Raw genomic sequence first — 59,670 nt, 5'->3', positions numbered from 1 at the left:
CATACATGATAGCACCATGGGGCTTGGACTATTGTCAATCTATTTGAATCTAAAGTGGAAGCAAAATGATTTCCTGAAGCATATCCTCATTATTTATGAAATGGTAAAATGTAAGCTACCAGGTGACATGGTAACACAGACTGCGCGCACAGCGCGCACATTTTTTTTTGGAGCACCGAAGACCCATTTTGACCCAGGAAAAACCCTGGATGAGTCCCTGGTCATGCTGCTAATGAGGGCACTTGCAGACGGGTGTTAAAGGAAGAGGGCATAACATTAGCCAGTGCCATCAGCAGAGCTGATTGGCAGTTGAGATTCATGCAGGAGGAGAAAGCTCATTCGGACAATATCAATGTCATAGGGAAACAAAGCGGTTCCATCATCATCTGTATGGACGAGATACTATCACAGTGGAGACAGATCCCAAGCCCCTCATAGAGACCCTCAGCGAGCCTCTCCTTAAGGCTCCCAAGTACTTGCAGAGCTTGCTACTGGCTCTACAGAATTACAACCTGCGAGTTAACTACAAACTAAGACCAGAAATATTGGTGAATAACACACTGAGCCGGGTCGTCACCTGCAGCGCCCTCCCCGACGCTGCACAGGCAGAGCACACAGTCTGTGGTATGGGGGGCGAACAGCTGGCTATTGAGCCCATTGATATGACTGACTATCTTAAGATCTCAGACAGGAGACTGCTGCAGAAACAGCAACACACAGACAATGACAGTCAGTTGCAAGCCGCCAAGGCTACTATCCTGCAGGGTTGGCCCGTTGATAAGGATGAAACAGTTAGCCGCAGAGAGTAGGCTACTGACCTATACTATTACATGCAGTTTTTCCTATGTTTTTGCAGGAAGGAAGGGTGTGGCCCTAGCTTGTATATCATGGACCAGATGAGTGATTCTTGAATATATAGGCCTGGTGCTCCTCATGCTGTTATCAACCCATTAACAGATCTGTGGAAATTAAATAAAACAAAATAATGAAATGAGCTGAACTGCATAGATGCCAAATAAATAAATAAAATTACCTTTTTGTCTGAATAAACCTTTGCCTGGAAGAAATCCCCTCCGTAGCTTTTTGGAGTTTTGGTAAAGTCCTTGGCAACGATGGTGACGTGGAGCTCCTCCCCCACATAGTAACTGCCCTTGAGGTCATTAATAACGAAGGCTGAGTGGTCCGGACTGGTGCTCATGTTTGCGGTGGTAATCTGGCGGTCCGGTCCGCCCCAGTGGACCAGCTTCAGCATCCGGTCCCACTCGTCCGCACTGAAGCCCGGGTCCTTTATGGCGGAGGCTGGAGAGACCTTTGGGTTGTTGACCTTTGGTGTTTGGTTAGTGAGTCCATCGGACCTGGGCAGGTGCAGCTGCAGGAGGGGCCTGGGAAGAGGCCTGTCACCTTTCCTGTCTCCACAAGTGTATGACCACAGCACCTGAACAGACATAAACAATCAAACAAACAAAGTAATTTCTCTCCCCAACATGCCCTGCATCGTCCTGCAAAACCATGTCTGCTATTCTGCAGCAGAGCAATATCTAGGTGGACACCATCAATTGGTCCTGTGGTTGCACAATTAACAGACTTTTCAATTGAGTTCTTATAAACTACTTACTGAACGACAGTGTCACATATAGATTATAATGCTTGTGTGGCCACAGTTTTTTTACTGCATTATTTTTAGAGGTATATTTTGTTAGCAACATTATAGTCGATAGCAACCCGGGCCACTCATACCAAAATCAACCAGTGTACAACCCTTGTCATACCCAGGTTGGGAGCTGATAAGCTTAACTTGGAAGGGGTATCTGTGGCTGGGGTATCTGTTAGAGCAGAGTTGTACGACAATGTCTCTCCTAGGGCAGAACAGTCTCTCCTAGGGCAGAATAGTCTCTCCTAGAACAGACCAGTCTCTCTTAGGGCAGAACAGTCTCTCCTTCATACTAATCAGTGCAGTCCTTAAAGGCATCCAAAAGCTGAGCAAGCCAATGGCAGTGTTACGCCCCTCTACACCCCTACTGGCTTTGCAGTGGCAGTGCAACAGTCTTTGGGTGGTGAATGGACGTAATAAGCTTGATTGTCCACACCTGAGGAGGTGTGGATAAAAGCCATGCTGTTTGCCCTCAGAGGGAGCTTGCATTCCCACCATGCGTTTGGTGCTGGTGTTTTGCAGACACCATTTTAGCCACTACTTTTAAGCGATATAGAAATAAATACTTTATTTTCATACAACTCTGTGGTCTGTCTCCAATTTATGTTGTGGCTCAAGAGCCAAGTCATCACAGGCAGTTCGGTGAATGAATGAATGAATGAGCCTGCTGAGTTTTATGTTGTTGATATAAAGTAAACAGACAACTAACTCAGCCAGATGTTGCAGCCATCTTGTGGTAGTTTATTCAACAACAGCGCCTCTAGTGGCTTACACATTATCTGTATTTATACATATCATGACATCGCCTTTATTTTCCTTTTTTTTTTTACATTGTGACAAAATTGTCCATTGAGCTAAACAACTGCTCAAACATGAAAAATGTCCTAGAACTCCTCGATGAATCTTCTTGGCTTTGAGACAATTCGTCCACTTGCTCTTTTAACAGGGAGACTTGAAAGCTCTGTAGGACTAGAATTACTCTTACTAGAGTCACATGTGGATTGTCGGTGTCCTTTAGTGTGTTATTCAGGTCCTTGGACTGCATCAGAAACTTTCTGTTTCTTGTTTCTTTCTGTTTCTTCCATTCTACCGAATTGGTGCAAAGTCAGGTTGGAAATATTTAGAAAATTTGTATGTTTTATTCCCAAAACTTTGTCCGTTTGTATATTGAACCATATCTAAAGCACACATTTCTAGTAGAAGAACCGTCAATTTTTATGTTGTATTTTCAGAATGTGTTGGAATGTTTTTCCTCTCCCAAAAATTGTCACTACCGGAACATAGTAATACACTATGGTAAAAGAGTATTATTATTAACCTGTTCAGATTGTGTTTCCTTCCCTTCTCTGAAAGTTTTCACAATGAAATCAATACAAATTAATTTTTTACCCAATTTCAAAGTTCAATTTATACAATTCATCTTACCATTCCATTTTGTCACTACCGAAACTTTACCATATGTTTTGGTAGTGTGACTGTTTCGGTAGTGACAATTCTAGCTAACTTTGAGCATAAATAAATAATTCTAGCAAGTACATGGCTAGCAAACAAATCTTTGAAGAGGTGTACACACAAACAAACATAATACTTTGCATAAAACTCCAAAAAGTTTACTTAATTGAAGAAAAATATGTGTTCGGTAGTGGCCATTCTTAAGGTTACACACTGATTTTCAGACTTTGGAACACAGTTATATCAAAAGTATGGGATCTAGCTACTTACCATTCAGCCATGAGGGACAGGGATGCAGTATCACTGCCTGGTTATAAATGCAGGGGTGTGGCTAAAAACCAGGCTCAGCAAATGGACTAAAACTCCTGTGTTTCGGTAGTGACATGAAAACTATGGACATGATTTTTTGAGCATAGTTTATTTTTTTTTTAAATTAAACCCACAATAAATCTAAATCTTCCAAGTTCTGTTTAAACTTAATCATAAAGATCTTTTAAATTAGAAAAGTTTTATTTACAGAAATTGAAATTTAGATGTCAGGGTTGGGGACAGCTACTTCCCTATAGAAAGTACCCTATAAATGATGATTTTGTATATATTTAGCTTATCCCTATCTCTTTTAATGTCTTGGGTTTAAATAGACCATAACATATTATTAGTAAATATCTATGTCTGAATACTTAATTGTTTTGTAAAAAGTGTTTCTTGTTGTGGGACCACACTTTGCGCCAATTCGGTAGAATGGCCCATATACCTGTCCCTCAGGTGTCTGGATGACATATCTTCTTGGCTGGTCAGAAAGTCCAGTTACCTGGGCTGGATTCCATAATCCTTCCTGCCATATTCTGACATTGTTGCCAACCTCACGTTTGTGAAGTGCTCTGGCTCCTTGATCAAAGTATTCCTTCTGCTTCTGTTGTCTTGCTTCGAACAACTGTTGTACTTTACTTGTGACCATTTGGGGTTGCAGCATCTGTGATGTCGTCGGAAGTCTTGTTCTCATACGTCGACCCATCAACAGCTGGGCTGGTGACACTCCGATATCCTCCAGAGGTGAACTCCTCAGACTCAGCAAAGACAGATACGGATCTTTTCCATCAGCTTTTGCTTTTTTAAGCATGAGTTTGACCGTCTGTACTCCTCTTTCTGCCATTCCATTAGACTGCGCATGGTAGGGGCTTGACGTTTTGTGAATGAACTCCCACTCTTTTGCAAAGGCTTGGAAATCACGGGAGCTGAACTGTGGTCAGTTGTCCGAGATAACTGTTTCAGGAATTCCATGTCTGGCGATTTGTGACTTCATATGGGTGATGACTGTTGCACTTCTTGTGTCTGACTTCAACCACTCCACCTCGATGAACTTAGAATAGTAATCAACTAAGAGTAGATACTCCTGCTGGCCAAAGGTGAATAGGTCAACACCTATCTTCTGCCAGGGTCTTTCTGGAACACTGTGTGGTTGTAATGGCTCTTTAGTCTGACGTTTCTGATGTGTCCTGCACACATCACAACTGTTCTGCGATATTTTCTGCCATTCCAGGCCAAAAGAGTACTTATCTTGCTCTCCGCCTGCAGCTTTCAATGCCCAAGTGACTTTCATGGATGCGCTTTACCATTTCTCCTCTCATTGCTGCCGGAGTGATGAGTCGTTCTCCTTTGTACAGAACTCCATTCACAACTGAAATTTCTTCTCTGAAGTTCCAATACGCTCGTATTTCTTGTGCAGCTTGGCTCTTTGTTTCTGGCCATCCATTTAGAACAGTCTCAATGAGTTTAGTCAGTGTCACAGCATTTGTTGTTTCCTTTCTGAATTCCTCTAATTTCTCGTTGACACGGGTAAATTAGAGATCACCATGTGCACCTGAGCTTCAATTTCTATATCCGGTGAGCTGGTCACTGGTAAGTAAGCTCTGGATAATGCATCAGCAATGTACATCTCCTTTCCTGGCTTGTACTGTACATTCACCTGGTATTTTTGCAGTCTCATTAAAAGTCTCTGTATTCTAGCTGGAGCACTGCTCAGTGGCTTTTTCATTATCACTTCAAGCGTTTTGTGATCTGACGAAAACGTTCTGCTCCGAACACAATTGCTAACATCTCCTTTTCAATTTGCGCGTAGCGCTGCTCAGTCTCTGTCAATGGACGTGATGCATAAGCTACTGGCTTGAGCTCTTGAAGTAGGACAGCTCCAAGTCCACTTTTTGATGCATCCACTGACAGCGTTACGGGGAGCTTGACATCATAATATCTGAGCACAGGAGCTTCAGTGAGCATCGTTTTCATTGTGTTGAATGCCTGCTGATGTTCAGCTTTCCACTGCCATTCAACATCGTCTCTGGTTAATCCCCGCAATGGCTCAGTATGCTTGGACATGTTTGGAATGAATTTTGCGAGATATGTGACTACGCCCAGAAATCGTTCCACATCTTTCTTGCATTCTGGTGTCGGCATTTTCCGAACAGCCTCAATCTTGCTCTGATCTGGTTTCAAACCGTCTTTTGATAAGATATGACCCAGGTATTTGATTTCCTCTAGGCCCACCTTGCATTTTTCTTTATTCAGCTTAAAATTCTTGGCTTATGCCATCTCCAGCACTTGTCTCAATCTGCAGACATGCAGCTCTTTTGTCTCACCCCAGATCAAGAGGTCATCTATGTATGTCTCAACACCTTTGTGAAGGACCGGACGGTCACCGCACGTTCTTTTAGGGATGTGGCGACTGGAATTGGTGGTGTAGGGGAAATACAGTGCAGGAGATGGTCGTTTGATATAAAAATATATATATATATTTATTTACAGGGGGGACTGTCAACCCCAACACAGTGCACACAACATAAACACATGTAAATCAAACAGATAACAGATACCGGCCGTACTCACCCGGGACCGAAGTAACCTGGCACCCTAGGCACCTGCTTGGCCGATTAGGCCCAAATACCGGCACCCTCTCCAGGCCCAAGCCAGGCCCAAACTAGGCCCAGGCACTCAGCCCGAAGCTAAGTACATAACTAGCCGTACCAACCAAACCAAACAAAACAAGCACACAAAAACAGGCACAATATACAAGACACAAAGACAAAGCACAGAGACACCGTGTCCACACAACTAGACACAAAAACACCTTCACCTCACATCAGGGAAGTATTTTTATCTCGATACCTCTTTGTCCGTGCTCTCATGCCTCTTACAAACAGTCTCTCCTTCTCTACACATGAGGCACCCTTTAAATAGGGCACAGCCACTTGGGCTTAATTGTATCCAACATTTGGATCAGGTGAGCCAGGACCCAACCATTATGGGGGAGGAGTCCAAGAGTCTTAGAGACCTTTCACACGAACGCGTTGGAATGCGTTGATCCGTCAGGGTTGACGGATCTCCATTCACTTTGAATGGGGTGACGTCAACCTTTTGACGAACTGAACGGAGCCACAATTCAGTTCGGCAAAGGATGACGACACCCCATTCAAAGTGAATGGAGATCCGTCAACCCTGACGGATCAACGCATTCCAACGCGTTCGTGTGAATGCTCTGTCAAAGGGCACCATCTCCTTTTGCCACGGTGAGGAGGGGGAGAATTCACCTTCTCACAACCTTCAATTCCTTCAAACAGCTGTCTCACTGTCCTGTGGAACACTTCAGGAGCAGAATTAATTCCAAATGGAAGTCTGAGGAATCTATAACGACCAAAAGGAATGTTGAATGTACAGAGGCGAGTGCTGGCTTTGTCTAGTTTGAGTTGCCAAAACCCTGAGCTTGCATCCAGCACTGTGAAGTATTTGGCTTCTGAGAGTCTGCAAGTTATTTCCTCAACCGGTGGTAGCTGGTAGTGTTCCCTCATTACTGCTGTGTTAAGATCACGTGGATCTAAGCAGATTCTTAGTTTTCCATTAGGCTTTTCAACGATTACAATGGGGTTGACCCACTGAGTGGGCTCTTCGATTTTTACTATCACTTTCAATTTTTCCATTCTGTTCAATTCTGTTTTTAGTTTTTCTCTCAAAGTGACAGGAATTTTCCTAGGTGGGTGCACTTTTGGTGTCTAGCCTTCATCAATTCGAATAGTGTGTTCTCCCTCTAGGCAACCTAGGCCCTCAAACACATCAGCATACTCCTTGAAGATATCCATTTTGTCTCTTTTATTCAGTGCCATTACTCTATTGATGAGCCCCATTTCTTCACATGCCTGAATCCCAAGTATTGGTTTGGCATCTGATTTACAACAATGAATTCCAGAGTGAATGCTTTCTTTTTGTATTTCACACTCCAGTTACACTTTCCTTTCACTGGTATTTTGTCTCCAGTGTACGTTGAAAGTTTCACATTTGTTGGTCTTAGTATGTCCTTTTTCCCTATTCTTTGCAGTAGTTTGTAGGGAATTACATTGGCTTGTGCACCAGTATCGAGTTAATTCGAATTTAACCTGTTTGTGATCCAATTTTACACCAACGAACAGACTTGCTTGTTGATCTGTGTCGTCATCATCTACTGAGTACACTGTCTTCGACCTACACACCTTGGCAAAGTGGTTCCTTTTCTCGCAGTTCTTACATTGTTTGCCATAAGCAGGGCATTTTCGTGATACATGCTCAGTTCCACATCTTGTGCAATAAAACGTGCTACTCTTGTCTTGCATGCTTGCTATGCTTGCGTTTTATTTCGGTGTTCTTTATTGCGTGTCTGCTTTTGTCTCACTGCATCTATGTCCTTGCTGTAAAAATGTGTTACTGTGTTGGTATGAGTCAAGGATCACACCGGCTGTATGCGACTGTATTTAATCCAGACAACTGCTAACTGAGAGTGATGCAGAGATAGCGAGGGAACATGAACTTGACCACCAAGCATCCTGATTGGCTAATACAAATACAGTACGGTGGCTCATGACAAACAATTGCTTAATCATTTAACCAAATGATCTACATCCTTTCTTTTTAGTTTATAGCACCATCAAACAGAACAGTACTGGCAAACATTAACATAAACATAGTAATGAAATTACACAAAGTACAAATACAAAATTAAATGTCTTTTCTTTTCTTTCACATGTATTTGGGATTTGGTCTGCAGATGCGACCTGAACGTGTGGTGTATTGTGTGTCGTGATTTTCAATGGGTGGGTGTACTGTGGGCTCGGGCTGGGGAGAGAATGGGTGTTGTGGTTGCGCAGTGTTTGGTGTTGGCACTTGTGTTGGAGAGGACCGTCCACTGTAGGGGGGCTGGTGTCCTCAGGGTCTGGGTCACCAAAGAGCTGTGGTGGTGGCGGCTCTGCGACAGGAAGGATGTGGCGGCGATTTCTCCTGTAGGTTTTACCATCCGCTTGGACTATGTAGGAGCGTGGCTCCCTGCTCATCTCCTTCACAGTTCCAAGTTTGTCGTAGCCTTTCAATGTCTGCATGCGGATCACTTGTCCCTCTGTCAGCGGCTGTAGTGGGTAACTCGACTTGTCGTAGTGGCGCTTTAGGGCGAGCCGTTTGTTGAGGAGTTGGGCAGTTACCTGCTTGATATTCCTTGTGGTCAGCTCCAGTAGTTTGGTGCTCACTGGAATGCAGCACGAGTTTGTCAAGACATAAGGCGCTCGGCAGGAGAGCCTAGTGTTGGGTCGCGGGGAATGTTTCTGAGGTTCAGGAGGCTGAGAAACACATCAGATCCATCCCTGTGCGACTTCTCCATGAGTTGCTTGGCACTGCGGACTGCTCTTTCCGCCAGTCCGTTTGACTGGGGAAACTCAGGGCTGCTCGTGGTGGAGTAAAATCCCATTGTTTAGCAAAATCCTTGAAGTGTTGACTGGTGTATTGTCCAGCATTGTCAGTGATGAGTGTGTGCGGTTTGCCATGCTCTGGAAAGTGTCTTTTCTATTTGGAGATGACAGTTGATGAGGTCAAGTTTCGGAGGAGGTCGATTTCGAACCAGCCGGAATACGAATCCACAAGAACTTGGTAGTGTTTACAATGCCAGTCCAGAATGGACCACGGCAGATCGGGTACAGGGTAGAGTTGGAGGGGCTCTTTCCGCTGATGTGACTTTGTGCTATTGCATACTGCACATGAACGCAGCTCTCCATTGATGTCGTTTGACATTGTAGGCCAAAAGATTACACTCCTAGCGCTACGCTTGGTTGCCTCTATACCTGGGTGGCCTTTGTGCACAATGTCGATGTACTCTTTGTGCAGGGACTGAGGGATGACTGCTTTATGGCCTTTCATGACGATCCCGTCCTCCATCGTCAGTTCGTCTAATTGCTGTTGTTTTAGACAGGTCTGCTTTAAGGCCTTCACTTGTGAAGATGTGGCCTACGTATGCTACCTGGTCCAAACTAAATTTGCACTTGTCTGGGTTTAACTTCAGATTAACTTCACGTACCCTGTCGAGCACTTTTCTTAAATTGGCGTGGTGTTCAACCACTCCACGGCCTCCAATGATGATGTCATCGACGATGACTGAGCTCGGGTAACCCGCAAACAATTGTTCCAGCGCTGAAATACCTCGCTTGCAGAATTTATGCCGAAGGGCATCCTCAGGAATCTGTAGCGCCCGAATGGCGTGCTGAATGTGGTCAGCAATGACGATTTCTTGTCAAGACGTATCTGCCAGAAAGAATTATTTGCGTCCAAGACAGAAAACACTGTTGCCCCAGACATTTGCGCTGCCACCTCTTTAACGCTGCGCATTGGGTGGTGGGGTCTTTTCAGTGCTGTGTTGAGGTCTTTTGGGTTGATAAATAGTCTGATTTCTTGCTTGTCCTTCTTATGTGCTGCTACCATGGACGACACCCAGTCAGTTGGTTCTGTGACTGGTGTTATGACACCTATGTTTGCATGCGTTCCAGTTCAGCTTTAACTCTTACTTGCATTGCGACAGGGATACGGTGAGCTGGACGGACCATGGGCTGTATGCTGTGATCCAAGGTCATGGAGTATGTGACTGGAAGTTCTCCTAATTCCATGCTGAACAGGTCTTTGAACTGTGGGAATACCTGTGAGCTGAAATCTGTGTTGCTCTCTGACCTGGTGAACGTCAGGACTCATCACAACTCCCGAAACTTTTTCTTTAGACATTCTGGTCCTTGCGAGATTCAGCTGGGGTAGCGATTCCTCCCTCGGCTCCAGGCGCGCGCACCTCAGCAGCATAGACAAAGGAACGCTTTCTTTCGATGGCCTCTGGTCCAGCAATGTTGAGAAGGATATATGCCTTGGTCTTTGCTGATTTGTCGGAATGTGCAGCGGCAATAAAAATGTCATACTCCCGCTCAAAAATACACCAATTCTCTGCGATATTCTCATCGAAAGTGAGGGGGTCGGGTCTGCGAAATCCATTCTTTTCGTTAAAAGAATCCTCAACTGCCAATTGCTATGCTAGCACCGTTCGATGCAACAGGTTGTCCAATGATGGAAAAAAATACTCACTGGCGAGAAGTTCGTATCCGTTTCTGACACCATGTAAAAATGTATTACTGTGTTGGTATGCGTCAAGGATCACACCGGCTGTATGCGACTGTATTTAATCCAGACAACTGGTAACTGAGAGTGATGCAGAGATAGGGAGGGAACATGAACTTGACCACTGAGCATCCTGATTGGCTAATACAAATACAGTACAGTGGCTCATGACAAACAATTGCTTAATCATTTAACCAAATTATCTAAACTTGCTTTCACGTGCAAAGGCTTGCGCATTGTGATCCTCTTCATGCATTTGTTTGATTTGTACTTTTGTAGTTTCTGCCGCGAGGCACAGCCGCGCTGCTTTTTCGAGACAAATGTCATCTTCTCGTAACAGTCGCTCTCTCAAAGTTTCAGACGTGATACCACCGACAACTCGATCTCTGATAAGGGACTCTTGTAATTGTGCGAATTCACATGACTTTGCCTTTAGTTTTAACTCTGTAAGGTATTGTTTAAATGACATGTCCCCTTACCACACACGTGAAAGATTTATACCTTTCATAGGTTATATTCTTTCTGGGGTTGCAGTATTCTTCACATTTTCCCAGAGTTATCGCCAGTTTAAGCCTATCATCTTCCTTGTCAAACGTGAAGGTATTGTACACTTCCACTGCCTCTGCGCCGGCTATATGAAGAAATAGTGAGGACTGTACCTTAGCTGACTTGCTAGTGCCTCCAGCCGCTGTTAAATACAGCTCAAACCTCTGCCGAAATCTCCTCCAGTTTTCTGACAGGTTCCCGTGCAGTAGATCAAGTCCAGCGGGTGGCTTAAGTCCTTCCATGTTTGCAATACCGATGTTAGTTTTTTTCCTTTTACTTCTGACACCATGTTATGTTGTTGATATAAAGTAAACAGACAACTAACTCAGCCAGATGTTGCAGCCATCTTGTGGTAGTTTATTTAACAACAGCGCCTCTAGTGGCTTACACATTATCTGTATTTATACATATCATGACATTGAGGAGAGTCACGATTAAGACACATACTGGTGATTTTCTGGAAACAGTAACGTTCTCAGTGAATCAGGGAGTAGACAAACAAAGCCATGCCCTTGACTTAGCACACATAACATTGAACAAATATACTCATTATCACCAGCCTCTATCGGTTTGCATCGGTCGCCTTGACTACTGCAGTAATATGTCCAGTAATATGTCCCCTCTTGCTACATAGCTAGAGTAGCAAGTTACAGGTGGAAAGCTATGGAAGAAAGTTGCATCCAGGAGCCTTCATAAGCAAACATGATGTGGCTCTACATTATCCCCGCTTTTTCATTATCCACATTGATGGAGATAATTTCCAAACACTGTTAATGACTTAAGAATATAATAATCAAGTGCCTTGTATTATTAATTACCTTATATGAATCATGTACTTATGTAAGCAGGAACATGGCTTTTCTGTGTTTCTGCGTGTGTGTAACTTAGAATATTAGGTGCCACTTAGTCTGCACATGTACAAGAGCATGTTTAGACCAGAGGTGATAAGAAGGTTCGAACTGTGCTTCTTCCGACCTTGCAAAACTTCCATCCTTGCCTCGGATATCAGAAATCCACCACGTGGTTATCTCGCTGAACGCTCAACTTCTGTCTATATAAACCTTGTGCGATGTGTTTATCAGGGCTTCACTTTCATACTTGTTTTGTGAGTGAGCCCAATTGCAATTGTTGTCTGTCTAATAAATATACTTATATGCAGCTCCGGAGTCCTGAGGTAACTAGGGTGAATTTTCACCTAACATATTTGGGGGCTCGTGACCGGGATTCCAACAACCTCATCGACTCTCCACGCTGGGCTAATCATCAGGACCTGAACCGTACGGAGGCTTACGAGACTCCGTTTTTCTTAAGACCTCAACCTTGAATTGGAAGGAGGCCAGGGCCTGCCAGCATGGAGAGCCGAGAGTGAAGGAATTGAATTGAACTATGGGGGGTGGACTCCGAGCTGTTTGTGAGTATATTGTTTAGTTGTTGAAAATGAACGCCACTATATGGTTCTTGTTTGTTTTGGTTTGTATATACTTGTCTTCAAGTGGGGTTGAGACTAACTTTTTGCCTGTTTGCCGCGGAGTGAAAAGGGGAACAAGAGCCCCTTCCTGAAGAAGAGGGCCTTGTCTGTTCGCCCCGTGTGTTGAATGAATTGCTAGAGTTAAGGAGACTCCTGTCTGTAGTTTTCATGTTTTGGAGCGCTCAAGGTTAAAAAGTACCTCCCTGAAGTGAAACTTTATCTGTTATAATATAAGTACTGTTTACCTTCCCATATGGAAAGAATGGAAGGATAGCGTTCGTTTTTGGAAACGCTAAAGGTTATATGTGACAGAAGACCTGTTGCCGTGATCACCCCCCACGAAGGGAATGGTTAGCGCGCGCTAATGATATATAAGCACTGTTCAACCTTCCTGAAGAAGGTACCGAATACGCACAAGGTTACAAGGTTAGACAGGCCTGTGTAGTGGTGGAACGCAAAAGTGTATATGCATAGCGCTGTGATCTGAACTTGAAAACTCTCTAGGCCTATTTTCTCCGGATATTTCTGTATATTTTCCTGTTCGCCTTGTTTGAAGGGAACAAACTTCTCAATTTCTGTTTTCCTGTGGAATCTCCTGATAAGCCTTTGGGTGCCTTAGCAAACAGGCCATACGAAAGGGGTATAATCCAGAGTGAGAGTAATACTACAAAATGGAAAACAAGCAATCTAAAAAAGAAAAAGACATATCCCAGTTAGAAGGAGATATGAAACATATGGAAATACAAGCAAATGCTGACTGTGCAAACATACTGACGAACTTTTTACCATGGGTAAAACACAGATAATTGTAATCATAATTTATGTAATTAAAGATTTCGCATTACTGAGATGCCTTGACCCGGAACCAGTAGGGGACTGATCACCCCAGGGAAATTCCCTGGCCTCAACCTCCTCACCAAACGAGTGAGACGGGGGCCCTCTGGTCGGGCTCGGGTTGACTCAGCATTGCGATCTCAAGAACAAAATGAGAAGGTAAAATAGAAAGTAATAATAAGAAGGTAAAATGGAAAGTAAAAATAAGAAGGTCAGTGGGAAGTTAAGAAGAAGAAGAAAAAGAAAGTGAGGAAAGTGAAGTGTTAAAATAGAAAGTAAGAAGAAAGAGACATCTAAAAGCAAGTCTAAAAGAGTCTGAAAATAGAAACATAACTAACCCTAGTGTGAAGAATAAGATAAAGGTAATTTAAAAGGTTTCGAGATCAGTTAGAGGTATTAAGAGAAATACATAAAATAACTTAAAAAAATGGGAAAAAGTGCGTCAAAATCAGAAGACGTACATGATAATGGCAATAAGAGGTGATTTAAAGTGTCTACAACAAGAAGAAAATTGTAACACTGATATGAAAATGTTTTTACATTATTGGTTGCGCCAAACAGAGCAAAGCTTACGGTAATGGTGGCAAGAAAGCCAATGATTTTTTGTTTTGTTTTGTTTTGTGTGACTCTGATTACTCTAATTAGATGCCCAGAACAGTAAGGTTGTAAGAAGAAAGAGACATCTAAAAGAGTCTGAAAACAGGAGAGATATTTAAAAAATACAGATTATGTTTCAAAAACATGCCCTACAAACTTATTAGGAAGAGATGTGATATGGGTTGGCCATTAGAATTGTTCCAACAATACATGGGTTTTAGAATAAATTAAACAATGGTGTCAAAGAAATGGTGTCTCAAAATATTACTATGTATAGAATATACACTGTTTAGCCCCAAAAAGATTTAAAGAGAAATTGAAGCCTGTCACACTAACTACATTAACCTAGACTGATGCATTGGACTAACACAGACTGGGTGGGGGTTGAGTGCTGGCTCAAAAGAATATGCTGTTCCTCCAGATAAGAAGACCTGTAAACAACATACCCTGATGTTGTTAAGATTTTTAGCAGAAACAAGGCCACAAAATTTGCAGCTATGGCCCACTAAAATAAAGCTATCTTTAAAAAGCACCACAGCCACAGACAAAGAAATAAATGATGTCTTAGCACATCCATGACATGACAAAGCCATTCGTACAAACTATAGACTGGAAAAAAGGTTATATAACATCTGTGTTAATTGATAAGTGGGGACTTAAAGTTGATACCAGTGGCATACTATTCAACACGGCTAGATCCAGTAGCCCAAGCAATGTCTGAATGTTTACAAGCAGTAGTGGCTGCAGGCCTCTGCTCCTATTGTACTAAACAGACACTTACACTGAAAGTTACTTATTTCTTTTAAATTTTTATTTTTTGTTTGCTCACTCAGCCTCGTATCAATATTGAGCGCTGCGTGACATTTAACCCAGTTACACTTTTACTTACAGCAGAGAACAGATAAAACTATGGCAGCCAGAGCTGACCTACAAGATATGCCTTTTCCAAAAGCTGATTTAACTATTTTTTGTTGATGGTTCAAGCAAATAAACCTTGAACGCATAGCCACTACTTCCACACTATTCTGCACAAGCAGCGGAACTAATTGAACTGATTGCGCACACATGCAAAGACCCGGTTTCATTGGGAAACCACAAAGCAGACAAGGCCACTAACCAGGCCGCACTACAACAACCATCTGACACGTACACAATTGAAGCATTAGATTTTACAATACTAAAAGATATGCTGTAATATTGAGCCATGGTAAAAACATGCCTCAATAAGTGGGGATAGTAAGCATATATTTATACTTCTTATTTATATTTCATGAGAAAGATGTTTAATCATTCATTATTGATTTTATTGAGTTAAATCCAAACGAAAGAAAGAAATATTGTCTAGCCATAGACAGCCATTGTTCATACAACCCCCAGTCAGCAGGACTGGTAGAAAAGAATGAACCAAACTATTAAAAGTTAATTGAGAATCCAAGAGTGAAATTAGTGAAATTAAGCATGCATGTTGTTATCACTGTTTGAAATGATGTATGGAAGAATCTACACTGCCTAAACTCTCAAACTATTTGCTGAAACAGACAAAGAGATTGAATATACATTTGCAGAATTTATGTCAAAGATGATGTCGAAACTAAATGCTCTCAGACTTCTTTCCCCTACACAGGAACACTGTGAGGCTGAATTCAAGGTTGGACCAGGAGATTGGGTCCTAATCAACAGCCTCAAAAGAAAACACTGCCATTCGCCCAAGTGGGACAGACCATAACAAGTGCTACTGTCAACACCTACCGCAGTCAAAATAGCTGATTGAGCCACGTGGATACTTCTGGCTCAATGCAAACGGGTAAGCCTGCACACGGCTGAGGCAGAGGAATAAAGATCATCTTTCTTTGCTGTTTCCAGGGTGTGCCCACTGTGACAGAAGACCAGCCTACAAAGGGGTTTAGATGTTTAGATTCTATTCGTCTCAACCGCTGGCAGAAGATACAGTACTGTCCTGGGGGATTAGAACCTAGTGGAAATTGTGGAGTGAGAGGTCTCTTCCTCTGCAAAGTCATGGGAGGTTACCAAAAAGTGGGCCAAAGGATGTGGGGGGCTCTTAGCAACGACTGTAGGATTTTACATTGTTGTTCTAGTAACATACTTATGAATGATACAGCAAACACAGGCCCTGGACGAATATCCACGATGGGGCCCGGCTAAAGATCATCCGTGATGGAAATGGGTAAATCAGACCATCAGAACGCAAGTACCACAAGTTAGTTTAGTCTGTTTAGTCTGTGCGGGGCCCAGGATGCCGACCAAACCACTCCTGGCGACCCCTGTACCTTATGACATAGATCACTACAAAAAAGAATTTAGAGAAACTGAAGCCTGGAAGAAACATGTCAACTTACTCTTAGCTATCAAAAGCTTGTGTGAGATGTGCCATCCAGCGGACACCTCGTGTCGTAGAAAAGAATGTTCATATCTTCCTGCCCAATGTAACTACATACAACAGCCAATGTGTTCTGCAGAATGTTTGCTGATGATGGGAAATAGGGCGTTTAATGATACAGCTATACAGCATGACTGTTCACATTTTTACTGACCCTACATGCCAGACAATGTTGCCCCACCTCCACACATTATTAGAAAAGATGCTCTGTTTGAATGCTATTTAAAACCTGGGGAAAAGAACGATCCACACCTAGGACACTGGACACAATGTAAAATGTGATAGATAATGGGAAAGAAATACAGTTAAATACTTCCACTGAATGTAGAATAGCGGGGATGTGTTTGAATGGCAGACTTCTTGAAGTACAGGATATAGCCATAGCTGATAAGTGGGGATGGTGAATTAAGAGCTACAATACCTGTGGGTTGGTCTGGGCCTTGTGCTAGAACAATGTTGGTACAACCTTTTCAGATTTCCCTCAGGTCCAAGACTCACCAGTACCTGAGGAACGTTCCAATGCATTCCGTACGAGGGAGGAGAGAAGCAGGGGATGACAGCGGGATCTGGTCCGATGGCCTGGGCATTCCCTGAGGCATTCCAGACCACTACAAAGCCTTGAACCCAGCAGCCAATGGCCTGGCATCTACCCTCTGCCCCTGGTGCGTCATCGGAGCACACACAGATTGGATTAACTTCCTTTACTACGCTGAGATGAAGTTCCAAAACCTGACCAGAGACAGACTACAAAAGATCAGAGAAGAACTACACGGCAACTCCAGGTTTAACGCGGCAAAAAACAACCGTGCTTGAAATTCTCACTGCCATGAATGGAGGCATTTGTGTCATGCTTGGTACTGACCAATGTTGCACATATGTCCCTGATAACACCCGAGATGGGAAAGACTTAGATCTGATCCTACAAAAGATGCAAAAAGTTGTCCAACAGAATGCCTGATGGGGAACAGGGCCTTCGAGGACAGAGCAAAGAGGCCTTGTTCGAATGTTATCTGAAGCCTAGGCGAGCTAATGACACACACACAGTCGACACCCACTATGTTGGCCTACAAATGCAAAGTATACAAATGTGTGATGAGAAATATGATGACATTTTAAATGATTAACTTATGGAGTGATGTTCAGTAAATGATCTCTGTTCCGAAAATCCATGTGATTAAGCTCAGAGTGATGATTTTGAAGTTATCCATTGAAATTGATAATTGACGAATTAAGAAAGATGATTTGTGATTTTAATTGTGATTTTGATTGTGATTTTGAATTATCCATTAAAACGGATAAAAGGAGGGACATGGAGATAATTTCCAAACACTGTTAATGACTTAAGAATATAATAATCAAGTGCCTTGTATTATTAATTACCTTATATGAATCATGTACTTATGTAAGCAGGAACATGGCTTTTCTGTGTTTCTGCGTGTGTGTAACTTAGAATATTAGGTGCCACTTAGTCTGCACATGTACAAGAGCATGTTTAGACCAGAGGTGATAAGAAGGTTCGAACTGTGCTTCTTCCGACCTTGCAAAACTTCCATCCTTGCCTCGGATATCAGAAATCCACCACGTGGTTATCTCGCTGAACGCTCAACTTCTGTCTATATAAACCTTGTGCGATGTGTTTATCAGGGCTTCACTTTCATACTTGTTTTGTGAGTGAGCCCAATTGCAATTGTTGTCTGTCTAATAAATATACTTATATGCAGCTCCGGAGTCCTGAGGTAACTAGGGTGAATTTTCACCTAACACACATGTCTCAAATGTTGTATTATGTAACATAGCTTAACAGGACACATGATGTGTCCAGTAACAACATAAAGAAGGGGTAACATAAGTCCAAACCAACAATATTTATTGACTGATCTTGAAAGTATTGGCTTACAAAAGCAAAATAAGTTATCACATAAAAAACAATTCAGTGTTAGTGCAAGAAGCGAACTGTGAAACACACTGTGAAACCTATGAAAAGTGACAGTGGTATATAGAAATACAGACCGCGTTAGCCACTTCACGACCGCGATTTTCTTTCGTTCCAATTCTTGGATGTAGGATTTCCCTCCCTTTGTAGAAACCTGTTGAATGGATACATTTGGTCTAGGAAGTCCTAATTGTTTTGTTGTCAATTTATCTTCATTAGTACGCCGACTAAAAAGGAGTTTCTGTCAAAGAGCGAATCGAGTTGTTGCACTGAACAGATAGATAGATAGATAGATGGATACTTTATTAATCCCGAAGGAAATTTAGGTCATCCAGTAGCTTATACACTTAACTTAACTCACAAACATACATACACAAATCACAGTAGAAAAACAATACACATAGGGAAAAACATGTTCACAGGGAGTGGGGTGTATACAGATATTATACAGATATTACAGTGTGCATTGATTGTGTCAGTGTTGATGTCCACAAGGAAAGTAGTGCAAAGAGTGCAGAGAGATAGTGTTCATGTGCTTGTGTGGATAGTGCAAAGATAGAGTACTTGTGCTTGTGTGTGTGAGGATAGTGCAAAGTGATATAAATAGTAAAGACTGTGCAATGGGCTAGTATAGCCAGTAAAAAAGTAAAAAGATAAAAAGATGGACAGGCGCCATCTTGACAGAATATGCCTCTGTCGAAGCTGTATGACGTTCATATAGGCTTTTACGTCCATTACGAGCCCTCCCGGAAGCCATAGAGAATGCATTGAGAGCTGTTTTGTGAAAAAATTGATTTAACATGGGAGTCAATGGGAGAGGTCTGGGGCGATTTTCATTTCTCCCCAAATTGCCCCAGAAGGGGCGGGGCCATTTGAAGCACGACTTTAGGCTGACTGAATGACTGTTACCTGATTCGACAATGACATACAGAGGCAGATCAGACGGTCTAGTGGTAGAATCCGACAGAAAAACAATTATTACATTTAAATTTACATGTCGTCATTTAGGCGACTTACAAGGATATTGCGTTTATACATCAGGAGTTTTTTTTTCTTTCTTCCTTTTCCCCTAGGCAGTGCGTCGCCCAAATCGCCCTTATGGACAAGCCGCCCCTGCCCAGGACGCTGCGCTCGTCTAGTGAGCGTCGTTTGGCACTGCCGTCTGTGCAAGTACGGCAATCCAGACTATTCTCATTTGTAGTTCCACGTTGGTGGAACGAACTGCCTAGTACTACCAGAGCAGGAGCGTCCCTTTCTAACTTCAAGAAGCTTTTGAAGACCCAACTCTTCAGAGAGCACCTCCCTTTCTAACTGGCACCTTGACTAGTGCTTAACTTGCACTTCAGCAGTTACATTCCTGCACTTCTTTTTCCTTTCTAGGTCGTTTTTCTATTTCTTATGTAAAGTAGTATTTATTGTTACAACAGGTTTTTTATTGCTCTTAACAAGAACAACAAAAAACAACCTAACATTAAAAAAAAAAAAAAAACTCATAAATAAAACTATACTGTATATACAACAAGAACAATAGACATATGGTTAAGGAGAATAAAATACAAAATAAATAAATAAGAAAAAAAAAGGGGGGGGGGGGAGGCTGCGTTAAAATGGGAACCAGAGAGCACCTGTGTTGTGTGTTAGTAGAGGGGGGTTTAGCCTGCAGTACATCACTGAGGGCCATTTATGTATTGAAGAAACTTTTGCCACTTAAAGAAATACCAATCTAACCTCTCCAGGAGGGTGAATGATACCCGTTTCATATGCAGCGACTGTAGTAAGGGCATTATACCAGCAGTCTGTGATTGATGGGGCATGGGCTGACTTCCACTGTTGGACTAGCAGTTTCCTGCCAAGCATGATGGCTGTCTGGCCCCATTCTGCATAGACTGGAGCAATGTTATCTGTCAGTATAGGTGGGCCTCCCAGAAGGTATACGCGAATGCAAAAGGGAACCTCTAGGCCTACAACTTTTCTGAATGCACTCATGAAACTGATGTCCAGAAGTCTTGTGCTTTTGGGCAATGCCACAACATATGAGTTAGTGTGCCTTCTTCTGAACATTTCCAGCACCCTGGGTCAGTAGTGAGCTTGGCCCTGTACAGTTAGAGGCAGTCCAGTACATTCTGTGGATTATCTTAAACTGAATTAATCTAGTGCGAAGATCACATTTTCTTTAAATTACAAATTATGCCGGTCCATTCTTTATCTGTAAACATAATTTCAAGGTCTCTTTCCCATATTTTGTTCAATGAAGGCATGGTGGCATATTTCTGTAACAGCATTGAATAATAAAGAGATACTTCATGACCCATTCCATATCTTGCTATGAGAGAGAGGACTTCTGCGCTAGAGGGAGCCACGTGAGGCTTAAATATGTTTTTTAAGAGACTGCATTTGCATGTATCGCCAGTGAATATGTTTTTGCAAGTGGTCCCTGAAAGATTTGAGGTTTTGTCCTTAAAAAAGATTGCCTAGTGTTCTGATGCCATTCTTTGGCCATTCTTTCCAATAGAAAGAAGATTTTCCAATTCGCAAGCTAGGATTATACCATATGTTAGATGACGTATTTAAGAAGGGGGCAAAATTAAGGATTTTTGCGGGGTTTTTTTGCGTCATTCGCATCTTAGAAAGTGACTTTAAAGACACCAGTGAAGACAGTAAAAAGGTGTCACAGGATGACATTCTGTTTCTAAACAAAGTGTAAGAAAACATAAAGAAAAACAACCTCGGCCATTATGAGATGCCCTTGCCATTCAAAGAAATACCCGCACTGCCTGACAACACACAGCTTGCCATGACCAGACTCAACCACCTCAAACGAAGGCTATCCAAAGATCAGACTTTCCACAGGCAATATACTGACTTCATGAATGAGATCATAGACAGGGGAGATGCTGAGGAAGCTATGGAAGATGGCGATAAGGGAGAGACATGGTACTTACCTCATCACGGCGTATATCAGACAGAAAACCGGACATGTTCCGCATGAAAGTTCATCTCTTTGGCGCCACGTCATCACCTGCATGTGCGAACTACGGATTGAAACACCTCGCTCAAGAGCAAGCCTTCAGTAGTTGAATGCCCAAGGGCGTAGGTTTGCATATGGTCCATAGGGACTAGTCACAACCAAAGTTTGGGAAAGACACAATTGTCCCCACCAATATTTTGATAATTTGAATTGCCTGTTAGAAAAAATTATTTTGCACAATATATTTGCAAACTCATTCATATTATTATTTATACTCTGTTCGTCGCCCAGAAGAGTGAAAAATAAATGTCCAAGTTTTCCAATGCGTCCTCAAGCCTGCGAGACAAGATGCTGTCATTTCATTGGCTGAAGAGGCTCACGTTCTCAGCACGTCAAAGCAGAGCTACGGCTCTGCGAGCAGTACTACCTTGTGGCCATCTAAGGTCGTGGCAGAGTCAGAAACACTTTGTGAATCGTGACTTGCAGAAAGGGAGCTGGCAGTAGTCTGACACAGTAAGCTACTAAATACACCAGGAAATAATAAAGCCTCATGTTAGTATTTTGTTTGGTCTCAGCATTGATATTTTTTACCCTTTTGTGCTTTGTAGATAGGAAAATGCCACCAAAAAAGAAAAGAGACATGCAAAGTTTTTTCACTACACAGAGATTAAGTAGCTATCAAGAAGCAAAGGTCAATGTTAGTTAGCTAGTAGGCTAACTACCCACACAGTGTAAACCTGCTAGCCTAACATCGCCACTCATTACACAATGGAAACATGTTTTGAAAGTTGTTAGTGTACAGCATGTAACTTTTGCTTTTATTAAATCTATCCATAGCGTCCGCAATCTTTCGACCAGTGTGTTAGCAGCAGCTGGTCTTGTTGAAGCCATCAGGATAAAGCTAACCTGCCCACATAATGGGACCAATATCACCATCATATTAACTGGTGATGAGTAGGCCTTGTTGTATTTTAACTCATTCATGAATGTAATATTGAACTAGAAAATGCATTTCCTGAAGGAAATACCAGTGCATGAAATGCAAAAGTTAAGAAAGGAAGAAGAAAAGTAAGAAGATTGAAAGAAGGAAAGAAGAGTAAAAGAAGGAAAGAAGAAAGGAAGAAGGAAAGAAGAAAAGAAAGAAGAGTGAAGAAAGGAATAAAGAGTGGAAGAAGGAAAGAAGAGTGGAAGAAGGAAAGAATAAAGGAAAGAAGAGTGAAGAAAGGAAAGAAGAAAAGAAAGAAGAGTGAAAGAAGGAAAGAAGAAAGGAAAGAAGAGTGAAGAAAGGAAAGAAGAGTGGAAGAAGAAAAGAAATAAGGAAAGAAGAAAGGAAAGAAGAGTAAAAGAAGGAAGAAGAGTGGAAGAAGGATAGAAGAGTGGAAGAAGGAAAGAAGAGTGAAGAAGAAAAGAAGAGTAGAAGAAGGAAAGAAGAGTAGAAGAAGGAAAGAAGAAAGGAAAGGAGAGTGGAAGAAGGAAAGAAGAGTGGAAGAAGGAAAGAAGAAGAGTGGAAGAAGGAAAGAATAATATTCCTAGTTATAACAGTTGAATGGAGAGGGACAGAGAGAAGAGGAGCCTTGGAACCTTGGCGCAGGTGTCAGTGAAGCACAGGTGCAAGCCAGTTTAAAGACCCTATTATGATGTCATAATGGCCCCAATGTAAGTCAATGGGAGAAATTGTATTAGTTTTTATTTAATATTTTAAAAAGTATAAAGTTTAGAAAAATGAAAAATACATAGCATAAGTGTCCTTTACAAGACCTACGCAGCAAAGTTTGAACAAAGTTTCTAAGTTAAGCGGTTCGAGCTGAATTAAGCGCAGAAGTTCGGTACAAAGAATAACTAGAAATGCATTTCCTGAAGGAAATACCAGTGCATGAAATGCTAAAGTTAAGAAAGGAAGAAGAAAAAGAAAGAAGAGTGAAAGAAGGAAAGAAGAAAGGAAAGAAGAAAGGAAAGAAGGAAAGAAGAGAGGAAGAAGGAAAGAAGAGTGGAAGAAGGAAGAAGAAAGAAAAGAAGAGTGAAGAAAGGAAAGAAGAGTGGAAGAAGGAAAGAAGAGTGGAAGAAGGAAAGAATAAAGAAAAGAAGAGTGAAGAAAGGAAAGAAGAAAAGAAAGAAGAGTGAAAGAAGAAAGGAAAGAAGAGTGGAAGAAGGAAAGAAGAGTGAAGAAAGAAAAGAAGAGTGGAAGAAGGAAAGAAGAAAGAAAAGAAGTGGAAGAAGGAAAGAATAAAGAAAAGAAGAGTGAAGAAAGGAAAGAAGAGTGGAAGAAGAAAAGAAAGAAGGAAAGAAGAAAGGAAAGAAGAGTAAAAGAAGGAAAGAAGAGTGGAAGAAGGATAGAAGAGTGGAAGAAGGAAAGAAGAGTGAAGAAAGAAAAGAAGAGTAGAAGAAGGAAAGAAGAGTGGAAGAAGGAAAGAAGAAAGGAAAGGAGAGTGGAAGAAGGAAAGAAGAGTGGAAGAAGGAAAGAAGAAGAGTGGAAGAAGGAAAGAATAATATTCCTAGTTATACAGTTGAATGGAGAGGGACAGAGAGAAGAGGAGCCTTGGAACCTTGGCGCAGGTGTCAGTGAAGCACAGGTGCAAGCCAGTTTAATGACCCTATTATGATGTCATAATGGCCCAATGTAAGTCAATGGGAAAATTTGTATTAGTTTTTCTTTAATATCTTAAAAAGTATAACGTTTAGACAAATGAAAAATACATAGCATAAGTGTCCTTTACAAGACCTACACGCCAAAGTTTGAACGGAGTTTCTAAGTTAAGCGGTTCGAGCTGAATTAAGCGCAGAAGTCGGTAAAAAGAATAATAAGAAGTAGAAGAAGAATAAGAAACGAAGGAATAACAATACAGGGCATTTCATGCACTGTAATAAGAAACGAAGGAATAACAATACAGGGCATTTCATGCACTGTAATAAGAAGCCTAGGAATAACAATACAGGGCATTTCATGCACTGTAATAAGAAGCCTAGGAATAACAATACAGGGCATTTCATGCACTGTAATAAGATTTGGACTGCTGATGCTGGAACATGGAACACCTGAATAGACAGAAAAAGTTACACAGAAAGTCTGCCCATGTGGAAAAGGCTGCCACAAGGCAAAGAGGCCTTCTCAGGAAGGCCACGAGACATAGAGAATCTGTAGGCCTTCTCCTCTGAACAGGTCAAGAAAGGGCAAGATAACTGTTTTCACAGGAGAACAGTCAGCAGTGTGAAAACAGTCCAGGCTCCTCTGAAAAGGGCAAGACGACTATTGTCACAGGTTAACAGTCAGCAGTGTGACAACCCTCCAGTCTACAAATTGTTCAAAACGTATCAGCAAAAGAGTTCGATGTGGTTAATTCTGAGAAGTAGCAAGGACAGAGGTGCAAGGAAGAAGAGATGTAGTTAGAACTGTATAAAATGGGTAGGAGGAGGCTTTGTCCTTAGTTCATCTGCCTGATCGCTCTTGCCTTATGCTTAGAGTTTTTGAGATGCTCCATTGACCAGCTCAGCAGCAGTTAATTCCTCTGAAATAAACCATTCAGTATCTTCACACCTGTTTGCCTTGAGAAGTTTCTTGAGAAGCTTTTAGAATTTTCCACGACATATTATATCATCCCTTGGATAATAATAAGGCTATCTCTGTTCCCTGTAATCTCTCGACCAATGTCAGCAGTCAACTAAGCATGGTTAGTGTCTGTAGTAAATTGATGAATTACTGTGCAGGAAAAACAGCAGCCTGAAGCTACAGATGTAAAGCAGGGTGGTGATGAATCAGCATCAGGGGTTCAGGTGAGATGTTGAATTGTCCATTTTGGTAAAGATTATGTGGGTATATTTTTTATGTTTAGAAGAACATGGATTAACGTTAAAGTCAGCACTAAAGACACGCCACAGGCATATTCCAAGAAACCCCTGGTGAGGAGGGGTCTCAGGGGGTCCACACACAGGGGTACCCAGCGAAGAGGTACAGGGGTACCCAGCGAAGAGGGAATAGTTAATGCTGATTGATTTGGGCAAATAGCCAAACAGAACAGACCACATGAAGATATGGGCCGCTCCCACAATGAGATGATCCATGGGCATCCCCTTATTGAATTGTAAGAAGTTACGGTTTCAGGCAAAGTGGTATAGTCAGTCAGAAAAAGTTTTTTATATACATGTTGGATATAGAATATACTGTTACTGTATATTGGCATAGACAGTGCTGTAGTGGTAAAATTAGAGGTGGGTAAACTATGAATTTTGTGATCAGACAGACCTCGACCCGATGCAACACGACGCAATGCAACACCACGCGAAGCAACGCAACTCTGTAAGGCTGACCTGGCTATATTCCATTATGTTTTCAGTTAAAGATATATAATCAATGACAGTGAATAGATGTGTTCGTAGTTTATAAAATTTCAAGAAAACAGTAAAGAAAAGTATGTGTAGGCCTCACAAAAATGAAGGGGGTGGTGGGGGAGACAAAAGAAAGGACCTCTATAGGACCTAAAAAAAAATTAAGGACCAGGGTGTTACAACTGAAAAGTATAATATAAAAAGAAACCATGCTGCAATTAAACACTTCCCCTGTTCTTTAACCGTTGGAGAAACCTGCCTGGCAAGGGTGTGTTCTGGGGTTCATGGCTCTCCTGTGCTTCACCAGCCTTCACATACTGTGTTGGATTGAACACTCATGTAGGCTATAACTACCTATGTCAGCATAAATAGCCTTTACAGCATGTTTTTCTTTTCACATTGAGAACTGACTTGTTTTCAAATAATCTATGTTTCCAGTGTATTTCGCTTACAGGCTACTCTACACCTTTCATGACTTCAAATAACGTATTGACGTAGTGAAGCAACAGCTTGGCTCCCCGCTCATGTTTCTATGCAAGAGCACGGACGTGCGGTCAGGGGAGGCAGAGCAAAAAAATAAATATTAATATTTTTCTACTGATCTGTGGTATAAATGTATTTTCTGCATGATTCCAATCATTTCGAGCATTTTTATAATCAAAATCGCTGAATTTGCGCATGTCCTGTTCAAACAGACAGGAGACAGCGAGACGGTGAGGCAGCGACGAGTGTTGCTACCGGATGGTAGTCCTCTACGGGATGGTAGTCGCGCATGCGCACTACCCGACCAGTCGCTACCCGATGGTAGTCGCGCACATCGCGCATGCGCCACTTTGCGACACTGTAGACAGCGGTGTCGCTACCGGATGGTAGTCCTCTACCGGATGGTAGTCCCGCACATCGCGCATGCTCAGACACAAACGGTTTACGGCAGAAGGCTCAACGTCAACATATGGGGTTGTCTTAACGCATAATGTGAGTATATTTAATGTAATATTTATTTATTAAAAGTGTGGAGGCGGAGTAAGGGTAAGAGCCAAATAGTTTGTATTATGAAGAAGTGAGAAAATATAGCAGTAGGTAAAACAAATAAAGGATTGATGTGCTAGCCAATATAACTTGACAGGGAGAACAAAAAAGGATATCCAGTTGTCAAGTTGTCCTAGTTTTTTGTTCGTTGTACTATTCCCCAACTTGAAACAGGGACTGAATCATCTACATGGAGGATTTGGGTAACTGGATTCCACTCAAATTGCTGAATAACTGAGTCCCAGGCAGTAGCTACGTTTCCACTTTTCCTTTTCTTTTCAGTTTAGCAGCATTTGTCCTTGCCATTAGTCACTCAGCCATTAGCCATTAGCTAAAAAACCGGCTGCCTCTCCAGACTTCGTAGACTCTCAGGTTCGCACAACACTCCATAAACACAGCACGAGCGAGTTCTTTCCAGCGCTTGCTGTGCCGTTTCAAACTACTCTCTCGTACCTGCATGTAGCTCAATTAGGCACCTGATATTTTCATCTCTGCGTCGCGTGTGTGACGTTGCTGCGGTTGCGTTGATTGGACCTTGATTGAATGGTTCAGCTGGTTAGTCTGCTCGCTCCCGATTCAAAGTGAAATAGTCACCACTACTTTTTTTTGTCAGTTTTTATCCCGTGTATTTATTTTTTCTTAAAATCCCAAAGTGAAGTTTAAAAACACAGTTTGACTCGACACCAGTATATCTTTAACTTCTTTATCACACAAACGTTAAGAACTTACAGCTGTATACAATGACCAAACTTCTTAAAGTATACCGTCTTTCGCGAACTTCTATCAGCTTTAGCCAGCGATTGTATTCCGCTGTCTAAAGTGTCGCATGCGCGATGTGCGCGACTACCATCGGGTAGCGACTGATCGGGTAGTGCGCATGCGCGACTACCATCCGATAGAGGACTACCATCCGGTAGCGACAAGCGGAATACAATCGCTGGCTAAAGCTGATGGAAGTTCGCGAAAGACGGTATACTTCAAGAACTTTGGTCATTGTATACAGCTGTAATTTCTTAACGTTTGTATAATAAAGAAGTTAAAGATATACTGGATATCCTCTTTTGTTCTCCCTGTCAAGTTATATTGGCTAGCACATCAATGCTTTATTTATTTTACCTACTGCTATATTTTCTCACTTCTTCATAATACAAACTATTTGCCTCCGTCTCCACACTTTTAATAACTAAATATTACATTAAATATACCCACATTATGCGTTAAGATAACTGTCGCTACACGATGGTAGTCCTTTGGGGGATCGTAGTCCCTCACATTGCGCATGCGTCATTTTGCGACACTGTCGACTGCAAAGCTGCGCGCGCATGCGTCACAACGACAGATCCGTTTTCAATCATGGAGAAAAGCGACGAAAGCCAGTTTTTTTGAAAACATGACCATTTATTTAAAAACAAAGAAGATGTCACAGTGGACAAAACAGATGAGGTGGAGGATCAAAAAGTCTCTCCCCAGTTTCGTTTCATATGTTGACGTAGAGCCTTATGCTGTTAGCCGTTTACAACATAATTAAATATAACATTAAATATACCCACATTATGCGTTAAGACAAGCCCCATATGTTGACGTTTAAACCGTCTACAACATTATTAAATATTACGTTAAATAAACCTACATTATGCGTTAAGACAAGCCAGATATGTTGATGTTGATGTTGAGCCTTATGCCGTAAACCGTTTGTGTCTGAGCAGGCGCAATGTGAGGGACTACGATCCCCCAAAGGACTACCATCATGTAGCGACAACAACCCCATATGTTGACGTTGAGCCTTCTGCCGTAAACCGTTTGTGTCTGAGCATGCACGATGTGCGGGACTACCATCCGGTAGCGACAACGAGCTGTGCATCATATCAGATTGAGCAATCCCTCACAAACTGGATTGAGCGCATGAGTAGAACCTATTTAGTCTTGCTGATCTGACAAAAAACCTCAGTGAAAAAACACGGAAGGGAGTCAAACAGTACCTCTGCCTCAATGAAGGGGATGGTCGGATTTATGCTTGTTCTGCCGTTGCTCTTCGTCTACACTTATATTTGACCTTGACTGCGAAAATGGAAGATTCTATAGCTAAACTAAAACATTTCACTTAGCTATGTCTAACTGGCTTGCAAAGAATCTGTCCACAATTTTCAATGAATTAGCCTAATCTGCAGCGATATGCGTGAGGATAATTACTCATGCATCTTCAATTGCTGAAAGAATTTACGTTGTATTAGGCCTATCTAGATGGAACCGGGAAGGCTGGCTTGTTACCTGCATCATCGTATTTGAAAGCACGTTATTAAAAGCGCTTGTCCCTGTCTTAATGCGATGTTGTGCGAACCAAAGCAACATTTAAAAATGTGAATTGATCTTCTTCAGTCTTACTTTGTACTTGAGGCCTTTTGCGGGCATCTGTGTGAGTGAAAGCACTCGATGGTCTCTTCAAAAATCGCCTGATATCCATGGCTAATGAATCCATTCCGAACGGTTAGGCAGGCAGACTAATCCACAACGTGTAGGCCAGGGGTACTCAATTAGAAACCCAAAAGGTCCACTCGCCAAAATTTCCATTCAGTCCAGGGTCCGGAACAGTGACGGTCAAAATCCAAAAACATAATTCCAACAAAAACGTTCGAACTATGCACAAAAGGTGATGTGGTCTAGCCTTATTTGTGTTGAAAGGTGACACTTTTTTTGTGGTTTAAACTTGGGCATAAAAGGTGTGAAGGCCAGGCGGAGGCACTGATGTAAGTGTTCATTAGTGAGTGTGCTCCTGTATTTGTTTTTGACCATATTCATGGTTGAAAAGGCAGACTCACAACTCACGAGGTATGCACGCTCTTGTTGTGTGGCTGATCTAACTATTACACTGCATGTTGCTTGGTATGATTGCAGATGGTTTATTTTTCTGCCCCTTACCTCAGAGTTCTGCGGGTATTTTTGTTCGAAGTGTGCATGCTTTGTTTCATAGTGACGTTTTACGTTGCCACTTTTGACAAGGGCAACCGTCTCGTTGCAGATTAAACACATCGGTTTTGTGCTCCCCACAGGCAGCACAAATGCATACTTGTCAGTCCACTCTGTCTTAAATTCGCGATTTTTGGAATCAACTTTTCGTTTTTTGTCGGGTTTAAAGCACGCCATGATTTTCGTTTGCTGAGAAAAAGATACCATTCACAAATCTATCTGCCCGCGTTGTTGCTATTGACACACACAACCTGCGTGACCCACAGAGCTCGCGGCCAACATTGAGTGAGTGAGTTGTCATAGTGATGTGGTTATTACAGCTCCTGATTGGACCTCTGGATTGGACACGGAAGATAAAAACCACATCGGAAAAAAAGATACAGCGCGAAATCACGCACCAATGAAAACTCGCTTGGATCATGATTAAATTAAATTAGATTAGAATGTTGATACCAGTGCATGAAATGCAAAAGTTAAGAAAGGAAGAAGAAAAGTAAGAAGATTGAAAGAAGGAAAGAAGAGTAAAAGAAGGAAAGAAGAAAGGAAGAAGGAAAGAAGAAAAGAAAGAAGAGTGAAGAAAGGAATAAAGAGTGGAAGAAGGAAAGAAGAGTGGAAGAAGGAAAGAATAAAGGAAAGAAGAGTGAAGAAAGGAAAGAAGAAAAGAAAGAAGAGTGAAAGAAGGAAAGAAGAAAGGAAAGAAGAGTGAAGAAAGGAAAGAAGAGTGGAAGAAGAAAAGAAATAAGGAAAGAAGAAAGGAAAGAAGAGTAAAAGAAGGAAAGAAGAGTGGAAGAAGGATAGAAGAGTGGAAGAAGGAAAGAAGAGTGAAGAAAGAAAAGAAGAGTAGAAGAAGGAAAGAAGAGTGGAAGAAGGAAAGAAGAAAGGAAAGGAGAGTGGAAGAAGGAAAGAAGAGTGGAAGAAGGAAAGAAGAAGAGTGGAAGAAGGAAAGAATAATATTCCTAGTTATACAGTTGAATGGAGAGGGACAGAGAGAAGAGGAGCCTTGGAACCTTGGCGCAGGTGTCAGTGAAGCACAGGTGCAAGCCAGTTTAAAGACCCTATTATGATGTCATAATGGCCCAATGTAAGTCAATGGGAGAAATTGTATTAGTTTTTATTTAATATTTTAAAAAGTATAAAGTTTAGAAAAATGAAAAATACATAGCATAAGTGTCCTTTACAAGACCTACGCAGCAAAGTTTGAACAAAGTTTCTAAGTTAAGCGGTTCGAGCTGAATTAAGCGCAGAAGTTCGGTACAAAGAATAACTAGAAAATGCATTTCCTGAAGGAAATACCAGTGCATGAAATGCTAAAGTTAAGAAAGGAAGAAGAAAAGAAAGAAGAGTGAAAGAAGGAAAGAAGAAAGGAAAGAAGAAAGGAAAGAAGGAAAGAAGAGAGGAAGAAGGAAAGAAGAGTGGAAGAAGGAAAGAAGAAAGAAAAGAAGAGTGAAGAAAGGAAAGAAGAGTGGAAGAAGGAAAGAAGAGTGGAAGAAGGAAAGAATAAAGAAAAGAAGAGTGAAGAAAGGAAAGAAGAAAAGAAAGAAGAGTGAAAGAAGAAAGGAAAGAAGAGTGGAAGAAGGAAAGAAGAGTGAAGAAAGAAAAGAAGAGTGGAAGAAGGAAAGAAGAAAGAAAAGAAGTGGAAGAAGGAAAGAATAAAGAAAAGAAGAGTGAAGAAAGGAAAGAAGAGTGGAAGAAGAAAAGAAAGAAGGAAAGAAGAAAGGAAAGAAGAGTAAAAGAAGGAAAGAAGAGTGGAAGAAGGATAGAAGAGTGGAAGAAGGAAAGAAGAGTGAAGAAAGAAAAGAAGAGTAGAAGAAGGAAAGAAGAGTGGAAGAAGGAAAGAAGAAAGGAAAGGAGAGTGGAAGAAGGAAAGAAGAGTGGAAGAAGGAAAGAAGAAGAGTGGAAGAAGGAAAGAATAATATTCCTAGTTATACAGTTGAATGGAGAGGGACAGAGAGAAGAGGAGCCTTGGAACCTTGGCGCAGGTGTCAGTGAAGCACAGGTGCAAGCCAGTTTAGTGACCCTATTATGATGTCATAATGGCCCAATGTAAGTCAATGGGAAAATTTGTATTAGTTTTTCTTTAATATCTTAAAAAGTATAACGTTTAGACAAATGAAAAATACATAGCATAAGTGTCCTTTACAAGACCTACACGCCAAAGTTTGAACGGAGTTTCTAAGTTAAGCGGTTCGAGCTGAATTAAGCGCAGAAGTCGGTAAAAAGAATAACTAGAAAATGCATTTCCTGAAGGAAATACCAGTGCATGAAATGCTAAAGTTAAGAAAGGAAGAAGAAAAGAAAGAAGAGTGAAAGAAGGAAAGAAGAAAGGAAAGAAGAAAGGAAAGAAGGAAAGAAGAGAGGAAGAAGGAAAGAAGAGTGGAAGAAGGAAAGAAGAAAGGAAAGAAGAGTGAAGAAAGGAAAGAAGAGTGGAAGAAGGAAAGAAGAGTGGAAGAAGGAAAGAATAAAGAAAAGAAGAGTGAAGAAAGGAAAGAAGAAAAGAAAGAAGAGTGAAAGAAGAAAGGAAAGAAGAGTGGAAGAAGGAGAGAAGAGTGAAGAAAGAAAAGAAGAGTGGAAGAAGGAAAGAAGAAAGAAAAGAAGAGTGGAAGAAGGAAAGAATAAAGAAAAGAAGAGTGAAGAAAGGAAAGAAGAAAAGAAAGAAGAGTGAAAGAAGGAAAGAAGAAAGGAAAGAAGAGTGGAAGAAGAAAAGAAAGAAGGAAAGAAGAAAGGAAAGAAGAGTAAAAGAAGGAAAGAAGAGTGGAAGAAGGATAGAAGAGTGGAAGAAGGAAAGAAGAGTGAAGAAAGAAAAGAAGAGTAGAAGAAGGAAAGAAGAGTGGAAGAAGGAAAGAAGAAAGGAAAGGAGAGTGGAAGAAGGAAAGAAGAGTGGAAGAAGGAAAGAAGAAGAGTGGAAGAAGGAAAGAATAATATTCCTAGTTATACAGTTGAATGGAGAGGGACAGAGAGAAGAGGAGCCTTGGAACCTTGGCGCAGGTGTCAGTGAAGCACAGGTGCAAGCCAGTTTAATGACCCTATTATGATGTCATAATGGCCCAATGTAAGTCAATGGGAAAATTTGTATTAGTTTTTCTTTAATATCTTAAAAAGTATAACGTTTAGACAAATGAAAAATACATAGCATAAGTGTCCTTTACAAGACCTACACGCCAAAGTTTGAACGGAGTTTCTAAGTTAAGCGGTTCGAGCTGAATTAAGCGCAGAAGTCGGTAAAAAGAATAATAAGAAGTAGAAGAAGAATAAGAAACGAAGGAATAACAATACAGGGCATTTCATGCACTGTAATAAGAAACGAAGGAATAACAATACAGGGCATTTCATGCACTGTAATAAGAAGCCTAGGAATAACAATACAGGGCATTTCATGCACTGTAATAAGAAGCCTAGGAATAACAATACAGGGCATTTCATGCACTGTAATAAGATTTGGACTGCTGATGCTGGAACATGGAACACCTGAATAGACAGAAAAAGTTACACAGAAAGTCTGCCCATGTGGAAAAGGCTGCCACAAGGCAAAGAGGCCTTCTCAGGAAGGCCACGAGACATAGAGAATCTGTAGGCCTTCTCCTCTGAACAGGTCAAGAAAGGGCAAGATAACTGTTTTCACAGGAGAACAGTCAGCAGTGTGAAAACAGTCCAGGCTCCTCTGAAAAGGGCAAGACGACTATTGTCACAGGTTAACAGTCAGCAGTGTGACAACCCTCCAGTCTACAAATTGTTCAAAACGTATCAGCAAAAGAGTTCGATGTGGTTAATTCTGAGAAGTAGCAAGGACAGAGGTGCAAGGAAGAAGAGATGTAGTTAGAACTGTATAAAATGGGTAGGAGGAGGCTTTGTCCTTAGTTCATCTGCCTGATCGCTCTTGCCTTATGCTTAGAGTTTTTGAGATGCTCCATTGACCAGCTCAGCAGCAGTTAATTCCTCTGAAATAAACCATTCAGTATCTTCACACCTGTTTGCCTTGAGAAGTTTCTTGAGAAGCTTTTAGAATTTTCCACGACATATTATATCATCCCTTGGATAATAATAAGGCTATCTCTGTTCCCTGTAATCTCTCGACCAATGTCAGCAGTCAACTAAGCATGGTTAGTGTCTGTAGTAAATTGATGAATTACTGTGCAGGAAAAACAGCAGCCTGAAGCTACAGATGTAAAGCAGGGTGGTGATGAATCAGCATCAGGGGTTCAGGTGAGATGTTGAATTGTCCATTTTGGTAAAGATTATGTGGGTATATTTTTTATGTTTAGAAGAACATGGATTAACGTTAAAGTCAGCACTAAAGACACGCCACAGGCATATTCCAAGAAACCCCTGGTGAGGAGGGGGTCTCAGGGGGTCCACACACAGGGGTACCCAGCGAAGAGGTACAGGGGTACCCAGCGAAGAGGGAATAGTTAATGCTGATTGATTTGGGCAAATAGCCAAACAGAACAGACCACATGAAGATATGGGCCGCTCCCACAATGAGATGATCCATGGGCATCCCCTTATTGAATTGTAAGAAGTTACGGTTTCAGGCAAAGTGGTATAGTCAGTCAGAAAAAGTTTTTTATATACATGTTGGATATAGAATATACTGTTACTGTATATTGGCATAGACAGTGCTGTAGTGGTAAAATTAGAGGTGGGTAAACTATGAATTTTGTGATCAGACAGACCTCGACCCGATGCAACACGACGCAATGCAACACCACGCGAAGCAACGCAACTCTGTAAGGCTGACCTGGCTATATTCCATTATGTTTTCAGTTAAAGATATATAATCAATGACAGTGAATAGATGTGTTCGTAGTTTATAAAATTTCAAGAAAACAGTAAAGAAAAGTATGTGTAGGCCTCACAAAAATGAAGGGGGTGGTGGGGGAGACAAAAGAAAGGACCTCTATAGGACCTAAAAAAAATTAAGGCCCAGGGTGTTACAACTGAAAAGTATAATATAAAAAGAAACCATGCTGCAATTAAACACTTCCCCTGTTCTTTAACCGTTGGAGAAACCTGCCTGGCAAGGGTGTGTTCTGGGGTTCATGGCTCTCCTGTGCTTCACCAGCCTTCACATACTGTGTTGGATTGAACACTCATGTAGGCTATAACTACCTATGTCAGCATAAATAGCCTTTACAGCATGTTTTTCTTTTCACATTGAGAACTGACTTGTTTTCAAATAATCTATGTTTCCAGTGTATTTCGCTTACAGGCTACTCTACACCTTTCATGACTTCAAATAACGTATTGACGTAGTGAAGCAACAGCTTGGCTCCCCGCTCATGTTTCTATGCAAGAGCACGGACGTGCGGTCAGGGGAGGCAGAGCAAAAAAATAAATATTAATATTTTTCTACTGATCTGTGGTATAAATGTATTTTCTGCATGATTCCAATCATTTCGAGCATTTTTATAATCAAAATCGCTGAATTTGCGCATGTCCTGTTCAAACAGACAGGAGACAGCGAGACGGTGAGGCAGCGACGAGTGTTGCTACCGGATCGTAGTCCTCTACGGGATGGTAGTCGCGCATGCGCACTACCCGACCAGTCGCTACCCGATGGTAGTCGCGCACATCGCGCATGCGCCACTTTGCGACACTGTAGACAGCGGTGTCGCTACCGGATGGTAGTCCTCTACCGGATGGTAGTCCCGCACATCGCGCATGCTCAGACACAAACGGTTTACGGCAGAAGGCTCAACGTCAACATGTGGGGTTGTCTTAACGCATAATGTGAGTATATTTAATGTAATATTTATTTATTAAAAGTGTGGAGGCGGAGTAAGGGTAAAAGCCAAATAGTTTGTATTATGAAGAAGTGAGAAAATATAGCAGTAGGTAAAACAAATAAAGGATTGATGTGCTAGCCAATATAACTTGACAGGGAGAACAAAAAAGGATATCCAGTTGTCAAGTTGTCCTAGTTTTTTGTTCGTTGTACTATTCCCCAACTTGAAACAGGGACTGAATCATCTACATGGAGGATTTGGGTAACTGGATTCCACTCAAATTGCTGAATAACTGAGTCCCAGGCAGTAGCTACGTTTCCACTTTTCCTTTTCTTTTTCAGTTTAGCAGCATTTGTCCTTGCCATTAGTCACTCAGCCATTAGCCATTAGCTAAAAAACCGGCTGCCTCTCCAGACTTCGTAGACTCTCAGGTTCGCACAACACTCCATAAACACAGCACGAGCGAGTTCTTTCCAGCGCTTGCTGTGCCGTTTCAAACTACTCTCTCGTACCTGCATGTAGCTCAATTAGGCACCTGATATTTTCATCTCTGCGTCGCGTGTGTGACGTTGCTGCGGTTGCGTTGATTGGACCTTGATTGAATGGTTCAGCTGGTTAGTCTGCTCGCTCCCGATTCAAAGTGAAATAGTCACCACTACTTTTTTTTGTCAGTTTTTATCCCGTGTATTTATTTTTTCTTAAAATCCCAAAGTGAAGTTTAAAAACACAGTTTGACTCGACACCAGTATATCTTTAACTTCTTTATCACACAAACGTTAAGAACTTACAGCTGTATACAATGACCAAACTTCTTAAAGTATACCGTCTTTCGCGAACTTCTATCAGCTTTAGCCAGCGATTGTATTCCGCTGTCTAAAGTGTCGCATGCGCGATGTGCGCGACTACCATCGGGTAGCGACTGATCGGGTAGTGCGCATGCGCGACTACCATCCGATAGAGGACTACCATCCGGTAGCGACAAGCGGAATACAATCGCTGGCTAAAGCTGATGGAAGTTCGCGAAAGACGGTATACTTCAAGAACTTTGGTCATTGTATACAGCTGTAATTTCTTAACGTTTGTATAATAAAGAAGTTAAAGATATACTGGATATCCTCTTTTGTTCTCCCTGTCAAGTTATATTGGCTAGCACATCAATGCTTTATTTATTTTACCTACTGCTATATTTTCTCACTTCTTCATAATACAAACTATTTGCCTCCGTCTCCACACTTTTAATAACTAAATATTACATTAAATATACCCACATTATGCGTTAAGATAACTGTCGCTACACGATGGTAGTCCTTTGGGGGATCGTAGTCCCTCACATTGCGCATGCGTCATTTTGCGACACTGTCGACTGCAAAGCTGCGCGCGCATGCGTCACAACGACAGATCCGTTTTCAATCATGGAGAAAAGCGACGAAAGCCAGTTTTTTGAAAACATGACCATTTATTTAAAAACAAAGAAGATGTCACAGTGGACAAAACAGATGAGGTGGAGGATCAAAAAGTCTCTCCCCAGTTTCGTTTCATATGTTGACGTAGAGCCTTATGCTGTTAGCCGTTTACAACATAATTAAATATAACATTAAATATACCCACATTATGCGTTAAGACAAGCCCCATATGTTGACGTTTAAACCGTTTACAACATTATTAAATATTACGTTAAATAAACCTACATTATGCGTTAAGACAAGCCAGATATGTTGATGTTGATGTTGAGCCTTATGCCGTAAACCGTTTGTGTCTGAGCAGGCGCAATGTGAGGGACTACGATCCCCCAAAGGACTACCATCATGTAGCGACAACAACCCCATATGTTGACGTTGAGCCTTCTGCCGTAAACCGTTTGTGTCTGAGCATGCACGATGTGCGGGACTACCATCCGGTAGCGACAACGAGCTGTCTCAGATTGAGCAATCCCTCACAAACTGGATTGAGCGCATGAGTAGAACCTATTTAGTCTTGCTGATCTGACAAAAAACCTCAGTGAAAAAACACGGAAGGGAGGCAAACAGTACCTCTGCCTCAATGAAGGGGATGGTCGGATTTATGCTTGTTCTGCCGTTGCTCTTCGTCTACACTTATATTTGACCTTGACTGCGAAAATGGAAGATTCTATAGCTAAACTAAAACATTTCACTTAGCTATGTCTAACTGGCTTGCAAAGAATCTGTCCACAATTTTCAATGAATTAGCCTAATCTGCAGCGATATGCGTGAGGATAATTACTCATGCATCTTCAATTGCTGAAAGAATTTACGTTGTATTAGGCCTATCTAGATGGAACCGGGAAGGCTGGCTTGTTACCTGCATCATCGTATTTGAAAGCACGTTATTAAAAGCGCTTGTCCCTGTCTTAATGCGATGTTGTGCGAACCAAAGCAACATTTAAAAATGTGAATTGATCTTCTTCAGTCTTAGTACTTGAGGCCTTTTGCGGGCATCTGTGTGAGTGAAAGCACTCGATGGTCTCTTCAAAAATCGCCTGATATCCATGGCTAATGAATCCATTCCGAACGGTTAGGCAGGCAGACTAATCCACAACGTGTAGGCCAGGGGTACTCAATTAGAAACCCAAAAGGTCCACTCGCCAAATTTCCATTCAGTCCAGGGTCCGGAACAGTGACGGTCAAAATCCAAAAACATAATTCCAACAAAAACGTTCGAACTATGCACAAAAGGTGATGTGGTCTAGCCTTATTTGTGTGAAAGGTGACACTTTTTTTGTGGTTTAAACTTGGGCATAAAAGGTGTGAAGGCCAGGCGGAGGCACTGATGTAAGTGTTCATTAGTGAGTGTGCTCCTGTATTTGTTTTTGACCATATTCATGGTTGAAAAGGCAGACTCACAACTCACGAGGTATGCACGCTCTTGTTGTGTGGCTGATCTAACTATTACACTGCATGTTGCTTGGTATGATTGCAGATGGTTTATTTTTCTGCCCCTTACCTCAGAGTTCTGCGGGTATTTTGTTCGAAGTGTGCATGCTTTGTTTCATAGTGACGTTTTACGTTGCCACTTTTGACAAGGGCAACCGTCTCGTTGCAGATTAAACACATCGGTTTTGTGCTCCCCACAGGCAGCACAAATGCATACTTGTCAGTCCACTCTGTCTTAAATTCGCGATTTTTGGAATCAACTTTTCGTTTTTTGTCGGGTTTAAAGCACGCCATGATTTTCGTTTGCTGAGAAAAAGATACCATTCACAAATCTATCTGCCCGCGTTGTTGCTATTGACACACACAACCTGCGTGACCCACAGAGCTCGCGGCCAACATTGAGTGAGTGAGTTGTCATAGTGATGTGGTTATTACAGCTCCTGATTGGACCTCTGGATTGGACACGGAAGATAAAAACCACATCGGAAAAAAAGATACAGCGCGAAATCACGCACCAATGAAAACTCGCTTGGATCATGATTAAATTAAATTAGATTAGAATGTTGATTTTGGCTTCGGTCCAGATTTAATTGCGTCTGGGTCCGGATCCGGACCGCGGTCCGCCTATTGAGTACCCCTGGTGTAGGCTATGTGTTTACATACTTCCTGGATCCTTACTGGTGTCGCCGCCACAGCCGCAAGGCACTGATTGGAGGGTCACAGACCATAATACAGCGCAGATGAAAATGATTCAGACCACAGCGTTTATATGTTCAACAATATCAAACTTAGTTTTAGGTGATTTAAAATGACACCAAATTTATTTCGGATTATTCCAACGGCAGAATACAAGGAGCGGGGAACTTTGAGATGCGTAAACGCCACTTTGAGATGCGTAAACGCTATTTAGAGGTGCGTAAACGCTATTTCCAAAATTCCAGAGGTGCGTAAACGGCGTTTACGTGCGTTTACCCTCCACTACAGCCCTGTTTGCATGTATCAGGTGGGTCACGTTTTGCACTTGTGTATTTTGTGCACGTGTTAGCTCTTTCCGTGGATGTATGTGACAGAGGAGCTGAGCGACTTGCTAACTTCTGTCCAACTGATTTTATTTTCTTCATTTGCATGTATCAGCAATAAAATTGCGAATATCAGGTCGGTGGCTGTGTCCTTAAATAACACAACGCAGAGTGAAACAGCGAGGGAAAGATTACCTCTGTTACACTTGCATGCCTAAATTGCTGTATTATTGGTGAGTGCGAAATACCGGCGGCCGCGGCAGGCCAACTCTGATACACATTAGATATTATATGGCAGGCCAAATAAATTACACCGTGGCCCATTCAAATCAATGGAACCTTTTGCAACATTCAGAGGAGCCGGCGGGTCTGAAGAAAACGCTTGGTGTGTGGTCTAAGCAGCCATTCCCCAGAGAGCGTCACGTGACTCCTCCATAATAACAAAAAGAAAACTAGAAGTATTAATAACCATTTGTGAAAATAATATATATTTTCATTATGATTTTGTGTTTTTCTATGTTTTGTTTCTGTTAATTTAATCTTCAGAGTTTATGAATGCTACAGTACTTCCTTTCAAATGATGGAAGTGGTTTATCATCAAATTAAACAAGCACTTAATGCATGCATCCTGTCGAATTGGTCTCTGTGCTTCAATACTGTTAAAATAGAACAAAATAAAATATTATTAAAACAAACAAATATCAACCTACCCAGGAAAACAGAAGTCCGAGTGACAAAATCACAAAGCCATGCTGCAGGATCTGACCACACCCTAGAAACAAGAAAGTTAAGTCAGTTAATCTTCATCAAAACTACAGTTATAACTCAATTCGTCTTCATCAAAACTACAGTTGTAACTCAATTCAAAAACTATAACCTTTGTTCCTCGTGTCTGACTCCTCACGCCCCTGCCCTTCATTGTCTGCCCCGCCTTGATTGTTTTCACTTGTCCCCTAGTTATATATGGTGTATATAGTCTGTGTATTCTTGTTACTTGTTGCGTGGTTTGTTCTTTGTATTTCTCTGTGTTGCCAGCGTTCCATGTTTGTTAATTGATTTACTCGTGTTTCTGACCTTGGACTGTATAACGACTACTCTATTGCATAATGCCCTTTTGGCTATGTTTGCTTGCGCTTGGACTGACCATCTGTGTACCGAATCCTGCTAAGTAAAACATTGCGTTTGAGTTCTGCAGGATCACCTACAATCTGTAACAAGTACGGAGCCAACTTAATGACATTTTAACTGGTTACATTTAGTCTACTGCAGAATGAATAATTTGACAACAACTACTCACGCAGTTTGGGTATCCATGTGTGGGTCTTTGATTCCATTCCACTTCTGATTGCTTTGCGTGGTGCCGCAAACTTCTCTCAGTGTTTGGTGCCTTAATGAGAAGTGCTGATGGGACTGTGTTTTATGGCATGTGTTGTCTGTCCTGTATTTTCAATCGTAAGAATTCATTAACATCATTCTATCTAAGTACAGTTCCAATGCATGTGATGTTTTTCTCATAAATTACTATGCAGCTTAAAAGTCTTCAATAAAACTTTGAATGCACACTTCTGATTTTGGGAAGCTATTTTTTTGCTATTGTTAGGTGGGGCACTGTTTAGTGAATAGCTGACTACCAAGCTGGCATTGTGAGATTTTAATGTTAATCAGCTAAGTAAAACTGGCCAACTGATACACACTAGGGATGGGCATAATTAAGACGATCGATTAATTGATCATTAAGAATTTCCTCAATGACATTATTTTTTCATCGATAAAACTAATGCATGTTCTGTTGCGTAGTGTGCGTGTAATTTATTTATTTTAGGGCTGTCAAAGTTAACGCGTTATTCTATGAGATTATTGTGGCTGAGATTAATGCAATAAAATATTTTAAACGCAGTTAACGCAACTTTGTTTACGTCCGGTGTGCGTTGACCCATGGCACGAAACCGCCGCGTTTCTGCAGTCAGTTAGATAGGAGACACCGAGACGGTAGTTGAAGATGGAGAGAACTGAGGGATTGTTGGGGCGGAAAGTTTCTGTTTAAGAGGCAAATGACGCAACAATCGACAAAACTAAAGTTGTATGTAGCATTTTTGTCAAGCTGAATGTAGCTATCACAGAAGCAGCTCGTCTTTAAGTTATCACAATCACCTTAATGCAGTGGTTCTCAAACTTTTCTGTCATTCCCCACTTTGAACAAGGGGGCCTTTTCAAGCCCCACCTGTCCCTCATCGCAACCATAAAATGGTAGGCCAAGCTTAAAATGTCAATTATTGAAATAACCTCAAGTAATAACAAATAGCATCTTATTTAGGTCAGCAAATGCAAATTGCTTGGAGTGATTGCATGTTTCATGTTGTAGTGTATTGTTGTTATGGACATGCACACATGGACGGATTATGAAACCATGGGTCAGGACATGTAACAAAATAGGCTACACCGCTCCAACCACAAATAAGAGATACATTTAAGCCGCCTCTGATATTAACAAATACAAAGTCTAAAAACCAATTGACAGCAAGCAAAGTTAATAACAGCAACTTCACACAGAGGCTCTGGTTTAGGGCCTCGCTGAGCTCATGGGCCCTTGGGCCGTTCGGTAATCCATCCCTGCACGCACACAGTATTGTATTTCTTTCTGTGGACGGACTTTTACTTTGACATCATACTCGTCTCGTGGATTAGGGAACAACTGTGACAGTTAGCAACGCAACATATCTTAGTAAGCCTCTATTAAAATTATGCTTTTCCTCGTACCCTGGAAACGATGACTACGTTTTTCGCTGTCTCACACTGTGATAAATATGTTTAAGTGACCTATGTTTAATTCTATGAACTGTTTAGTTTCGTTGCAACGTAAAATTTTATTATTATTAATTTAGATACGTTACGTTCTAATATGTGACCGTTAGCACACCATTCATTCATTCATAGCTCCGTTGGTGGCTAACGTTGGCACTTATTAGCCAGCTGTGCTGGGGGTCAGCCCTATGTTCCCACAGCCCTATGTTCCCACATTTCTAAGGATTTTTTTTTCACTGACAATTTTGAAAATTTGGCCCTATGTTCCCACAGCTCTATGTTCCCAGATTTATTTAAAAAAATTAGTCCCGATGTTCCCACAGCCCTATGTTCTAGGGTTAGAGTTTGGAAGCTAGCTAGCTCCTTCAAATCGCCAGCTACGGAATGGTGAACCCTTAACTACCAGGCAGGGGTAGAAATATGGGAACTGTAGGAACATAGGGCCTAATTTTGTAATGAATATTAGAAATGTGGGAACACAGAGCTGGGGGAACATAAGACCTAATTTTGAAAAAGCTCTTAGAAATGTGGGAAGATAGGGCTGTGGAATATAGGGCTGTGGGAACATTGGGCTGTGGGAACATAGGGCTGTAGAACATTGGGCTGTGGGAACATAGGCACGCTCCCCTGTGCTGTAATCTGTTGTTGCTCTGATTCTTGGTGTAATGAATCTAATAGTAACTTGCTGTGTTTAGTTAAGATACCTTCTAAGTATTTTCCGTTTCTTATGTATTATCGTTTCACTCATAAGTTTTCACCTGACATCAATACAGGAGCAAGGCGCTCGCTACCTGGCTCGTGAAATCAAGTTTGGCTGACTGTTGAACTCAGGCCCCATGCAGACGAAGTCTAGTTTGCCTGAACCCGGAGAGAAACGTCTCCGGATAGCCCTATCGTGCAGACGAACCCACTGTATCCGCACACTGTATCCGCACTCCTTCGAATCGGGGGTCCAAAGTGGGTAAACTCGAATCTGGTCACGGGTTGGTGTTCGTACGCACGCCCTATCTGCAAACCCAAACGGATTGCCCCACGTGATCGCCTCGCAACCTCAGGCTGAACCCGTATTAACCCCACTGCTTCACTTCCTAATAGCAACAACATAAACTAAATGTATGACGTGGCTCCTTACATTTTTCTACTGTGCTTAGTTGTTTGTATTGGGATAGTGTGCTGCTTTACCTACATGTGGATAGTTTTTCGTGTTCTTACTTAGCCAGTTGGACATCATTTTTTAGACCAGCCAGAACAACGGACCCGACCGGCATTATTTAATAACTGAACGGGTTGCCATGGCGCAGCGAGAGTAAAGTAAAAAATAAAAAATTCTTCCTATTACCTTGCTGCTTTTACACGTGAATTTCCCTAACGGGATTAATACAAATGTATCTATCTATCTAAATCTTTGTTAGGAAAGGGATGACATTAACAAGCCATACTTTAATCTATCACTGTTTAATCTATTTGCATCAGACCATTTTTCAAAACCAGTTTTAAAAAGTGTCAGCAATAGCCTATATGAGCAAATCTGGCGTGAAAAGATTTTTATTATAGACGAAAGTTTCAAAATGGTCTGTAATAAAGATGAATGTTACGTTAGCTTTAGTCCTGTCACACAAAGATAGCGATAGCTAGCGTTAACGTTACTTCAGAGGTTCAGTACGTGAAGGACAAAGCCCTCAACACTAGCCTACATTTGTTGTTAGTAATAAAACCATGAAATTGGAAGCAATTGTAAACCATGAAACATCCAGGATCCACAGCACTTGCATTGTGGTCTCTCGTGCTCAAGCTCAGCATCTCCATAAAGCACAGGCATTTAAAGAACTCAGACATGTCATGTTGCACATTGCTTTGTTGCACTGTTCTAAACTCTTTATTATCAATAACAAATATAATTATTTTCCGCTTAACCTACAGTCTGCTCTGACCACTGATTTTATAAACCACCATAATGTGTTACTGTGCAGATTAAATGTAGGCTATGCGGCTAGGCTAAACGTTGCTAGTTGGAGCTCGACCACTGTCATATGCAGGGACGTGCGGTCATATGAGGCAGGTGAGGCATATAGGTGTAATTTCTGCATGATTCCAATCATTTCGAGCATTTTTATAATCCAAATCGCTGAATTCGCTGAATTTGCGCATGTCCTATTCAAATAGACAGGAGAAAACAAGGGACGTGCGGTCAGGTTAGGCACCATGTATTGTCTATGGGAGCTAGTGAGGCAGTGCCTCACCTAGGATTGCGCAAACGCATGCGTAGAACCTTTGAGCTGAGCTCAAAACGCATTGAAAAATCATGTAGGTGAGGCACACAGTACCTCTGCCTCAATGAAGGGGGCGTGCGAGAGCGCACCTGTCGGGGTTATGCTGGGGAACGTTGCTCTTCTTCTACACTTCTGTGGAATGGAAGATTTTATTGCTAAGCTGAAGCAGTTCTCAAAACTGGACTTTCAGTCCAAATGTGAAATGATTAATAATGGGAGACCCATGCCGGAGCTAAAAGGTATGCTTCAAGCGACGGGACAGAAGATAACTCGATCGACTTCTCACATTCAAAGCCAAATTCCTTTGAACATGTTTGGAACCTCAAGAATAAATTTGGTTTTGAACTTACAGCGGCAGCTCCGTTGATATCCCATTATTTGTCTTGGGATTGTTTTATGTCTATGTGAAGCCATTTAACATCACACAAGTGGTTGTGATCACTTTGAACCCAAAACTGCTTTTTATTGGTGAGCTGATTTTGAGAAATTAAACTTAAATTGTAGGTAAGTTGTGTTTCCTGGTTGCAATGGTTATCCTGTTGCTACGTTAGCTAATTAGCTAGCTAAGGACACTTAATAACCTTACGAGTTAATCGGAAGAGTTCAATTTGCATGAAATGATAGCTGGTTATCTAGCTGATGTTATAGTCTCCTCGATTTAACTATTCAAATTATAATGGGAAAAGGTAGAAACCCTCAGGGTGCTTGTGCAACTTCGTAAGAGTTCATATTCATGAGTGCATAATATTTACACATGAGTTCATCACAAGCTAGCAGCTGCCTACTGTATGCACCTTACCTATGTGTGTGTAAAGAATGCTGATATGAAAAACAACCAGTAGTCAATGTGAAAGCTGCCAATTGAATGGTGATCTTAGATACTCTATTGGGTTTATGTATTTGTAAATTTGACTCTGAAAGAATCAGTGCCTCACCAGCCACGAACCTCACCGCACGTCACTGGTCATATGTCATGCTCCTGTCTTCTTCTCCGTTTTCTTCAGTTGTCTGTAGCACTGTTAAAGCGCCACCAACTGGCGTGGGGGATGTACTACAGCGGATTCAATCGGATTCGCTGGGTTCATGTGCACGCGATTAAAAAGTGGATATGTGTGAAAAATGAATCCGGGTTCAGGCAAACTAGACTCCGTGTGCATGGGGCCTGACACTGGACGTGTAAAACACGTAGCGAGAACAGTACACAGCCCTAACTAAACTAAACTAAAGTTTTTTTTTAATTGTCCCGCTGCAATTAATACGCCGACGTCAATCAATAGCTATTGTCTATAAAGGAAAGCATTGCCATAGAAAAAATATAAATCTCCCGTTCATTGCGCCCGACCTGTCAGGTCTCTGCGCCCCACACTTTGAGAAACACTGCCTTAATGCAAAGCACCCGACAGAAAGCAGTCCCAGGTTAGATGGTCGCCAACCCACACTCCACGACTTCTCTAGGAAAATAACTAGACCAGTCCGTGAAAAGCTTACCAACTGTTGAGTTATGTGTTCTCATCAAATGGTTATTTGTATTATTTTATATTGCTGAATTGTATTCATATTGTGTCAATTATACTCAGGTTATGTCTTATGTAAGTTATGGGGAAATGTACTAATGGGACTCTTAATTTGTTCCCCGATAAATCTATAAGAACCCCTGTCGTTTCCTGTGTAGCTCATACGGCTTTGAGCCATGCCACAGATACCGATGTTCTGACAGTACTGTGAGATGTTTAGTAAGCTAATAAAGAAAACTTTACGTTTCTACTTTGAGTGACCTTTCATTAATTATTAATGAATGACGGTAACATATTCCATATCAACATGGATCTAGGAGAACAGAATTCAACACCAACGCTGTAGCAGTTTGGGTTGCCGGTGACTGTCGGCCCATCAACATAGTTGAAGACGGTGGGCTGACTGAGGTGATTTGAATTGCTTCAGGGGACAATTCTTACGATTTACCGTCGAGGGGCACCATTGTGTCTCGCATAGGCATTCCTTGTATGACGCGAGAGAGCACGAAAAAAATACAATTGAACAACAGTGTCTAAAATACACGCTGTCTGAAGTGATTACTCGTTAATTTATAAGATTTAGTTTTTTAGAAGAAAAACAAACTTTTAATCGCGATGAATCTAGATTAATGAATTTCAAAATGTAAGATGAATTAGTTAGAGAGAAAAAAACGAGGGTCAGTTGAGTTTATGAGCACCGGCTTCTAGCTCTCGGCTCCGCTGCTAAGGAGTAGCCTACAGCAGCGCATATTTTCAAGTATAACCATTGAACGGATCCCGTTTAACTGCCACAAGAGTTGTCCATCTTGTAAGTTTAACTGCCACAAGAGTTGTTCATCTTGTAATAAAGATCTCAATGAGGAAACACGCTGTGTTTTTCTATTTTCACTTCATTTTAATATAGCCTATAAATAGTGAATTTTAATATAAAAATATTAATGATTAATCGAAAATCGATCGTTAATTCTCCCAACGATTGATTAAGACAATTGAATCGAATGCCCATCCCTACACACACAGGTCACCAAGGTCTGAACCTATTCAACACACTTTCAGTGCTAAACCGTGCCACTTGGCTCACTTAAAACCTAATTTCTTTCTCCAGAACACTTTTTACTCTTTTGTCTTGTTGCTCTCAAGCGCATTACTCCCTCTGATGTAATGGAGGGTTGAGATTCATAATGGCACTCAGATTGACTTCTCAGACAGGTGCAAATATGCTCAAAAGTAATTAATGTACAAAACAGAGTACATGTACACAAATTCGAACATGGGAACATATTAGTATACTTTATACTGTTTTATACTGTTGTAAAAAATATCTTTCTCATCAGTCAGTCACAAATTGAGGGCAGTGTTAGCCTTTTAGCTAGTATTAGTCAAAGTATAGGCTACTTACACAGAGTTTTTTTGTCCATTTGTTTTGAAGCCTGTACTAGGGTACAATAAAAGAGAGAGAGTTCAGAGTAATGTCTTCTGATGTCTTTAACGCCGCTACATGCCGTCTACACACTTCCTCTTCCTGACACACACAAAGAGATGTCCGGCTTCACTTTCGGCTTCTGCTTCAGTGGGGGAGCCAGATGTTTTTGATCTGTTGGCTTCCCCATCCCTAATACCAGAGCAGCCAACTCACACGGTCTCGCCGTGTGACACACGCTTTTGCATGTTTTCACACGCACTCACGCCACACATCCAGACGCCTTCATTCTTTTTCAAACTCCCCGAGGGTAGCTGGCGCTAAGGAGTGGTGCAATGGTTAGTGTTGTTGCATAACAAGTAGCTAACGTGAGTTTCAATTCCTGGGCAATGTAAGACGCTCTTTGGATAAAGGTGTTTGTTAGTAGCATTTTGGATCACTGTCTCATTACATATACAGCAGTAATCAGAATCAGAAGTACATTTTCACATACAAGGAATTTGACTCCGGGTTTAGTGGCTCTCAATGTACTTACACTGAAAATATACAGTATAACACAACAGTTTAGGATAAAATATATATATAATATAATAATAAAATATAATAATTTGTAGTCAACTGTTCATTAGAGTGACGGCAAGGGGGAAGAAACTGTTCCTGTGTCTGTTGGTTTTGGTGTACAGAGATCTGTAGCGCCTGCCAGAGGGGAAGAGTTGGAACAGATTATGTCCAGGGTGTGAGGGGTCTGCAATGATTTTCCCTGCCTGTTTGCTGGCTCTGGAGGAGTACAGGTCCTGACACATCCAGACGCCTTCATTCTTTTTCAAACTCCCCGAGGGTAGCTGGCGCTAAGGAGCGCATCTGTAACCCTATTCGCTGCATAGACATCTTATTTACCCCAATAAATCCCGACGTTAGCCACAGAAGAAGCAAAGCTGCCAACTCACAGGTTTCGCCGTGTGACACGCGCTTTTGCATGTTTTCACACGCACTCACACCACACATCCAATTTCTCACGCCAAAAAATAAAATCTGATTTTGGGCCGAGACGCGTTCGTTCCTTTTCAAACTCCCCGAGGGTAGCTGGCGCTAAGGAGCGCATCTGTAACCCTATTCGCTGCATATACATCTTATTTACCCAAGAAGTCCCGAAGTTAGCGACAGAAGAAGAGTTACAAAGAGAGACAAACGCGGTAGAAACTCTGGGAGGTTTGTGGTAGTCCTTCCAACAGTGAGCTTCTGGTTGGATTTCTTGCAATATGTGTCAAGCTGTGATTGCTGCATCAGTATGTTAAACCATTTATGTTAACCTGATATGCTGTATCTGTACAGGGAAAAAGTTGAACATTGGGTTCACAACCAGGGCTAAACTTAACAGATATGATCTTGATGAGGGTGACATCACACCACGGCAGGTGTATTCATTCCATGAAGCTGTGTTGAGTTTCCTAACAAGTGCTGTGGGCTATGCACTTAAGAAGCTGCCAATGGAAGAGCCACTGATCAAACACGCAGAATTTGTAGATGTGCGGCAGAGGGCTGAAAGTGGCATTGAAGATGTCCAGTACTTTGTTGAAAGGTTCGTTTTTTTCCTTTATTTTTGTCTATCATCTTAGCTAAAATGCTTATGATGAGGTGTGTTCATTCCTAAACTGCACATGAATTATTCTTATATGGCTTTTCCTCAAAGACCATGCCAACAGCCTCCCTTCAGGACGAAACTGAGATGGAAAGCTTCTGGGCTGGAATGGCAACACGGAAACATAAGGTATACAAGGCATACTTTTTTTTTTTTTTTTGGCAGGTGTGGCTTGGCTACATATGTTGCTTTTATTGATGCATGCATATGCATGTTGTATCTGAACCTTGTTACAGTATACTTACAGTATTAATCAAAACAAAATATGGTATGTTTTTCCATTTTGTTCTTGGTTTATTTTCCATAGGTGACAGGAGCCAAATAAGTCATCAAGGCCTCCAAGAGGGCCACAGGCCAGTACAACCTTGCCCACAGATCTTAGAAAATGACTAACCAGCTTCTGATCTGCATCTGATACCTCATTTTTTGTTATTTTTGTCATGTGTTGATCCATTGTATTGCTTAAAAAGGCTACTGTTTAAGCACTTTATTTGTTACACTTTTTTGTTTGATGGAACGTGTGGTGGGAGGCTTTGAATAATGAAAAATATTTCTCCCTAACTAATCTTGTCTCATTTTTTGCTGAATACAATTATTAACAATCTAGGTTAGGTTTCAGTTAAGAATTAGTTGAATACCACTGTAATCAAAATGTCAATCAACCTACCTTGGTCAAATCTTAAACACAGGTCTATTAATTAGGCTATATTGTGGTACATAGACAGTCATTGAGGCACATCAATAGTTTTGTGGCTGTGGCTGCGTGAGCGGCCAAATTTTGGTCACCCCCGGCAAAATCTCACTCCAAGGTTTTTGAAAAGTTGGCAGCTCTGCAATACTGTAGATGCCACTTTTGAGTGTGGCAAATTTACACTGTGATCAGTGGTGCAATGGTTAGTGTTGTTGCATAACAAGTAGCTAACGTGAGTTTCAATTCCTGGGCAATGTAAGACGCTCTTTGGATAAAGGTGTTTGTTAGTAGCATTTTGGATCACTGTCTCATTACATATACAGCAGTAATCAGAATCAGAAGTACATTTTCACATACAAGGAATTTGACTCCGGGTTTAGTGGCTCTCAATGTACTTACACTGAAAATATACAGTATAACACAACAGTTTAGGATACAATATATATATAATATAATAATAAAATATAATAATTTGTAGTCAACTGTTCATTAGAGTGACGGCAAGGGGGAAGAAACTGTTCCTGTGTCTGTTGGTTTTGGTGTACAGAGATCTGTAGCGCCTGCCAGAGGGGAAGAGTTGGAACAGATTATGTCCAGGGTGTGAGGGGTCTGCAATTATTTTCCCTGCCTGTTTGCTGGCTCTGGAGGAGTACAGGTCCTGGATGGTGGGCAGGTCGGCACCAATAGGCTTAATCATTTCTGAAGACCTGACTGTCCGTTGTAGTCTGTTCCTGTCCAGTTTAGTGGCCGATCCAAACCAGACAGTGATGGATGTGCAGAGAACAGACTCAATGACTGCAGTGTAAAACTGGATCAACAGCTTCTGAGGCAGGTTGTAGGCTACTACCTGAGCTGGCGCTGGAAGTACATTCTCTGCTGGGCCTTTTTGATGACTGTTTTGATGTTTGGCTCCCACTTCAGGTTCTGGGAGATTGTGGAACCCAGAAACCTGAAGGATTCCACAGCAGACACAGTAGGCTACTGTTGAGTATGGAACCGTGGAAATAAATCGTGAGCTGAGCATTACAATTTATGTCAGTACTCTCGTCAGGAGCCACAGAATACGCACTGAAACGTTTGCCTTTGACACACAGCTAGATTTATTTTCCGATAATGACCGCCGGACTAAACATTTCCTGCTTATTATTCGGTTACTTGTCAAAACGATAGAAGACATTCCTCCAAAATACCTATTTTTAATGATTTTGTTGCCATTTTATGATTTCCGCTAGGAAAAAATTGTTCTTCACACAAATACAACTTTAAATGTTCAGGTGTTGCATAGCAACCCATTACTTGCTGACTTCAAGTAACAATGACTTTCCGTTACGTTACATTACTGGCAGGGGCAGTTTTTCCTACAGGCGGCATAGGCGGTCACCTAGGGCGCCACTCAGAGGGGGCGCAAAAAACTGCGCCCAGCAAAAAAAAACAAGAATTGTGTTTGTTTTTTGCTGGACAGAGTTTTTTTTGGTCCCTTTTCTATATCTCCAACCAATATTTTGGCATAAAAAAAATCTAACATTAGGGTAAAATTAGCCAAAAATCGAAAACAGAAGTGGTACGTACGTCCTTGGTGTTGTCAGAATGCTAGCACAGTGAGGCGTTTGGTTAGAGTGTGTGTGTGCTCAAGAAACTTTGAAGAACAAAATAATGAAGAGGCAAAAGCCATCCGGGGCGCAATTTAAGAAGAAAAGAAAGGAAGAAGAAGAGAAACGTGCCAAGGAGAAAGGTAAATCCTTAAATCCTGTTCTAGCCTAGAACGAATACCAGATAAGAAAACGTTCACAAATGCGTGAATTGCCCCCGGCACTTTAGTGGAGTTAAGAAGAAAAGATGTACCTTATCATTGAAAGTTTTCCTACTCCCTGTCACATAGTTCTTTAAGGATTTTACAGAGGCGGGTATAAAAGATGATATGTCCATTTATTCTACATTATACAAAAAAAGACATGATTAAAATAGGGGCGCACATATAAAGCCAATAGCCAGCGCAACAACACTACACATATCTTACTCGTTGCATAGCACACCCATTAAGGAAGCCAAACACGGCAACTTGTCAACAAGTGAGGAATACTGGTAAAAATCCAAGTGTTGTATTGTCAACTATTGTCAACTAGCGAATGGATTGAATATGTAATCTTGCTAGTTAGCTAACGCTAGCTAGCCAGTGACTTGTGATGTTCCTTGTTATTGGGTGCCAGGAGTGAAGCTCGCCTGAAGAGCGCCAAATGTGCTAGGGCCGCCCCTGATTACTGGACTACTTGCGGAATGATATTGTGATGAATGTAGCGTCAATTACGTGATGGCTTGTCATGTGGTTGGTGACGTGACGAAGTGATTGAGGATGTGAGACACCTGGACAGAAACTTTAAGAATAACATAGTGTTTGACTCTTTTTGTGTGTGTGTATCCGGGACGCCGGTGACGGGAGGGTCTCGATGGCTGCCAGACTGAGGGAAGTTAGCCAATTGTTTTAACGTGTTTTCATGAACTGTGTGTGTGGGGGTGTAACGGAGTTATAATGTACAGTACATAGATAAAAGTGTGAGTTTCGCCATAAATAGGCGTGTTTTAATAGTGTTGGTGTTTTAGAGCCACCTTTGGGGATGTGACGTACTGCAGGTCTGCAAGATATATTCGCGTGCCGTTACCACAACCAGACAGAAGAGATATGCCTGTCAGCGGTAGGTCCACAATGCAAAATGACCATCACAATTTGTAAACGTTTAGATGCAGTGAATGGCGAGAACTTCGACATGTAACGTGTATTTTCTATGATTAGTACTGTATGTATTGTGTTGGTTTGTAAAGCAGTTTTGTCAATGGGCAGAAAGTTTTACTTGAACACAAGGTTCATTGTACATACTGTGATTAGCTAGCTAGTTCGCTGGGAACTTCCCACTCACGTTCCGTTAGCTAGCTAAATATTAATAGAATAGTAATAATGGAATATGAATAGCCATACTGAACCTGATGTATTTGTCATTTTATTTTACTTGTGCAGATGCTGCGTATGTCAACCGTTGTTTGTTTATGATACTCCAATGCCAAAATGTGTGTATGTGTGCATTGTTGTTTGAATTGTTTGTGCACTGGTTTGCTTTTGTGTGATTTAATGTGTTGTTGTATATAGCCAGACAGAAGAGATATGCCTGTCAGCGATGCTGCGTATGTCAACCGTTGTTTGTTTATGATACAGAATAAAGTTGGAAAGCTGCAACTCCGTCTCTGACTGCAATAGCAGACCTGCCAACATGTACGCATTTTGCGTACCTGGCACGCATTTTGACATCAAAGTACGCTGGTACGAGTTGATGCTCTAAAAGTACGCATAACGTTCAATATTGCATTGCCGGTTTTCAACAGGTTCAACCTTCAAAGTCTGTCTGTGTCGAGTCGCCAAGGCGTACATGGGCAGCTGCAGCAGAGGAGTTTGACCAATCACAGACCCACAGACTATCGTTACTATCCTCTGTTTGACCCTCGAAATCAGAGAGTACTAGGTTACACTGCAGTCAGTAGAATCAACCGCTGTTTAGGTCTCAGTTAGCGATTTTTCATTCATTCACCACAGGCTAACGTGCAAGAGGCACAACGCATGCTCGCCGACCAGATACTGTGTGTGGAGCGGACCAACCCGGACTCCTTAGTTATTGTCCTCGGCGACTTTAACAAAGGAAATCTCACCCGCGAACTCCCCAAATGCAAACAATTTATTAAATGCCCGACCAGAGAGGAGAACATTCTGGATCACTGTTACACCACAGTAAGCAGTGCCTACCACGCCGTCCCCCGGGCTGCACTGAGACTCTCGGACCACGTCATGGTCCGCTTGATTCCTGCATACAGGCAGAAACTTAAACTCTGCAAACCTGTTGTCAGGACTTCAAAGCAGTGGACCAGTGAGGCTGTGGAGGATCTTCAGGCATGCTTGGACTGCACAGACTGGGAGGTGTTCAGGACTGCTTCAAACAGTTTGGACGAGTACACAGAGGCTGTGACTTCTTATATCAGCTTCTGTGAGGACAGCTGTGTTCCATCACACACCAGGGTGAGTTACAACAATGACAAACCCTGGTTTACAGTCAAACTCAAAAAGTCAAGGTTGGAGAAGGCTGAAGCGTTCAGGAGTGGGGACAGGGACAGATATGTAGAGTCGAAATACAGGTTTAGAAAGGAGGTGAGAGATGCTAAACTACTGTACTCTGAGAAACTTCGACACCAGTTCTCAGCCAACGACTCTGCCTCTGTCTGGAAAGGGCTTAGGTTGATTACCAATTGTAAGCCTAGAGCCCCCCACTCCACAAACGACTCACGCCTGGCCAACAACTTGAATGAGTTTTACTGCCGCTTTGATGGACAATGGAACAGTCCTCACACCATCCCCCGTAACACCACCCTCCACCCCCAGCCCATCAACTGCAGCCCCCCCACCTCAGCTAAGGCCAGCGCCTTCTCCCAACTGCCCACCTCAGAGCCCCCTCCCTCCTCCCCCTCCACAGTGACGACTCTCTCCATCCTGGAGAGGGACGTCAACAGGCTATTAAAGAGACAGAACCCCCGCAAAGCGGCCAGGCCAGACTCTGTCTCTCCAACAATCCTGAAGCACTGTGCTGATCAGCTGTCTCCGGTGTTCACAGACATTTTTAACACCTCACTGGAGACATGCCACGTACCAGCCTGCTTCAAGACCTCCACCATCATCCCCGTCCCCAAAAAAGCTAAGATCACTGGACTCAATGATTACAGACCCATCGCCCTGACCTCTGTAGTGATGAAGGCATTTGAGCGCCTTGTGCTGCTTCACCTCAAAGCCATCACTGACCCTCTCCTGGACCCCCTGCAGTTTGCCTACAGAGCCAACAGGTCTGTAGACGATGCAGTAAACATGGCCCTTCACTTTATCCTCCAGCACCTGGACTCCGCAGGAACCTACGCCAGGATCCTGTTTGTGGACTTCAGCTCTGCCTTTAATACCATCATTCCTGCTCTGCTACAGGACAAGCTCTCCCAGCTGAGTGTGCCTGACTCCACCTGCAAGTGGATCACAGACTTCCTGTCTGACAGGAGGCAACACGTGAGGCTGGGGAAGTATGTCTCTGAGTCCAGAACCATAAGCACCGGCTCCCCTCAAGGCTGCGTTCTTTCCCCTCTACTCTTCTCCCTGTATACAAACAGCTGCACCTCCAGTCACGGATGACACCACCCTCATTGGGCTTATCTCTGGTGGGGATGAGTCCGCTTACAGGTGGGAGATTGACCATCTGGTGACCTGGTGTGGCCAGAACAACCTGGAGCTAAATGCTCTGAAAACAGTGGAGTGGTTGTAGACTTTAGAAAGAACCCAGCCCCACCCACCCCCATCACCCTGAGAGACTCCCCAGTCGACACTGCGGAGTCCTTCCGCTTTCTGGGCACCATCATCTCCCAGGACCTCAAGTGGGAGCTGAACATCAGCTCCCTCACCAAAAGAGCTCAACAGAGGATGTACTTCCTGCGGCAGCTGAAGAAGTTCAACCTGCCAAAGGCAATGATGGTGCACTTCTACACCTGCATCATCGAGTCCATCCTCACCTCCTCCATCACCGTCTGGTACGCTGCTGCCACTGCCAATGACAAAGGCAGACTGCAGCGTATCATCCGTTCTGCCGAGAAGGTGATTGGCTGCAATCTTCCATCTCTTCAGGACCTGTTCGCCTCTAGGACCCTGAGGCGGGCAGGTAAGATTGTGGCCGATCCCTCCCACCCGGGTCACAAACTCTTTGAGGTTCTTCCCTCCGGCAGGAGGATGCGGTCCATCAGGACCAAAACCTCACGCCACAAAACCAGCTTCTTCCCGGCTGCAGTTGGCCTTATCAACAAGGCCCGGGACCCCCACCTGACCTGGACTCTTATCCCACCCCCACACCCTAAGTCTGTGTTACATTAACACACATTACATTACATTGCACATTGCTCATCCACATTGCACTCCTGTTTTGCTTTTTGCACTCTACTTTCCACTTTTTTTTATATTCATTGTTTATATATTTTTATCGTATATATTGTGTTTTTTGGTTCTTATGTGTAGTACTTTTCTTATGTGTAGTACTTATTTGTGATTTTATGTTATGTGTAGTACTTATTGTGTTTCTATGTTTTATGTTTACTGTATGCACCTTCACACCAGAAAAAATTCCAAGTAGGTGTAAACCTACTTGGCAATAAATCCCATTCTGATTCTGATTCTGATACTTACCTAACTCTCCCTTCTCGCCCATATCTGGCCAATTCTTCAAGTGAGGACATTAAACAAAGTTAAAAATCACTGAAAGGTAAACTAATGAGTAATGCAGAGATAAGACGTTAAATTAATTTATTTTAGCCCAACGATGTTAACCATGCGGTCTTCATATCATGTTCGCCATCGATTTAAAATGGTAAATAGATCTAAGTGGCTTGGCTTTGTTACAAATGGTTTGACGTTACGCTTTCTTGGTGTTTTGATATTACTAATTTCAGAAAAACTCTTGTAGTATGCTACCATGGCAGAACCACCGGATAAAAGAAAAAGATTGCATGCACCTCAAAAAATCATTGATAGTTACCGGGAGAGATGGCCATGCCTCTGTTCTTTTCAGACTTCCCTACCATGCTTTCTGCACAGTGTGCAATGTCAATATTGACATCAGTCACCAAGGAGCAACGGGTAACGAACACAGTATGATGCATATTATCAGAGAATCATAGGCCTACCTGTCCGATGTTCTCAAGTTCATGCTCGAAGACCGCGACAGCTTTCTACCTTGTCCACACATAGGCCTACGCACAGCTATTGTCATGTCACAGTGTAATAGGCTATATGTTTCTACTAATAATACGCTAATCAGTTGAGCTGAATTAGTTCTATGCACGGTTCGACAGGGACAACACTGGTCAGCTGCCTCTGCCCCTACCCTCTGACGCTGCTGCATCCACTCTTAGCCCCCACGAGGTCAGACTCTGCTTGAAAACCATCAACCCCAGGAAAGCGGCAGGACCAGATGGTGTGGCAGGCCGCGTACTAAGGAATTGCTGGGACCAGCTGACAGAGGTTTTTACAGACATTTTTAACCGCTCTCTAGCCCTTTCACATGTCCCCCCATGTTTCAAAGCATCAACCATCATACCTGTGCCAAAAAAGACTGCGGTCACATGCCTGAACGACTATAGGCCAGTGGCTCTCACCCCCATACCTGCTAAATGTTTGGAAAGGCTGGTCATGAAACACATAAGAGGCATCACACCAGCTTCCTTTGACCAACACCAATTTGCCTACAAAGCGAACAGATCTACAGAGGATGCAGTCGCCCTGCTGCTTCACACTGCATTGGAGCACCTGGAGCAAAAGAACACTTACATCCGTATTCTATTTATAGACTACAGTTCTGCTTTCAATACGATCCTTCCAGGCAAACTCATCTCCAAACTTCAGGACTTAAACCTCAGTGCTACACTGTGTAACTGGGTATTGGACTTCCTGACCAATCGCACACAGAGAGTACAGCTGGGGAAGCACCACTCTTCGAATTTGACCATCAGCACTGGCGCCCCACAAGGTTGCGTGCTCAGCCCACTATTATACACTCTCTACACCCATGACTGTACTCCCTCCTGCCCATCCAACTACATCTTTAAATTTGCAGATGACACAACAGTGCTTGGCCTCATCTCCAACAACGATGAGGCTGCCTACAGGCAAGAAGTGGGAAACCTGGCAGCCTGGTGTTCTGAGCACAACCTCAGTCTCAACTTAAAGAAAACAAAAGAGATGATCATTGACTTCCGGAAGTCTGCTCAGCACAATCGATGGTCCACTCTACATCCACTCTACATCAACGGGGAGGAGGTTGAGCGAGTCACCTCTTTTAAGTTTCTGGGTCTAACGCTGACGGCGGAGTTGTCCTGGGACAACAACACAGCTTCCGTCTTGGGGAAACCCCAGCAACGCCTCTTCTACCTCCGGAAGTTGAGGAAAGAACACCTTCCTCAGAGACTACTGAGCAACTTCTACCGCTGCGCTATAGAGAGTGTGCTGACATACTGCCTGAACGTATGGTTCTCCAGCTGCACAAAGGCGGAGCAGGCAGCCATCCAGAGGCTGATTAAAACAGCGGGCAGGATCATCGGAGCAGAGCTGCCCGACATCTATTCCATCTCCTCCTCCCGATGCCTGCAGCGTTCAAATCGCATCCTCACGGACCCTTCCCACCCTGCCCATTATCTGTTCCCGCTACTCCCGTCAGGGAAAAGGTTCAGATCAACAAAAGCGCGCACCTCCAGAATGGCAAAGAGCTTTTACCCTTGTGCAATAAGGCTTCTCAACAGCTCACCCAAAACCACCCCACCTCCCCCCCGGCCCGGCCCGGCCCGCCCCCATAGACTGCACTCTTAACACTCCACCCTGCAACTATTGATGCACCTCAATGTATATATTTCTTTTTTAATTTACTCAGGGATATTTATTTATCTATTTATTCATTTTTATCTATTATTATTTAGCTGTGGCAGTTAATGTCCACAGCAACTTAACTTTTTAGCTGTCTGTTGCTGCCTCTACTGTCTCGTTGTTTTTGTGACAATGACAAATAAAGTACTTTGAACTTTGAACTTGATCAACAGGCCTACAGGGTATCGTCTTCCTTTCCTCATCAACAAACCCTCAGGCCCATTAAATTAGGAAATAACAGTTCTGATCATCAACATCATGAGATCAATATGTTCTTGTGTTCTCTATTATATAGCAAATAAACAATGTTCAATAGGCCAAGAAAGAACAATATTTCAGGATTTTATCTTAATTTCCCCAGAAACCATCCAGACTTCTCCTTTTTTGTCCCCGAATACAAGTGCAAATACATGGAACATTTCCACAGAATTGAGTAATCCAGAAATTGTGGACTTTTAAATATCTTTACATGATATCCTGCACATTATGGTGAAGAAGGTTGAAGACTCACTCCCTGTCCAAATATTCCACACACTTCAAAACTCACTTTTTTTCCATTTATTTAGAACTACATTTAGTCATTTGGTAGACGCTTTCGTCCAAAGTAACTTACAAGTGAGGTACAATACAAGCGCGTAGCCCAGTGGTTCTCAAACTTTTTCTGTCATTCCCCACTTTGAACAAGGGGGCCTTTTCAAGCCCACCTGTCCCTCATCGCTCCAATAAAATGGTAGGCCAAGCTTAAAAAATTTGTAAAATTGTCAAATTTATTGAAATTTTCAATTTTCAATTTTCTTTTAGGTTAATTTATTGGTGGATCAGCTGTCTTTTTCGCCACTTGTACTGAATCGCCAACCTTTTTTATTTCGTGTCACAAATGTATCCATAACGTCAATATTAGCCTACCGCCCACTACACTTTCATGCTCCGGGAAAGCTTTTTTCATTGTCCTGCTGCAATTAATATGCCGTTGTCAATAAAAAATTTCGCACTATGGTTCCAGGTCACATTTTCATCCCGGTCCCCCACCTAATGTTAATACAGTGTTGTAAAATGGTGCGTCTCCTATAATGTGTAATGTTTAATGGAGCAACACGTAGGCTACAGGGTGGGTGTGGTAGAGCGAGAGAGAAAGCGATCGAAAGAGAGAGAGCGGTGCACACGGATAGATCAGATGTAGCGACCGGAGCAAAGTTATGTTGCTGTAACGTTGAACGCTGTGCAACCAGTGGGGAGAATAAATCCTTGGGCCAAATCAAGTTGTCATTCATTGGCTCATCAACCGCAGACCGTAGGGGAAGGGAGATAACCCCGGAGTTATATAGAACACTTCTGTCAGAAATTTGCAGGAAGGAACCCAATCGCAGACTAGATGCAGGGACAGTTCAAGGTTTATTTACAAAAGGATTTAAACGCAAAAGTCCAAAAGGCAAACACACAAAAGATCCAGGCAAAAACTAGATTTTCCAAAAACACAGGAGACACAGAAGATCCCTACTTAGGGACCCAAACACAAGCAGAGCAAAAACATCGAAGCAAGGCAGAGCAGGAATTCAAGAAAGCACACAGCTAGACAGGACTCTCACCATACTAAAATTGCCAAACCAACAAGAAACACAAGACAGACTGAACTT

The 59,670-nt window shown here is 42.1% G+C and overlaps 1 protein-coding gene across 1 annotated transcript; it reads right to left on the bottom strand.

Annotated features, from left to right (window-relative positions):
- Window positions 1-763: 763 nt before the first annotated feature.
- On the bottom strand, window positions 764-40,591 carry LOC122130552 (NXPE family member 1-like). Its single transcript, XM_042705261.1, has 3 exons — window positions 40,525-40,591; window positions 39,938-39,999; window positions 764-1,435 (listed from the first exon to the last, which is right to left on the bottom strand). Exons 1-3 carry the CDS (start codon window positions 40,559-40,561, stop codon window positions 932-934), a joined length of 603 nt encoding a protein of 200 aa, XP_042561195.1. The 5' UTR covers window positions 40,562-40,591; the 3' UTR covers window positions 764-931.
- Between the last annotated feature and the right edge of the window lie 19,079 nt (window positions 40,592-59,670).

Source organism: Clupea harengus, unplaced genomic scaffold (assembly GCF_900700415.2).
Source record: "Clupea harengus unplaced genomic scaffold, Ch_v2.0.2, whole genome shotgun sequence".
NCBI lineage: Eukaryota > Metazoa > Chordata > Actinopteri > Clupeiformes > Clupeidae > Clupea > Clupea harengus.
This window is presented reverse-complemented; position numbering and strand designations above follow the sequence as displayed.

Excerpts from the sequence above, each read along its gene's own strand:
- LOC122130552 (XM_042705261.1), bottom strand. The coding sequence starts at position 40,561 with ATGGAATCAAAGACCCACACATGGATACCCAAACTGC. Across the intron at positions 40,000-40,524 it reads CACATGGATACCCAAACTGC|GGTGTGGTCAGATCCTGCAG; the intron begins GTGAGTAGTTGT and ends TCTTGTTTCTAG. Across the intron at positions 1,436-39,937 it reads TCGGACTTCTGTTTTCCTGG|GTGCTGTGGTCATACACTTG; the intron begins GTAGGTTGATAT and ends ATGTCTGTTCAG.